Here is a 72,089-nt window from a genome sequence, read left to right as displayed (position 1 = left end):
TTCTAAGTTGGGCAATCAATGGCGGATGAATTGAACTAGTATTTTGCATCAGTCTTCACGAAAGAGGACCCAAGTAACATCCCAGAAATAGCTGTAAATCAGGAAATGGAGGGAGGGAGGAACTTAGGGAAAGACAATCATCAGGGAAGTGATGTTGAGCCAATTGTTGGGTCTGCGGGCTGACAAATCCCTGGATCCGGATGGACTTCACCCGAAGATCTTGAAAGATGTGGCTAACGAGAGACATGATGTGGTGATGCCGGCGTTGGACTGGGGTGGGCGGAGTAAGAAGTCTTACAACACCAGGTTGAAATCCAACAGGTTTGTTTCGAATCACTAGCTTGCGGAGCTCAATGAGAATTGATGCATTGGTTTAAATTTTTCAAAATTCCCTAGATTCGGGGAAGGTTCCGTTATATCGGAAAAGATCAAGTACAACTCTTTGATTCAAAAAAGGAAGGAGACAGAAACCGGGAAACTACAGGCCAGTTAGCTCAACATCTTTCAGAGAGGAAATGTTAGAAACCGTTATTAAATATGTTATAGCAGGACACGAGGAAAAATCAAGGCAATCAGACAGAGCCAACATAGTTTTGTGCAAGATAAATTATGCTTAACCAATTTATTGGAGTTCTTTGAAGGAGTCACATGTGCTGTGGATAAAGGGGAACCAGTGGATGTACTGTACTTAGATTCCAGAAGACATTTTTATCAGGTGCCAGGTCAAAGGTTACTGCGTAAAATAAAAACTCATCAAAGTTGACATATCTTTTACTGTTTGGCAGAGTGCGTCGAGTGTGTCATAATATACACACAGGTATATGATGGTGCATAGACAGACACTGACTGACACACTGAATGACCAATCAACACACAGAACACAGCAGCCAATCACCAGACAGGACACGGCCACTATAAAGCCTGAGGGCACTACTTTTCCTGCTCTTTTGGGATGCAACCTCTGAGACAGCCAGAGCCCGTGATCAGCAACACGAACATCTACCATGTGCTAGCAGGATAGTCTGGTCAGGTTAGCCTCGGGTCTCCAGTCAACTTAACATAGTGTCAACCCACAGTACAAGTATGTTTAACAGCTCATAGTTAAATAAAATAGAGTTGTACTTCTACAAGTGTTGGTAGCCTGTCTCTCTCACTGCTCTGGTAAACGCAGTCCTCACAGACCCAGCATACCTAACACATCAGAGTGGTGTCCAGATGTGGACACATCAGAGTGGTGTCCAGGGGTCAGTGCTGGGACCTCAACTGTTTTACAATTTATAGAATTGACTTGGATGAAAGGACTGAAATCACTGTTGTGAAACTTGCTGACATCACAAAAATAGGTAGGGATGTAAATTGTGAAGATGACATGAAGAGAGTGAAGAGGGATATGGATAGGTCAAGCAAGCATGCAGAAATCTGGCAAATGGAGTATAATGTGGGAAAATGTGAGATTGTCTATTTCGACAGGAAGAATAAAAAAATAAGCTTATTACCTAAACGGTGAGAGATTGCAGAGGTCTGAGGTACAGAGGGATCTGGGTGTCCGAGTGCATGAATCACAAAAGACAGTACAGCCAGAAATTAGGAAAGCTAATAGAATGTTAACATTTATTGTGAGGGGAATTGATTACAAAAGTAGCGAGGTTCTGCATCACTTGTATAGTAAGACGTCTTACAACACCAGGTTAAAGTCCAACAGGTTTGTTTCAAACACGAGCTTTCGGAGCGCAGCTCCTTCCTCAGGTGAATGGAGAGGTATGTTCCAGAAACATTTCTATAGACATATCTATCCTGTGAGGGTCTTGACAGGGTGGATGTGGAGAGGATGTTTCTTCTTATGGGAGAATCTAGAACTAGGGATCACTGTTTAAAAATAAGAGGTTGTGCATTTAAAACAGAGATGAGGAGAATATTTTCTCTCAGAAAGTTGTGATTTTATGAAACTCTGGGCGGGATTCTCCCAGCCCCGTGCTGGGCCAGCGAATCCCCGCAACCACGCCACGCCGCCCCGATGCCGGCACGCGATTCTCCATGGAGTGGAGAATCGGCGCCATTGGCGCCGGCACATTTGGCGCGGCACCGGTCGTGGGCCGCTCCACACGGCCAGGCTGCCGATTCTCCGGCCCGGATGAGCTGAGCGGCCACTCTGAAAAGGCAGAGTCCCACCAGCGCCGTCCACACCTGGTCGCAGCCGGCGGGAACTCTGCGCCCAGGGTCGGGGGAGGCCTGTGTGTGGTGGGGGGGGGGGGGGGTGGGGGGGGGGGGGGGGGGGGGCTCTGACCCCGGGGGGGGCCTCTGATGGGGCCTGGCCCGTGATTGGGGCCCACCAATCGGCGGGTCGGCTTCTCGCTCCCTGGGCCTATTTTCTTACGCGCCGGCCCCTGAACTCCCGTGTCATGTTGTGTCGGTGCCGGCACGTTGAGGGAGGCCACCGCCACTGCGCATGTCCTCGTTGACTCCGGCGCGGATCCCGCGGCGCGCAGCTCACGCTGGGATGGGAGGCTGGAGCGGCGTGCTGGCCCCCTGTCGGGGCCAGAATCGGTGCACCCAGCTGCCCGTTCACGCCGTCGTGAAACGCGACGTCATTTCCGATGGTGTGGACACTCTGCCGCTGAATGGGGGAATCCCACCCCCTCTTCCTCAAAAGGCTGTTTCGCAGAGTCTTTGAATATTCTTAAGGCAGAGTTCGATAGATTCTAGATCAACAAAGAGGCGAAACGTTATCGGGAGTCAGCAGGAATGTAGGGTTGAAGTTACAAACAGATCAGATCAGCTATGCTCTTAATAAAAAGCACAGCAGGGTGGAGGGGCTGAGTGGCCTACTCCTACTCGAAATTCATATGTTCATATGTCCATGATCCTCAGATTGTGGGATACGGATAACACTGCTGCTTCCCATTCAGTGTGGCACAAGCACAAAGTGCCTTACTCAACCAGGATAATGCACATGGCACAGAGCCTTTTGCACGTTCCTGGGATGGGGAAATAGCAGGGAAGGTGGGTGCTGGCAACACTCAAGAAGCCCAACACCATTCAAGACAAAGCAGCCCACTTAATTGCTATCCCTTCCTCAAACATTCAATCCCTCCACCACCGATGAACAGTGGCAGCCGTGTGTACCATCTACAAGATGCGCTGCAGTAACTCATCAAGATTCTTTAGGCAGCACCTTCCAAACCCATGACCACTATCATCTAGGAGGACAAGGCAGCAGATACCTGGGAACCCCACCACCTGGAGGTTCCCCTCCAAGTCACTCACTGCCCAACTTAGAAATATATTGGCTGTTCCTTCACTGTCGCTGGGTCAAAATCCTGGATCTCCCTCCCTAACAGCACAGTGGGTGTATCTACACCTCATGGACTCAGCGGTTCAATAAGGCAGTTCACCACCACCTACTGAAGGGCAATTAGGGATGGGCAATAAATGCTGGCCCGACACAGAGAACGTAGGGTATCAGTCACAAGTTTGCATATAAAAGCAGTCATACTATCATCTTATCATAGAATCATAGAATTTACAGTGCAGAAGGAGGCCACTCGGCCCATTGAATCACACCCGGCTTTTGGAAAGAGCACCCTATTTAAGCCCACGCCTCCACCCTATCCCTGTAACCCAGTAACCCCTCCTAACCTTTTGGACACTAAGGGGAAATTTAACATGGCCTACCCAGCACATCTTTGGACTGTGGGAGGAAACCGGAGCACCCGGAGGAAACCCACGCAGACAAGGGGAGAAAGTGCAAACTCCACACTGTGTAGCAGGTGTGTGAAGCAGTCGTGGTGATACACCATCGATAAAACACGACGAGTGATGAACGTAACTGAGGCTTTAATACACTAAACAGCAAACCTCCTGCCTCTGGACCCGAACTGGGTCGGAGGCGGAGACTTGCCACCTTTATACATAAGCCCAAGGGGAGGAGCCACAGGCGGAGCCAGCCTGGACAAGCCCAGGCATGCACATTACCATACAATGCCATACAATGCAATACCGTGGTTTACCACAAGTGGTAACCACTGTGCCACTGTGCCATCTTACATGGATTGAACTTGAATCAAGCATTAGTTCTGTTAAAGTGATGACTGTGAGGACAATGGATTGTATGGATTGGTGTGATGGGTTGGAACAATGACTGGGCCACACTTTGCAGAAATCCTGTCCACCAGACACAGCATCGCCATTGAGAAACAAACGCAATTTGATCCTCGCATTAGAGTCCTGCTGTTTCCATTACTTAAGGCGACGCCAGACTGGTGTAGAGGAAAATATAATAGAAGCAACAACGCAGGCTGGTGAGAATCATTTGCCGTCCCATCGATGTTTGGAATAGGGCCAGGGCCAAGCAGTTGAGGCTCCTTCATTAAATGTTTTTAAGGTAAAGATAGATCGTTTTTTGAAGAATAAAGGGATTAAGGGTTATGGTGTTCGGGCCGGAAAGTGGAGCTGAGTCCACAAAAGATCAGCCATGATCTAATTGAATGGCGGAGCAGGCTCGAGGGGCCAGATGGCCTACTCCTTCTCCTAGTTCTTATGTTCTTATGTTCCAGGAGTGAGATATCGCCCTTCATTTGGGCCGCTGGGAAACGGAGAACAAATAATTTGCTGGATCTGTTTGATCTTTCCCCTGATTAAAAAAAACAGACAGGGAAAGGTTCAAGCACTTGACACTTGAAACTCTGCAGCATGGAGTCTCCGCCATGAGAATTTCCAAACTTTTAACGGTTAGTGTTAGCAATCAGAGTCCAGGGGAAGCATCAATCAAGCACCATAATATGCTCTCCATTAAGTTAGGAAAATTTAAGTTACCATCATTCATGCGCTTCAAGCCCAGCATGTTCCGGAACCTGGGACTGCAGAAGCTTTTCAAATTTTAATAAGACTGACACTTAAGCTATGAAATGTATTAAAATAAACAGAAAGGACAAAGCAGGTTACAGAAAGAAAAAGGTCACGAAGGAACGCAAAAAAGTGGAAGAAAACAGAAGAAGATTGTCTTTCTCGTTGCTGTGCCCGATCATCTTGAAGCGTCACCAAGGCACATCACCCTGCCCCCACTGCCGGCCCAATGAACTGTGATCGGAGGGCACTCACGTTGGAGAGTTGGGGCGTGGCCACTTTAAAGGGAGGAGTAATGGGCTGGCGGGTTTGATTGACAGCAAAGAGAGCAACCCCTGTGGCTGGGTCAAAATCCTGGAACTTTCTCCCTATCAGCACTGTGGGTGCACCTACACCTCAGAGACCACTGGGGTTTGATAAGGCAGCTCGCCACCACCTCCTTCGGGGTAATTAGGGATGGGCAATAAATGCTGGCCCACCCAGCGATGCCCGGATCCCACAAATTAATATTTTAAAAAATATTTTACTATAATTGAAAAACATAAAGGATCAGGTGTCAGCCATTTGGTCCCTCCAGTCTGGTACATCCATCCTTCAATCAGAGGGCGCGATTCTTCGCCCCCCCCCCCCCCACGACGGGTCGGAGAATAGCGGGAGGGCCTTCACAACATTGTTCCCGACCTCTCGCTATACTCCCCTCCCCACGGCCGCCCCATGACACGATTCTCCCCTATCCGATGGGCCGATGTCCCAGGCCTTTACGGCCGTTTTCACGAACTCCAACACAGCTGCTCTCACCGTTCGTGAAAACGGCCGCAAAGTGCCGTTCTCGAGAACAATGGCACCGATTGGCACGGGCCCGCGATCGGTGGGCACCGATCGCGGGCAGCGGGTCTGAACCCCGCGCACTCTTTGTTCCTCCGCCGCCCCGCTGGATCAGTCCGCGGGGCGGCTGAGGGGCATAACGGCCCGCGCATGCGTGGGTTTCACGCATATGCGTGATGACGTCATCCATGCATGCGCGGGTTGGAGCCGTCCAATCCGCGCATACGCGGCTGACGTCATTGTGCGTGTCAGCCGCCGTTACCCTTGGCGCGCGGGCTTAGCGAAGTTCGCTAAGCCTGCGATGCCGAGGTACACGGGGCCCCGCTGCTAGCCCCGACCGGGTCCCGGGAGGGGGCGCGGAGGCTGCCGTGAAACACAGCCAGTTTCACGGCAGCCTTCACGACTCTCCACATTTGCGGAGAATCGCGCCCAGAGTTTCCCTGATATTTGACCTCAATTTCACCTTCCTGTCCTGCCCCCACATTTGTTAATTCATTTTGAATCCAAAAACCAACCATTTGAACATACGCATAAGGTGCTAGATTCGGCCATTCAGCCCCGCAAGCCTGCTCCACTGTTTAATATCATAGCTGATTAGATAGTAACCTCAAAATGTGCCCCGCCTACTCCTGATAACATATCACCCAACATCCTCCCCATGTGGGCGTGTGTTTCCTCCGGGTGCTCCGGTTTCCTCCCACAGTCCAAAGATGTGCAGGTTAGAGGGATTGGCCATGATGAATTGCCCTTAGTGTCCAAAATTGCCCTTAGTGTTGGGTGGGGTTGCTAGGTTATGGGGATAGGGTGGAGGTGTTGACCTTGGGTAAGGTGCCCTTTCCAAGAGCCGGTGCAGACTCGATGGGCTGAATGGCCTCCTTCTGCACTGTAAATTCTATGGTTACTCTGAACCTGAATCTACTTTAAAAATATTCAAAGACTCTGCTTCCATTGAGGAAGCGGCTTCCAGAGACTGGTGGCCCTCGGAGTGAAAATGTTTTTCCTTGATTTTGATTCTCCCGTTCCTTCACGCCGGCGAGATTCTCCGGTCCCGCTGCAAGGAATGGAGTTTTGGCTGAGCGCCAAATTCTCCGTCCTCGCTGGCAGCGGTAGCGAGGCGGACTGTCAACTGAGAATCCCGCCCCTCAACTCTGTTTAAATGGCCCTTATCTCTAAACAGTGACCCTCGGATTCTCCCCCAAGAGGAAACATCCTCTCCATATCAATCCTGCCAAGACCTCTCAGGATCAAGAGGAAAACCCTCGATGGCTGCGATCATACCTTCTTCCGCTTTGACCGTGTCAGTCGGTGTCACGTCTGTCTTCCGCCAGCATCGCCGCGGTTACGGCCAGCAGAACCAGACATGCCGTATTCATATGGCAGTCATGATACCGGAAAAAATAGAATGCAGGCACACAGGAATTCCTGATGCAAAGGGAACATGGGCTGGAACAGGAAATCCCTGCCCAACGTCAATGCAAACTTGACACGGACAGCCACCTCAGGCCAGAATTAAACTCCGGGTCCCTGTGGCTGTGAAGCAGCAGTGCCAGCCACTAAGCCACCGTGCCGCCCCCAGACTCAACCCTCACAATCCCCATGTCCATCAATATCTTGGGTGAGAGGAGGTCCAGAACCTTTATGGCCCAGCCGGAGTGGCGCCATGTTTAGACGAGCAGACCACACACTGAGTGCCCTCTATTTATGAAGTATTCCCACAATTCTCGTTCTTTGTAGCGGTTTGCCACATGTGATTGTCTTTCTCGGCCAGATCAAAGGAAACTACGCTGATCTGGAATTGGCGTTGCAAGTAGGTTAGGTGGCAGGTTCACTTCCTTTGCAAGACATTAATGAAGCCTCTGCTGGCGCCGGTTCTGTGTCTGGATTTTGTTTAACTGACTTCAAAGTCCCAGAATGCTCTGAGAACATAGATACATAGATGCAAAGAAAATAGGAGCAGGAGGGGGCCTTTTGGCCCTTCAAGCCTGCTCTGCCATTTATCACGATCATGGCTGATCATCCAACTCAATAGTCCAATCCTGCTTTCTCCCCATAGCCTTTGATCCCATTCTCCCCAAGTGCTATATCCAGCCGCCTCTTGAATATGATTGCCGCCTCTTGAATATAAGAACATAAGAACTGGGAACAGGAGTAGGCTATCTGGCCCCTCGAGCCTGCTCCGCCATGCAATGAGATCATGGCTGATTTTTTGTGGACTCAGCTCCACTTTCCGGCCTGAACACCATAACCCTTAATCCCTTTATTCTTCAAAAAACTATCTATCTTTATCTTAAAATATAAGAATATAAGGAACATGAACCCACTGGCTTATTCAGACTAAAGCTGTGGATTACAAATCCAGCTATGCTACTGGACCTCATTTTCACATGGCACAAGGGATATGGAACAAATGTGGCCTGGCTAAATTTGGCCCAAATTCCAAGAACAAACCTTGAAAGAAAAAAAAAATCAAAAGCTGTGGGTATTCTCCAGGTACGAGCGAAACGCTGGTTCACTGAGAAAGTTACAGACAACTGAACAGAAACAAGCATCCCCCCTCCCCCCACCCGCCCCCCCATATGCATTGCTGCTTCCAGTCCCACCTTGGACCCAATTTTCTGCTCGACAAAATCAGGCGACATGGAAATTTAATAGCCCTTTTCTAAATCAGGGTTTCTGCGTGTTTTAGATTTCTCACACCTCCTTTCGCTCAGAGCCGTAGTGCAGTTCAATCATAAACCAGCGACCTGCTGTGCTAACAGCATCTTACAACCCATAGTATTAAAGTAATTGGCAAATGAATCAGAGGCGACGTGAGGAAATGTTTTTTTTTCTTAACCCGCTAACTCATTATGATCTGCAGAGCGCTGCCTCAGAGGACAGTGGAAGCAAATTGAAAAGTAACTTTCAAAAGGGAATTGGATGGATACTTGAAAGGGGTAAGATTTGCACAGCTGCGTGGAAAGAGCTGGAGAGCGGGGCTAATTGGACAGCTCTTCAAGAGATTTACCACAGGCCATGGCGGACGTCGTGGCCTCCTCCTGTGTTGTATCATTTTTCCATGATTTCACGAATAAAGAATTTGGCAGAAGGATCAGAGGCAGCATGGGGGAAGCTTATATATTTTTTTAATGAAGTTGTACATTGCGTTCCAGGGAACATTGACTGAGGGGGTGGTGAGGAGGATGCTCTGTCCCTGGACGCGATCCAACGGTCCTGGGCTGCGCCGGAAAAGCAGCTGGCCGTGGTGCAGCTTGGCCGTTGAAAGCCGGGAGGCCCCCGCTCCCGGAATCTACCTGGCTCGCAGCGCCCCGCGACATTCAGTGTGATCTTGTCAGACTTTGAGATGCGGACTCCCGCCCACATTGACCAGGATGACTTTTTTTTTTAGCAAATCTGGCCATTAGAGCGAGGCAGTAAGCTGAGTAGGGCGTGTCGTGGCCGCTCAATCCCGCCCGTTGTCGGAAAGGGACAGCAACAATAAGAATGAGCGATTTCAAACGCTATACATCGTAAATAAACACACAAAATGCTGGGAATATGTGGCATGCGTTGGGAGGTGAACAGAGTTGTCTGTTTCCGGCCAGCTTTCCCACCATATGTGACACTAGCCTTTATGAATCGAGGCATAGATTACAAAAGCAGGGAAGTCATGTTGGAGTTGTTTAGAACTTTTGTGAGGCCACAGCTGGAGTACTGTGAGCAATTCTGGTCGCTATGTTATAGGAAGGATGTGATTGCACTGGAGGGGGTGCAGAGGGGGTGCCAGGATATTGCCTGGGATGAAACATTTAAGTTATTAAGAGAGATTGGGTAGGCTTGGGTTGTATTCATTGGAGCAGATTAATTAATTAATTACCTGCAAAGACTTGCATTCAAACTATCATTTTGCATCATTGACTTTGCCGATATATGAGTTTGTGGAACCCACCTCTTCACTCACCTAATGAAGGAGCTGCGCTCCGAAAGTTGGTGATTCCAAATAAACCTGTTGGACTTTAACTTGGTGTTGTACAACTTCTTACTGTGCCCAACCCAGTCCAACGCCGGCATCTCCACATCATGATTATGAGGGGCATGGACAGGGTGGATAAGTGGCAGCTGTTACACTTAGTTGAAGGGTTAGTTACGAGGGGACACAAGTTCAAGGTGACGGGCAGGAAGTTGAGGATGAGATTCGAGGAAAACGTTTTTATCCAGCGGGTGGTAACGGTCTGGAATGCACTGCCTGGGAGGGCGGTAGAGCGGGTTGCCTCACATCCTTTCTAAAGTACCCGGATGAGCATTCGGCACGTCATAACATTCAAGGCTATGGGCCAAGTGCTGGAAAATGGGATCAGGTAGGCAGGTCAGGTGTCTTTCATGCGTCAGTGCTCACTAAGGCGTCTGGAAGCTTATGTGGATGAACATAAATTATTTATTTTTAACGTGCAACAACTATATACCTATCTCTAAGTTACAGCCCTATCTAAGTGCTATCTTCATGCTGACTTCTTTTAGACTCCTCTAGACGTAGTCTACTATCATCTGACTCCTTATATCACAATGTGGGCATTGCTGTTTTCCAGTCCCACGTTAACTCTTGCCATGATGTATACTGCAATACTGCCTGCAGTGCTTCACCTTGGAATCCAATCTGTCTGTCTGCCCCGGTATTCCATTTTGCTTGTTTTACGTGGCAGCAATTGTTTTCAGTGCAGCTACCCTGATGTGTTATGTACTCTGGGATAACACAGGCTGCAACTGGATGCAGCTTTAACCAAAAGATACTCCAGACCTTGAAGTTAGTTCAATCTGATTTATTGAACCAGTAGCACAGTTAGCACAGTTCTCTGTGAGTTCGACTCTCTGCTAACCTAAGTGTGGTTACTCTGTCTGACTGAACCAGACTAGCTCTTAGCCACGTGCTGGAGGTGTGATGCTGTACATGAATGAAAATGAAAATCGCTTATTGTCACGAGTAGGCTTCAAATGAAGTTACTGTGAAAGCCCCTAGCCTGTTCGGGGAGGCTGGTACAGGAATTGAACCGTCCTGCTGGCCTGCCTTGGTTTTCTTTCAAAGCCAGCGATTTAGCCCAGTGTGCTAAACCAGCCCTCCTGACTCACTCTGTAGATGTTCATCAGTGGAAAGAGGTGGAGTGTGAGTGCCTCATGCCTTTTATAGTGAGATACCACCCCTGAGTGTCCTGCCTGCTCATTGGTCATGTCCTGTTTTCTGTGTTCATTAGCTGCCTGTCTGTGCCTGTCTGTATATCATTATCTGCATGTCTGCATATCGTGACAGATGCCTTTAAGGAGAGTGGGCTGGCTGCACCACTTGCTGGGAGCACAGTGCCATTCGAGGTCCCACTGAACGCGGGGGTAGTCAGCAGGTGGGAGAGCGAGCCAGCAGCGAGGACAGACACTCAGCACCACGTTCCCATCACAGTCATGACAGCGGGAGCACCAGACGTGCATGCTGCCCGGCTCCAACGGAACCAGCGCAGGCAAGTCATAAATTGCAACCCCCGCACTGAAAACCAGTGTAAGTCTGTTCTTAGCCCAACGCACCTAATTTTGAAACAAAGGATTTAATAATAATAATCTTTATTATTGTCACAAGCAGGCTTACATTAACACTGCAATGAAGTTACTGTGAAAATCTCCTAGTCGCCACATTCCGGCGCCTGTTCGGGTACACAAAGGGAGAATTCAGAATGTCCAATTCACCTAACAAGCACGTCTTTCGGGACTTGTGGGAGGAAACCGGAGCACCCGGAGGAAACCCATGCAGACACTGGGAGAACATGCAGACTCCGCACAGATAGTGACCCAAGCAGGAATTGAACCTGGGACCCTGGCGTTGTGAAGCAGCAGTGCTAACCACTGTGCTGCCGTGCCGTCCATTTAAACGTTTCCTAAAGAATTCCTCACGAGACAAATTAGTTGACCACCATGAATCTTGTAGCCCATCCGTAATCTGTATTCAGCAGCTAACCCTGCTCAGTTGTCCATCCAGTAACTGTCAGAGGCCTGGCTACTGAAGTGCCTTGTGTCTGCAAATCAATCAAAATATCTCCCAGTGCAGAAGGTTACACACAGCAGGTGACAAGGCCCATTGTATCTGCACCAGCACTTTGTCAGATTATATCTAGAACCATCAATTCAGCGAACACGTGTAGTTGGATCTGAACAGAGGCTTTAATACACTTAGAACAGAGCCAGCCTATTCGCCGTTGAACTTCAGATGAACTGCAGGCTGGCTCTAAGGCACTGATCTTTATACATCGGTCCCAGGAGGAGGAGTCCTGGGCGGAGCCAAGGGAGGAGCCCAGTACAAACTCTCGCGTACTCCCAGAGCGACTCCCCCGGTGGTCGGATAGTGCAACTGCACTTACAATGGTGGATAGTGAACATATATACACGGAGTTATATTGGCAACTATATATAGTGTGAATCACATTCACCACACTGGTTTCAATGTGTACATCTTGATAGCTAGGTCTTTCTACTTTCCAATCTCACAATACTGCTTGAAGAAGCACAGGCAGTTCTCCCAATATCCATTCCTCAACCAACACCTAAAGCTAGACAATCCGATCATGATCACAGTGCTGTTTGTTGGGGCTTGCTCTGTGCAAATTGGCTGCCATACTTAGAACATCGAACATACAGTGCAGAAAGAGGCCATTCGGCTCATCGAGTCTGCACCGATCCACTTCCACCCTATCCCCATAACCCAATAACCCCTCGTTATATTTTTGGTCACTAAGGGCAATTCAGCAAGGCCAATCCACCTAACCTGCACATCTTTGGACAGTGGGAGGAAACCGGAGCACCCGGAGGAAACCCACGCAGACACGGGGAGAATGTGCAAACTCCGCACAGACAGTGACCCAGCGGGGAATCGAATCTGGGACCTTGGCGCTGTCAAGCCACAGTGCTATCCACTTGAGCTACCGTGCTGCCCCAAAAATACTGAAATGCCTTTTGGGCGTCCTCAGACTGTGAAAGATGTGGGCAGGGATACTCTGAAATCCCGGCCAAGTGTTGACGCCTGCGTAAACACAGGAGTGGTGTACGCTGGCATCAACGGGCCTCCTGGCCCAGCAATTCACCATTTTCTAGGGGCTAGCACAGCGCCGGAGTGCTGCACGCTGCTCCGGCGCCGAAAGGCGCCCATGCAGGGCCGGCGCGGGTCCGCGCATGCACACGATGGCCGTCTCCGCGCCAGCGCGGTGCATCACATCGGGGACCTAACAGCGGGTCCGCGTAGAAGGAGGTAGGCCCCCTCCAGATCGGCTGCCCGCCGATCGGAAGCCCCCGATCGTGGGCCTGGACCCCTTGGAGGCCCACCCCCCCCTGGAGTCAGATTTCCCCCTTCACCCTCCCACCAGGATGTCCACACTGGCCGCGGGTTCGAACTCCCGCCGGTTGGTACCAGGTTTGAACCACGCCGGCGTGACTCGGCAGAACTCGGCGGGAGTTCGGCCCGTCGCCAGCGGAGAATCGCCGTGGGGGCCTATTTCAGCTCCCCCCCGACTGGCACCGCGGTGAACGCACGGGCGCGATTGCCGCCGATTCTCCATCAACGGCCCGGTGTCGGAGCAGCGGGGCGGGAATCTTCGCGCCCCCGCCGATTCTCTGACCCGTCGCAGGCTCGGAGAATCCCGGCTGTTATCTGTGGGCGAATGTTCCTCTTTTTGAAAGAAAAATATAGATGCTCACCAGTACAGAGTTAAACACAGGGTGCAAGAGGCTAACCTTGCTGACTTTGCTATTATTTTATTCATTGCTGGTTCACGGTGCAGAGCGAGGCAAGCAGCGAGGGTTCAATACCCGTACCGACTGAGGTTATTCATATTGGCTCTGACGTCTCAACCTTCCCCTCGCCTGAGGTGTGGTGATCCTCTGGTTAAATTACCGCCAGTCAGCTCCCCCCCTCCCCTCAAAGGGGAAAGAAACATATGGTTATCTGGGACTATGGCAACTTTACCTTACCTTGCCTTGCCTTGCCTTTATTCCTCAGCCGCAGCACGGTGAGATATTGGGTCTACCCAGCGAAGTGATGCCATGTTATCTTTAGCTTGTGGAAGCCCCAATGTAGATTTTGACTTTGAGGCACTAAACCTTCGGTTATTTCTCACGTTGAATTCTGTTTTGCTGGGATATGGGAACATAGGAACATGAACATGGGCACGGATTCTCCATTCCCGAAACTAAGTGTTGACGCCAGGGCAGGGTCAATGGAGCTCGATGACAGCAAAACTGGTGCCGCACCTGGGCCGATTCACCGACCGTTAAGGGGCTAGCACTGGCGCCATGTGGAACAGGATTGATTCCAATGAAAAACGGTGTCGGATTTGCCGGGGTCGGGATTGGCACTTGAGAGGTTGCAGCCACGGAAGAGCACTCCACTACCCCCCACCCCTCCCCCCCCAACACACACACACACACACACACACACATCCCAACCAACAAGATGGCACTGGTTGCGCTGGATTGCACCCATCCCATTGGTGGGTCAGCTGGGGCCAGATGGTACCCAGGGGGGTGGCTGGGGGGACACCCATACGACCCGTGGCCCTAACCTCACAGTGGTCAGTCAGCGGCGTGCACAGCTGCATGGCTGCCTTGCCGGCTGCGGTAATGGTGTCCGCGCCCATCCACCCCGACCCCACAACCCACCTCCTGGCCACCCTCCGCTACTCCCCACCCCACCCCCCCCTCCGGCTCTGGCAGATGCCCCCCGGCCAGCAGTACACCTGTAGGCACACTATGGCGATGTTGGACACCTTCCGTACCCCCTCTCCCCCCCCTCATCAGCCGCGCCACCTGTTTCATGATTTTTGAAAGAACAAGTGAACCTCACCGTTGGGAATTCTCCCCGGTGGAGGCGGAGAATCGCGGAGGCCCCGGAGAATATCAGGCCAGGTCCCTTAATGATATGCCAACGGCATTTATTGTACGTGGCGAGTGGAACGCATTGACGCCGCTGCCGAGGCACCAGAGAATTGCGATTTGGCGTTAAATTGGCGCTCACCACAATTTCAGCGTCAAAACCGATTCTCCGCCCAATCACGTTTCACAATTCCGCCGTCGGCCACAGAGGTTCCCGCCCATGGCATTTAGCCCCGTGACCTAACGTCATATGGTAGCAACAGTAGCACATCCAAATCTCTGCATCATCCCCTTTTTGCGTACTGTTAGATTGAGTAGAGTGGGTCGGTTGTCTGCTTGACTCCACAGACAGGACAGGTGAGTCAGAGCTTGTCATCCATGCTGTCACGCCAAGTGCTGTACTGAGGGCGTGCTGTGACAAAATATTACACATATGCATGAAGCAAAATAATTGAACAGTTGTCGAATTTAATAAAGTGTAAAAAAAAGCAGAGACTAGATTATGAGCCCATCTGCACTCTTGCATTATTTCCTTCAGTAATGGTTCTGAAGGGCAGCACGGTGGCGCAGTGGGTGGTGTCGAGGTCCCAGGTTCGATCCCGGCTCTGGGTCACTGTCTGCGTGCAGTTTGCGCATTCTCCCCGTGTTTGCGTGGGTTTCGTCCCCACAACCCAAAGATATGCAAGGTAGGTGGATTGAACACACTAAATTGCCCCTTAATTGGAAAAATATTAATTGGGTACACATTTATTTTAAGAAAAGTAATGGTTCTGATGCAAAAGCAACAACCAAATCGTTAATGTTACTTCAATTCCATGCTAAACAATGGAATGGATTACCAAGAACAAACGTGAAGGCACGGTAGCACAGTGGTCAGCACAGTTGGTTCACAGCTCTGGGGTCCCAGGTTCGATTACCGGCTTGGGTCACTGTGTTTGCGGAGTCTGCACGTTCTCCCCGTGTCTGCGTGGATTTCCTCCGGGTGCTCCGGTTTCCTTCCACAGTCCAAAGATGTGCAGGTTAGGTGGATTGGCCAGGCTAAATTGCCCTTAGTGTCCAAAAAAGGTTAGGTGGGGTTGCTGGGTTACGGGGATGGGGTGGAGGATTGGACTTAAGTAGGGAGCTCTTTCCAAAGGCTGGTGTGACTCAATGGGCCGAATGGCCTCCTTCTGCACTCTAAATTCTATATATAAATCTATATCCATATATAATACTGTAATAATCTAATAAGCAGCGGTCACCAAAGATTCAGAAGGTGGAAGATCGTTCCTGACCAACCTTCTCTTTGCGGAATAAACCACCAATGGGGCTGTGATTCTCCAATGATGTGGTTTGACTTAAAAACAGGGAATGCTGGGAGAACCTTGCAGGTCTGGCCGCATCTGTGGAGAGAGAAACAGAGTTAACTTTTCGACTCCCTATGACTCTCCTTCAGAGGTGAATGAGTTAGAAATGTGATTACTTTCAGATAGGTTGGAGTCCAGAGTGGGATCAAATGACAAATGTGTCATGGACGCAAGACACTGGGAGTGGTGATGATGGTGTAAAAGATTAAAGTAGGTGTTAATAGTGGCATGATTTGCTTTCATGTTTTGCTCTCAGAAAGCACTGGCCCTTGTTCTGCCATTACCACACTTGGTTACCAATATTAACACATTGGACATATAAGGAACAGCAAAGGATGACTGAAAGATTAATAAGGAGCGAAAAATTAGAGTACTCGTGCAAGATAACTCTTAAGCATAAAAGCAGGTAGTAACAGTTTTTATCAATATTTAAAAAGGAAAATTAAGTGAGTGTTGACCCTATAAAAGATGCGTCTGGGGAATGGATAATGGGAATCAAAGAGGTGGCAGATATATTGAATGGATGTTTTGTATCAATCTTCACCATACAGGATACAAGCATCATCCCAGAAAGAGTTGGAAACTCGATTATGGAAGGGAGGGAGGAACTCAGCAAAATTATAGTTCCCAGAAAAGTGATACTGAGTAAATTGATGGACAAGAATTCGGATCCTGGTGGAATTCATCCAAGGGTCTTAAATGAAGTGGCGAGTGCGAAAGTTGATGCGTTGGTGTTACTTTTCCAGAACTCCCTCGATTCAGGGAAATAGCAAATGTAACTCCTTTATTCAAAAGGGAGAGAGGCAGAAAATGGTAAACTGCAGGCCTGTTAGCCTGCATCATCGGGAAAATGGTGGAAACTATTATTAAAGAAGTTATAACAGGACACTTGGATCACTTCAAGATAATAAGGCAGAGTCAACATGGTTTTGTGAAAGTGAAATCATGTTTAACCAACTTAATGGAGCTTTTTGAGGAAGTAACCTGTGTTGTGGATAAAGGGTGACCGGTGGATATACTGTACTTAGATTCCCAGAAAGCATTTGATAAGGTGCCACATCAAAGGTTATTGCAGAGAATAAAAGCTAATGTTATAGGGGGTTTGACATGGCTGGAGGATTTGCTGATCAATAGACAGCAGAGCTTAGGCATAAATGGGTCTTTTTCTGGTTGACAAGACGTCGTCAATATATATTTATATACATATTGTTTAAATGTATCGAAATAACTTGGATGGAGGGATGATTTCCAAATTTGCTGATGTCACAAAGATAGGTAGGAATAAAGATGTGAAGAAGACATAAGGAGGCTACAAAAAGATATATAAATATAGGTTAAGTGAGTGGGAAAAGATGTGACAAATAGAGCATTTGGGGGGGAAATGTGAAATTGTCCATTTTGGCATGAAGAATAAAAAAGAAATAGTTAAACGGTGAGAGATTGCAGAGCTCTGAGATGCAGAGGGATCTGGGTGTCCTAATGCAGGGATCATACAAGGTTAGTGTGCAGGTACAGCAAGCAATCAGGAAAGCTAATAGAATGTTACCATTTATTGTGAGAGGAATTTTTTAAAAAATAATTTTTATTGAAAGATTTTGAATTTATACAACAACATCGAACCATAATAAAATACCAACAATAACAATAATAATAGCAATCATAAACATTCGCCCCTCCTCAATGAGCAACACAACATATTAACACCAACTTAAATTAACACAATATTAAGTTACATAACCGTAGAGAAGAAAAAAAATTGAAACTATAATAAGGAACACCCCCCATTACCCCCCCTCCCCCGGGTTGCTGCTGCTATTGACCAAGATACCTATCTTTGAGCCAGGAAATCCAGAAAAGGCTGCCACCATTTATAGAACCCTTGTATTGATCCTCTCAGGGCAAATTTGACCCTCTCCAATTTTATAAATCCCGCCATGTCACTGATCCAGGTCTCCACACTTGGGGGCCTTGCATCCTTCCACTGCAGCAAGATCCTCCACCGGGCTACTAGGGACGCAAAGGCCAGGACACCGGCCTCTTTCGCCTCCTGCACTCCCGGCTCCACCGTAACTCCAAAAATCGCGAGTCCCCACCCTGGTTTGACCCTGGATCCAACCACCCTCGACACCGTCCCTGCCACCCCCTCCCAGAATTCTTCCAGTGCCGGGCATGCCCAGAACATATGGGCATGATTCGCTGGACTCCCCGAACACCTGGTGCACCTGGCCTCACCCCCAAAGAACCTACTCATCCTAGTCCCGGACATGTGGGCCCGGTGCAGCACCTTAAATTGGATGAGACTAAGCCTCGCACATGAAGAGGAAGAGTTGACTCTCTCCAAGGCATCCGCCCAAGTCCCGTCCTCTATCTGCTCTCCAAGTTCCCCCTCCCATTTAGCCTTCAGCTCCTCCACTGACGACACCTCCACCTCCTGCATTACCTTATAAATGTCAGACACCTTCCCCTCTCCGACCCTCACCCCCGAAAGCACTCTGTCCATCGCCCCCCGCGACGGCATCAAAGGGAACTCCAGTGAGTATAAGCCCAAACTGTTTAATCTCTCCTCATACATCATCCCAATAAGAGGTGACGTGATTGAAACATAAAAGATCCGAAGGGTTCTTAGCAGGTCTGATGTGGGGAAGATGTTTCCTCTTGTGGGAGAATCGAAAACGTGGGGGTCATAGTTTAAAAATAAGGGGCATCCATTTAAAACAGAGATGGGTCTTTGAACGTTTTTAAGGCCGAGGTGGATAGATTCTTGGTTAGCAAAGGGGTGATAAGTTATCAGGGGTAGGCGGGGTACAGATTTAAGGTTACTATCAGATCCCCATGATCTTATTAAATGGTGGACCAGGTTCGAGGAACTGAATGGCCCACTCCTGCTCATTGTCCGCACGTTCGTATATTGCCAGACCTGCTGAGATTTTCCAACATTTTTTGTTTCTGTTTCAGATTTCCAGCTGTATTGTGCTTTTATTTTGCAGCTTGACCTGTTGATTCATAAGGCTATTCGTTAAACTTAAAGCTGTGGGGATTACGTATAAATATTGGAAGTGCCTAAAGAGTAGAAAAGGAGTACCTGTCAGAGGCACTTATTCCAGAGTTGGGGGACACAATGATAGGGAGATCATCAGAGTTCAGCGCTGCCTTAAATTTACTTTAATTTAGAACCTTAAAGCAAACTGACCAAAATAGGCATGCCAGAGGAACTGGGTGAGACAGTTCAGATGTCACAGAATAAGTTGGACAAGTGGGTAGAATGTGGGCAGATGAAACTTGGCACGGGCAAATGTGTAACTGCTCGGCAGGTGAAGGAAAGAAACAGGTGATGAAATGGTTCCTGGATGAAACAGAAGAAGACCTTGAGACCTTAGCAGACTCTTCGCTAAACAAGCCGACTGCCAATGCGGAACAACAATCGGCAGAGCCAATACCATGCCGGATGCATACCCAGAGCAGTGGAAACAGTCAGTCAGGAGACAAATTTGTGATCTAATTTGATGATGTTCTAGTCCGACAGCCCTGTAAATACGTCATCCAGTTCTGGCTGGCGAGAAACAAGAAAGATATTGAAGCACCTGAGGCAGAACAGCAAAGAACCGTGAATAATTCCCTGCGTCTGAGGTTTGAGATACGAGAGAGTACTGGTGCAATTGTGCTTTTCACCCTGAAAATAAGGCAATTGGAAGTTCAGGATATTGAAAGGCCTTTCCAGAGGGTTTGACTGGACCACCGTATGGTTCAATCAACTGGAACATGAACCTGGATTATTACCTTTACGTTGCATCGAATTAATGGAAATTGGGAACATGGGTTCAAGCTGAAGAAAGGTAGTTTTAGGACAAATATCATTAATATATTTAAATTGCTTGTCTCCATCATAGTGCGTTACTTTTCCTTTTCCCCCCGAATGATTTATGCTTCCCATTTTTCCTCTTTGTCTCACTTTTAATTTGCTTCCTGATCCGTTTAAGGTCAGGTTTGTTTAGTCTGATGTTGTTTTGTCTTGGAAATGCATGCTCAGCTTTGTACCTTTCGAGGTGCACATTAGTCTTCCACTGAAGTGTTGCTGAACCATGCCCATCCCCCACCCCAGTCTATGCGGTACAACCATTCCCTCTTAATTTTTGTTGAATTTCGCCCTTTTAAAGTTCCCCGATTTCATATATTTCCAACACCCCGCATTGTGTTCAAGCTAATTGCTCTGAGGGAAGAGGGGATTAAGAATTGCTTGTTTAGCTTTCCATCAATAAAACTTGGGCGAAAGGATAATTCATACTATGCTTGACTAATTTTAATTGAATGTTTCAAGGAAATCGGGGTGAGTAAATGAAGGCAATGCAGTGCATGTTAAACAAATGCACTTACAATATGTTTGGGCGGCACGGTAGCACAGTGGTTAGCACTGTCGCTTCACAGCGCCAGGGTCCCAGGTTCGATTCCAGGCTTGGGTCACTGTCTGCGCGGAGTCTGCATGTTCTCCCAGTGGCTGTGTGGGTTTCCTCCAGGTGCTCCTGTTTCCTCCCATCGTCCAAAGATGTGCAGGCTAGGTGGATTGGCCATGCTAAATTGCCCTTAGTGTCCAAAAAAGGTTAGGTGGGGTTACGGGGATGGGGTGGAGGTGTGGGCTTAAGTAGGGTGCTTTATCCAAGGGTGCAGACTCGATGGGTCGAATAGTCTCCTTCTGCACTGTAAATTCTATGATTCTTTGATAAGGAGACATGTAGGAAATCTATTGAAATAAATAAATGCAATGGGGAGCAAACTCTTGTCTTCAAGTCGTCTGGGGGGGGGGGGGAGCAATTTTATACCTTCTGTTTTAAAAAACCCATTTAACAGTTGAATGGTCTGCTGCAAATTACTGCTCAAAGAATGAAGACAGTATTTAATACTGGGGTGCTAAAGCTGCATGGATAGACAGAAGGCCGTAACAGCCTCCCCGAACAGGCGCCGGGATGTGGCGACTAGAGGCTTTTCACAGTAACTTCATTTGAAGCCTACTCGTGACAATAAGCGATTTTATATTTCATTTTTCATTTCAAGCTTGGAAACAGAGTAGGGAAAATGTACTAATCAGATAGAAGGGATGTGGGTTTGATATTTTTCATGATTCAGAGGGGCTGGTTTAGCACACTGGGCTAAATCGCTGGCTTTGAAAGCAGACCAGGCCAGCAGCACGGTTCCATTCCCGTACCAGCCTCCCCGGATCGGCGCCGGAATGTGGCGACTAGGGGCTTTTCACAGTAACTTCATTGAAGCCTACTCGTGACAATAAGCAATTTTCATTTCATTTCATTTCAACATTGTCTTTCCTATTTATATAAAAGATTTGGCCATATTGGAGAACTGCTGCCCTTATGTTTATCTTATTCCTAAAGATAATAGGGTTCAAGGGCATTTGATGGCTTTTATATGAATTAAATATACAATGGTAAGTCTTGTCAGTAATATTCACCCAGATGAGAATCCAATTTACTAGAAAATTCACACATTAATTTCCTCTACCTCCCGGGGAATGGTTGGCCCGACCTTGCTGAACTCTGAACTATCGATTTGAAGATTTGAATGGTTAACTTTCAAATCAGTCTTTCGTTCAGCCTTCAGTAAGAATCCATTCTGTGTCGCTGTACCTCACCCAATTAGCTGCAATTGTAACAAGAGTTGCTCCCCAGAGCCTTCACGTTGACCGACCTTCTCAGTGAAGTCATTCAATTGAGGAGAATTTCAACCCCTTCTATAACTGGGCAATCACCTGCAATTGTGCAGAGTTGTACATTAGAGAGTCAATCCCTTGTGGGGTGCCAAGGGTGGTGGTGGTGGTGGGGAGGGGGGGGGGGGGGGCAGGCAGGGAGGGGTTAGTGGGGGGGGGGGGGAAGAGTTGCAGCTGATAATTTGATGGAGTCCCTTTCTATAAAACCTTTGGCTGAATGCTTACCAGCTTAAGTCTCTGATAACTTTTAATTCCCCTGAACACTGAACGTTGCTTAACAGGCAACATGCTGAAAGCCAAATTACAAAATTGATTGTTTCCCTGTAGTTAGGCAAAGGAGGAATGGAAATAAAATTTGCTGCCGATACTAAATTAGGGGACATGGGAAAGTAGGAGGGAACATCCTGGTGACGCAGGGAGCACAGATGAATTTGCGATGCAAGGCATTTGATGGACATTGTAGTGGAACAGAGAATAATGTAAATTCAGGAATATAGGAAAGACCAATACTATTTATCTGGCTGGACCCAGGGAGGTGATACATCTTAGGGAGAAAAACTGCGAAATGAGGAACGCTTTAAATGTTAAGATTATTAAAAGAGTGGTAGAAAAGTGATGTAGAATGCCTCTTGCCCACCCCTGAGCTGTCCACAATAATACAGTGAGCGAGTAAGGCATCACCCAGCCAGCCCATCCTTAGGCTTAGTGAAGCCCTTAACTGACCAATTAATGCACAGCTAAGACCATAGGAACAGGAGTAGACCATTCAGCCCTTTGAGATTACTTCACCATTTAATAAGATCACAGTTGATCTAACACTTGGCTCTTCTGCCTTATCTCCGTCACCCTTATTTCTGCTATTGATTAAAAACCTATTGCTCTCAGGCTTGTAAGTTTACAAGGACTCGGCCTCTACAGCGACCTGGGGTACAGAACTCCAAAGATTAACCTTGTCATGAAAGAGCGATATTCGAAACTTGGCTCCAGAAATGGGGTCCAAGATATAGCAGGCAACTTTAGGGTTAAATAGACTGAAGTAAATGACTGCTGGCAACAGAGTCAGAGGGATATTCCCAGAGCCTGAGTTACCTTGCCCCATTCAGACTTTACCTTGTTAGTGGGAATACACAGGGTGCCCCAGTTCAGCCAGGACGATCCACTCAAGATCCATTGTCATTCCGGACAATCTTGATGATCAGTCACCAGCCCATCACAGAGTCTGGTTACCTTCTTGTCTGTCAATGTGAGGTTAGTTGCATGTAAATGGCATAACTGTTCTTTTGAATAAACGGGAGTGGGCAATCAGCTAAGATAGCGAGTATAGATTCAAGTCTGGCCACCTTTGCCAGAACCTTTGCTTGAGGAAGTGGGCAGAGCTCAGAGAGAGAGAGAGAGAGGGAGAGAGGGGGGTAGAGAGAAAGAGAGAGAGAGAGAGAGAAACATGAAATGCTGTTTTGTGCAGTTACTGGCAGAGAAGGCTGTGGAATCCACCAGGGAGGCCATGAAAGTTGCTATTGAGGCAGACTTGGAAAAAGATTTTGAACAAATGTACCTACAGAAGAAAAGTGCTTCGTAAATGCAAGTATTGTCTTTTTATGTTTGTGTAAGTGGAACAAGAGTTGCATTTTCATATACACTGTGGTTTAATAGGAACTTGTGCGTTAAGGTTAAGAAATTACATGTGATCTGTTAGTGTTCGAGCTGAAGTAAAAGTTTCAATATTGTTTTCTTTTCTTTCATTTTAATAAAGTTTATTTATAAAAATAACTAATCCCCATTCTTAAATTATCACTCCTGGAAAGGGTCGATCTTTCCACACCAGATTAAAACTTTAAAACGTTATGGCATCTGGTCCAGTCTCTGTGCCACCAGGCATCCATAACAACCACCCTTCGAAACAAGAAATTCTTCCTCATCTATCTTAAATGAGCAACCCTTTATTCAGTGATTTTGGTCGTACACTTCCTCATGAGTAGAAATATCCTCTCAACATTTACCCTGTCTAAGCTCCTACAAAGGTAATTTTAAGGGATATATATTTGTATTGGTAAATGTTAGGAGCAAGATAGAGTTTTAAGTGGGTTTAATGTAATGGTTCTGTGCCTGGAAGGATGAAACTTGTTGTTAGATTCCTGCGTGGTAAAGTTTGTATGTGTGGGGGTTGGTTAAGTTCCAACTGTGTTTCTACTGTTCTGAGAGAGGGCTGTGGTGTGAAGAACAAATCAAAGTAGTATGGGCATTTCTTAGCAAAAGGAGGCCCCTTCCTTTGTTCTCAGTTTTTAACTGGAAACCAGAAGAGTTGGAGCATGGTCACTGAGGAGGGAACAGCTCTCAACTCTGCCAGAAAAAAGACTGGACAGGACGGGAGCTGCAAAGAGACAGGCTTCCTAAAGTGGAAGTTGCAGTCCAGATAACCAGGGAATTGGGACAGAAAGATTGTTCAAGAAGACTGCCATTAAGACAACAGTGATCAAGATATTGTTCAGAAGAATTCAAGGAAGAGTAAACAAAGTGTTCTGAGTTAAAGAGACAATTGGGGTAACTAGATTTAAAGTGGGACAGCAGGCTTCAGCGGTAGCTGAAACATCTGATGCCAGTTTAATACAATCTGGGAAACAAGAGTTAAAGCAATTGTGAGCTATTAGCAAAACAGTCAGGACAAAGAAAATCTAAAGGGACAGGTGTGAAATCCTGGACTGGATCACTGTTAAAAGTGGAGTGGAAGCTTAGTTTGAAAATGTCTTTTGAAAAACCTACACTGGGTTTCAGAAAGCACCATTATGAGAGAATATTTCAAAGCATGCTTCAAGGAGTGGAGTATGAATCTGGGGGGATTCAGAGGAGAAATTCACAAACACAAATTTGTGTTCAGAGCAGAGTGCATGTCTTTGACCACAATTATCTTGTGTGCTTAAAGGGGACTTTGTGCTAATGAGACCATTGTAGATTAAGGTGTACTTTGTCATGTGTTAATCCTAAAACCTGTGTGGAATTGTTAAGATAAGGAGGGAGAATAAAGGCATATTGTATCATAATTCAATCTTTTCATGTTTAATAAATGTTTTTTTCTTATCGTTGAAAGTAATTAGCGGTCCCGTGACTCTCTCCCTGCACATTATATATTGTTTTAAGTTACAGGGCTGGATTCTCCATTTCTGAGGGTAAGTGCTGGCCCCAGCGGAGGATCCGTGGTGTTTCACGACGGGATAATCGGTGCAAAACCCTCACCGATTCTGGTATCCATGAGGGGCTACCATCGGCAGCGCGTGAAACACCCGCAAAACGCGTGGAAAACGGTCAGAGAATCATCGGGCTCCGGGCCACACATGCGCAGGGCTGATAAGGTGCAGCTGCACATGCCTACACACCCCACACACGCACCAATCGTGTCGGAAAACATGGTGTCGGCCGTGCTAGACCACGTACCCACCCACCCCGGCCACACAGCCCACCTCCTGGCCACCCCTCACCACTCCTCCCAGCCCTAACAGAAGCCCCCGGCCAATGTCACGGATCTCGGCCAAGTGCGGCGGCGCAGGAACTGTCCGCAGCCAGCACAGCAGGCTCCTGACCGCTTGGGACCACACGGGGCCCGCGCCGTCGGTAACTTGGCCCATTGGAGGCAGAGCATCGGAGGTGGGCCAGCTGATGGCACTCCGACGGGGTTGCGACTGCTTGTGGCACGCGTCCTGATGACGCCGATTTGGAGGGGGCGGAGCATTGTGAACTGATGTCAAATCAATGCCTGCCCCCATTTCAGCATCAGGAGCCATTCTCCGCCCGATCGCTGTTTTTGATTTCGGCGTTGGGCTACGGAGAATCCTGCCCATGTTCTTTTGAGCCAGGGTCCCATTCTGAGGCATTCCCATACAGTTTAACATCAACTGGTGAGCTGTCTTCTTCAACCATTGCAGTCCATACACCCACAGTGCTATTAATGAGGAAGTTCCAGGATTTTGGCTCAGCGACAGTGAATGAACAGCGATATATTTCTTGCAGGTGGTGATGTTCCCATGTATCTGCTGCCCTATCCTTCCAGATGGTAGTGGTCACAGAAGGTGCTGTCGAAAGAGCATTGGTGAGTTGCTGCAATGCACCTTGTAGAACTGCTGCCACTGTATGTCGGTGGTGGAGGGAGTGGAGTTTGAAGGTGTTGGATGGGGTGCCCACTAAGTGGGCTGCTTCGTCCTGGATGGGGATGAGCTGTTTTGAGTGTTGGAGTGTGGTTGTTGTTGAGTGTTGTTGGAGCTTCACTCATCCAGGCAAGTGGAGAATATTCAGTCAGACGTCTGAATTTTGCCTTGTAGACGGTGGACACGTTTTGAGAGTCAGGTGGTGAGTTACTCTCCATAGAATTTCCAGACTGTGACCTACTCTTGTAAACACAGTACTTACATAGTTAGTCCAGTCCAGTGGCTGGCCAATGGTAACCAGTGGGGATTCAATGATGATAATGTCACAGGGAGATGGTTGGACTCTCCTTTGTTGGAGAGGGTTATTGCCTGGCACTTATGTGGCATGAACGTTACTTGGCACTTAACGGACCAAGCCTGCATATTGTTCAGGTCTTACTGCACATGAACACTGACTGCTTCAGTCTCTGAGGAGTTGTGAAGGGGAACTTTTTTAGGAGAATGGGACTGACTGAATTGCTCTAAAGAGAGCTGGCATGGAGTCAGTGGACTGAATGGCCTCAGTCTGTGCCAGAAATGACTCATGATTATGTCTCTATGACTCGAAGTGTTACCATTGCATCCAAATAAACAAAAACCTTCATCTGTTGTAAAACAAGTTAAAAATGAAGACAAAAGAACTTTGTCTACAAAGAAAACAATGAAAAAGATTCCGTGCTTGTCTGGCCAAATGCCAATCATATTGATATTTATTTTGAGTGTGTTGCCAACTAAATTAACAGGTTGGCTAATGTGCAAGTGCAGCATCACTCAGTAAAGTGCCATTGAGTATTAGCATAACAACAACTCAAGCCAACGTAAAGAATCAAAATTGATTTGAAAAGATGAATTGTGTTGAAAGACATTCAAAGTAGCTCTTGAAAAAAGGTTGCTGTCTATTGAATGATCCCTTTTCCCCGTGGGCATCACACTTTATTGCCCCAAATTCGACCATGCGACTTTGCACTTTATTCCTGGGCTTCAAACAACAGAAGCATATTTTCGCCTTGGAATGTGACACACTTTACACGCCAAGATGGTGCCAAGTGGTGAGATAGGTGTCTGTTGAAATGGCCACTTCAAACTGGCGGGTGCTTTATGTAATATGGAGAGCTGCCCAGTCCTATGTGCAATTTCCTTTTTTTTTAAAATAATTTTCTTTCGTGGGAATCATTGGGAAAGTATCAAGAGCAAAGTATCAGGGTCCCAGGTTCGATTCCCGGCTTGGGTCACTGTCTGTGCGGAGTCTGCACGTTCTCCCCGTGTCTGCGTGGGTTTCCTCCGGGTGCTCCGGTTTCCTCCCACAGGTCCCGAAAGACGTGCTGTTCGGTGAATTGGATATTCACCCTGGCTGGAGTGTTGCGACTAGGGGGATTTACACAGTAACTTCATTGCAGTGTTAATGTAAGCCTACTTGTGACAATAATAATGATGTGGAGATGCCGGCGTTGGACTGGGGTGAGCACAATAAGAAATCTTACAACACCAGGTTAAAGTCCAACAGGCTTGTCTCGAATTACTAGTTTTCAGCGCACAGCTCCTTCCTCCTGTGCTCCGAAAGCTAGTGACTCGAAACAACCCTGTTGGACAATAATGATTAAATTAATTTGTTGCCCACTCCTAATTGCGTGGCTTACTATGCTATTTCAGGTGGCAGTGAAGGTTGGCAGCCACACCCACAGGGGCAAGTGTGGCAGACTTAAGGGCAGTGGTGAATCAGATAGCCTTTAAGGCAATTGATGGTAGTTTCATGGAGTTAGCATGACTGAGACTAGCTTTTGCACCCAGATTTATTAAGTGAATTTGTAATTCAATCAGCTGCCAAGGTGGGATTTGAAACCAGGTCCCCAGAGCATTAGCCTCCGGATTACTAGTCCAGTGACCCCACCATCACTCCACTTTCTCCGTGTGGTCTTCCTTCCATTAAATATTAGTTACATATTGTGAAATGGATATCTACGATTGTTAGTTAGTTGGCTACAAAAGGTTAATATTAAGGTTTTCTTTCATTAAGGTAAGCCCCTTCTCTTTTTTTAGTTGATGCCATTTAGGTTCTCTGGAGTTTATGGTCCAAGGAGTCTCAATTTATTTTTGCCATCAGCACACCCACAACCCAAAGATGTGCAGGGTAGGTATGTTGGCCACGTTAAAATACCCCTTAATTGGAAAAAATAATTTGGCACTCGGAATTAAAAGAAAGCACATCAGTGCAACCACTGATACCAGTGGATTTCCCAATGGGGGATTTTCCAATTTGAATTGATTGGGAAGAATTAAAGGGGCTACACTGGTATGCCAGACTGATCAGTTTTCACAAGGCATTCTTGATCCCCACCTTCTGGCAACAGCACACCTCGAACTGTACATAGCGGTCATCTTGATTTAGTGCATCATTAGGGCAGGAGGAGGTGCCTATTCTCAAGGGAAATTGGGTCAGCAGAGTCAATGTCACCACTAAGTTGTGTAAATCCCTGATGAATTGTAATGTAGGCTATTCATTTGGTGTTATTGCTTGTATATGATGCTTAACAGCCAACAAGGCCAGGGAGAACGAACCCATCGAGATGTCACCAACTACTTCCATAGGACCCGACACACTTATCAGACAGTGTCTGTGGACATTTCTCCCCAATGTCTGGATCAGCGGAAAGGTAGAAGCTGTTGCTCGTTCTGGTGAGTGCGCTTTACACTCAATTGGCTCTGTTTTATTACTTAGCTCTAGAGTCGCCAGGTAGGATACCACCACGAGGTTCAAGTTCAAGTTCAGATCAATGACTCAATACACCAATTAGTAAGGTTCAAATCAAGACATGTTTATTAATACACAGTTAATCGCTACTCATGCATACAATACTAAAAGACTAGGCTATTCCTACCACTAACAGGCCAGTACTTATCTGGATAAGGGAACCCGCTGGGTCAGGGAACAATGGCCTCTTGCTCGATCCTGAGTCTGCAGGCTGGTATGGACTAAGGGGTCAGGAGCATCTATCTCATAGCGTGCGTTGACTGGGCACTTACTTGATGGTGCAGCAGTTGGCCAGGCCTTTCCTTCTTATGGTCAAGTTCTTCGAGAGCTGCTAAGATGTTCTGCTGGGAGGGCCAGCTAAGAGAGCAAACTGAACTTGGGCCCTGTCTTTTATAGGTCCCAGGGGCTTCGCGCCCTTTTGGGCGGACCCCAAGCTTACTTCCAATCGATTGGATCCCATACCAATTGATTGGTTTGAATTCCCCAATACTGGGGCTGTTTCCCGATCACTGGGCGGTCCTTGGGTGCCCGTTTGCTTCTTTTGTCTTGGACCCCTGCTGGCGCCGAAGAATCTAGCTTTACTTCGATCACCTTTGATTATTACTATTGTGCCCTGGAATCGCTCATTAATATGCATGGTTGCTGGTTTCAGTGCTGTCTGCTTTTTTGCAAGCAGTATACACAGGAAAAGTCTGCAAACTGCTTGTTTCTCTAGGATTGTCCAATTTTCCCTGCGTTCCTTGTGTTTCTCCATTTTGAACTTGGGAAGTGGCCAACTCAGGTGGCTACAAAGCTTAGCCACATCTGCTGCAAAGATACCTACAGCTGCATGCATCATGGAGACAACACATTATTCCTCAGCGAGAGGTCCATTGTGGCCTTCATCTTTTGGCAAGAAAGGGCGGCACGGTGGCACAGTGGTTAGCATTGCTGTCTCATGGCGCCAAAGTCCCAGGTTCGATCCCGGCTCTGGGTCACAGTCCGCGTGGAGTTTGCACATTCTCCCCGTGTTTGCGTGGGTTTCGCCCCCACAACCCAAAGATGTGTTGGGTAGGTGGATTGGCCACGCTAAATTGCCCCTTAATCTGATCGGATTGGATTTTGTTCATTGTCACGTGTACCGAAGTACAATGAAAGGTATTTTTCTGCGAGCAGCTCAACAGATCATTAAGTACATGAAAAGAAAAGGAAATAAAAGAAAAGAAATGAATTGGGTACTCTAAATTTATTTTTAATAACTTTTTGATAGAATGCTAACCCATGTGTGTGTGTGTGTGGGGGGGGGGGGGGGGCAGATTACAGCCATTCTTGCAATCACCTCCTGAAATATTATATCTCCACTTCAAAAGCCACAAAATGACAAGCACGACAACTTGCATTCATGTAAGTAAACACCTTTCATGCAATTAGAAGTCTCGAGGCGCTTGACAGGAGATTTATGAAACAAAATTTGACACAGAGCAATGAAAGGAGATCTTAGGATGTGAAAATACTTGCACTTTATCAAAGTAATCTTTATTCATTCTGGTAAATTATTCTCCCTCTTTTTAGATTATAGGTGCTGGTTCACACGTTAAACCAGAGGGGAGGGTGGATCACTGAGTCATGAACAGGACTGCAAATTAGCTCAAGGCTAAATAAATGAGTTCTATCAGGCTACCTGCCCCTAGTGCTCGCTTTCCCTCCCCGACACATGCAACACAATGAATCGGTGTTCCACGTTACCCTTCTGGGTTCCGGGAGACCTTCATAACATGTTGGAGATCTGAAATAAAAGCAAAAAATGGCGGATAAACTCAACAGGTCTGACAGCATCTGTGGGGAGAGAAATATAATTAATGTTTTCAGTCCATATGATTTTTCTTCAGAGCCAAAACACCTTGGCAGTTATTTTGGCCAGAGAACGAAAACAGGTGCTATAGGGGGGCATTGCTAATAAGAAAACTTGGATTTAGCGCACAGTTTTGGTTCTGACTGCAGATTACTTTCATTTGAACTTGTCGAGAGGTGCTGAACCAGAACCTACAGATTAGGTACAATTTCTGTCACACCATATATGTCACCTCCTCACAACCAATTCCGCTGAGGGTATGGAATGAACTGCCCGGCACACAGGGACAAGATGACTGAGGGAGAGAGAGCACAGGTTGTCAAATGCTGCACTGGAGATCCAGGGGGAGGGGTTCCACAGCAGGAGAGAATGCCCTGTACCCACAGAGGGAAAGGTGGCAGAGTGGTTAGCATTACTGCCTCACAGCACCAGGGACCCAGGTTCAATGCCAGCCTTGTGTGACTGTATGGAGTTTTCACATTCTCCCTATGTCTGCGTAGGTTCCTCCAGGTACTCAGTTTCCTCCCACACTCCAAAGATCATAGAGTCCCTACAGTGCAGAAGAAGGCCATTTGGCCCATTGAGCCTGCACCCTCTGAAAGAGCGTGGGCGGCATTCTCTGAACCCCCGCCGGGTCAGAGAATCGCCAGGGGTCAACGTGAATCCCACCCGCGCCGTCCTCCAAATTCTCCCGCCCCCCCAAAGATTGCCCCGGCGTGAGAATGGCTGGGACCGACGAGACTCAATGGGCCCCGGGGCTCCACAAATTCTCAGGCCCACGATGGGCCGAAGTCCCGCGCGTTCTTTGCCAGTCCCGCCGGCGTAAATTAGAGTAGGTCCCTTACCGGCGGGACCTGGCGGCCTGGGCAGCCTCTGGGGTTCTTGGGAGGGCGCGTGAGGATCTGGCCCCGGGAGGTGCCCCCACGGTGGCCTGGCCCGCGATCGGGGCCCACCGATCTGCAGGTGGGCCTGTGCCGTGGGGGCACTCTATCCTTCCGCACCGGAGACTGTGGTCCTCCGCCATTCCTGGTGCAGAAGCGAATCCCTCTGCGCATGTGCAGGGATGACTCCAGCACACGCTGGCGCTCCCGTGCATGCACCGACTCGCGCCAGCTGGCGGAGGCCCTTCGGCATCGGTTGGCGTGACGCCAAGCCCCTTTCCCACCGGCCGGCTGGGCGCAAACCACTCCGGGGTGGGCCTAACCCCTGAAGGTGCGCAGGATTCCGCACCTTTGGGGCGGCCCGACGCCGGAGTGGTTCATGCCACTCCGTCCCACCGGGTCCCTCCACCCCGCTGGGTAGGGGTGAATCCCACCCCGTCACTCTACACAGGCCTAATTCCCTCAGCCTATCCCTACAATCCATCAGGCAAAAGATACAGAAGTCTGAAGACCCGCGCATCCAGACATAGGAACAGCTTCTTCAACGCCTCTCCCTTGGTCTGATCTGTTCCATGTAAGAACACTATTCACGATGCCCTATGCTGTTCTTGTTTGGCCCTTGTTCCGCACTGTAACCAATCACTATTTGTCGATGTACCATTTTCAATGTACTCAGTCGATTATTCTTTTGTCCACTATGTACGTACTGTGTACGTTCCTTTGACCGCAGAAAAATATTTTTCACTGTATTTCGGCACATGTGACAATAAATATCAATCAATCAAAATCGCCATCGATGTACAGAAACTGGGCACACAGATTGCTGAATTAAAGATGCAAAATGCATGATTTGTGGTGAAGAGAGGCAGATTGAACAAGCACGTTGGAGAAAGAAACAAGTTCCAGCCAGAAATGATAAAAAGGAAGAGCCAAATACATAGATGAAAAATCGAACACAGGGGAAAAGTAGCCGTTCGATACAAAAATAATGCGAAAAAGTACCAGAGTCACAGACAGATGATGAACTGACATTTAACGTATTGGTCATTGCAGGTGCAACGAACCGTTACTGGGTCACCCCTTTACTGGCCAGACTACAGGTGAAAATGGAAGTGGACAGTGGCACAGCCTTTACATTGATACCAGAAACTGTTTACCAAGAGAAACTATGACATCTCACCTTAAAACTCTCAAAGATAATACTAAAAACCTATACTGGGGAAGTGGTTCCGTTAAGGGGCTGTATTGATGCAAATGTGCAGCTAAATGGACAGGCCACAGACTGGTCCCTGCACATTGTTAAAGGTAACTATCCAGCCCTCAAGGGGGGAACCTGGATGGAGAGAATCAAGTTAAACTGGACGGAGGTGAATCTCATGTCAGATTCTGAAACAGGACGACCGCAGATTTTAAAGAAACGTCTGTAATGGAGAGCTGGGATTCATGAAAGAGATCTCAGTCAAGCTAAAGATTAAGGATGAAAGCCAAGCAAGACGCTTAAAGGCTAGGTCAGTGCTGTAAGCCGTTAGGCCTAAGGGCGAGGCAGCATTAGAGAGGCTGGTCAAGAGAGGGTCCTCGAATCTGCTAATGTGAGTGATTGGGCAACGCTCACAGTACCCGTGATGAAGAGGGATAGTTCGGTATGAATATGTGGTGATTTTAAAGTCAGTACTGTGCACAGGGCAGTGCTCGCCATCTTTAATTGATGATTTAGTTGCTGGGTTGGCTGCGGGCCAGCATTTCAGTCAAGTTGACCTTAACCAGGCTTATCTCCAGGTAATGTGAATCCAGATTCACAACAATATTTGACCATCATGACATATAAGGGGCGATTTAGATATAAAAGGTTTCCATTTCCCATCACGTCCACACCTGCGTTATTCCAGCATGTCATGAATCAAATTTTCGGCATACGAGAAGGGGCCTAGTGCGACCTTGATGATATCTTAGTCATTGGACAGAATGAAGAAGAACTCCTCCAAAATTTAGATGCCACATTCCAAAGACTAAAAAAATTATGGACGACGAGTGCAGAAGGATAAACGTGAATTCTTCGAATCTTCTATTGAATACCTAGGGCAGTCATCCAAAGGGACTGCACAAATCCCCATCACAATTAAAAGTCATAACTGAGGCACCTGCACCTCAAAAAGATAAATCAACTTTGTTAATTTTGGGGTTTATTAAACTATTATGGAATGTTTGTCTCTAACCGAGCAACTATTCTCAAGCCTTTACAAAATCTATTATGTCAAAACAGGAAACAGAAATGGGTGGATTAGCGCAAGAAGGCCTTCGTCCACACGCTAAAGAGGGAACGCTGAAGTCAGAACTTTGATCCAAAGTTACCTTTGCAACTGGCTTGTGACACATCACCTCATGGGGTGGGAGCAGTGGTCTCTCACATAAAGTCCAATGGTGAAGAGAGGCCTTATGGTGCATAAGATCCTTGAACAAAGCAGAAATGATCTACGCACAGATAGAGAAGGAAGCTCTCGGCATAGTCTTCGGGATCAAACATTTTTACCAAGACCAATATGGAAGGAAATTTACTTTGCTAATAGGTCATCGACCACTGACAACAGAACCACACATCGGTATTCCAGCTCTGGCAGCGAGCCGGATGCAGAGATGGGCTTTACTGTTGTCAGCTCACACCGATATGATCAATCAAATCTCCATGGGAACACTGATATTCTCCAGATTACCTTTACTTAACCAGTCTTCAACACATAGTTCGAGTTGTGATATTTTCTATTTTGAAGAAATGGGTAACACTCCTGTAACCGCAGGACAGGTTAAGAAGTATACCAGAAATGATCCACTACTGTCAGAAGTTATGAACATGGTACACTGAGGCAAGACCGCGGGAGAAAACCCGCAGTTGATGCCATATGCTACCCGAAGACTCGAGCTATCCGTACAGGCTAGTTGTCTCTGACGTGTTGGGTAGGCTGGGTCGATGTGGACTGCGTTTGATGCAGTGTAGCGAGAAACAGACTTCCAACGCTTGATGAGATGCAACACGATTTTATTTAACATCTAACTATTTTACATGTTCAACTGTGGGTTGACACTATTCTGACTTGACTGGAGACCTGAGGCTAGCCTGACCAGACTTACTGACTACCACATGGTGTTTGCACTGGCTAATGCTCACGAGCTCTGACTGTCTCAGAGGCTGGGTCCCGAGTGAGCGGGAAAACTGGTGCCCTCTGGCTTTATAGTAGTCGTGTCCTGTCTGGTGATTGGCTGCTGTGTTCTGTGTACTCACTGGTCATCCTGTGTGTCAATCACTGCCTTTCTGCACTCCATTATGTACATGGATGTATATTATGACAGTCTCCACTAGAGAATGAGGGTCATTGTTCGGGAAACACTGGGGTGGCATGGTGGCACAGTAGTTAGCACTGTTGCCTCAGAGCCCCAGGGACCCAGGCCCAATACCGGCCTTGGGTGCGGAGTTTGCTCATTCTCCCCGTGTCTGCATGGGTTTCCTCTGGGTGCTCCGGTTTCCTCCCACAGTCCAAAGATGTTCAGGTTAGGTGCATTGAGCATGCCAAATTGCCCCCTCGTGTCCATGGATGTGCGGGTTAGGGGCGGAATGGATCGGTGCAGACCCTGATGGGCCGAATGGCCTCCTTCTGCAATGTCGGAATTCTATGATTCTATACTTGTTCTCAACCAACTTCATGAAGGTCATTGCAGGATAGTAAGGATTAAGGAGAACGCCAGAAGCTGCTTTTGGTGACCAGTACTCAATAGCGAAATCGAGGAGAAGGGGCGCATGTGTTCGTGATGTGCAGAAGTTTGAAACTTGCTGCCAGTAGCATCATTACACTCATGGGAGTTCCAGAGGGGCCATGGCAAAGAGTTCATATCGATTATGCCGGACTGTTGGAAGGGCTTACATTTCACATTGTGGTCGATGTGCACCCAAAATGGTCTGAAGTTTCTGTTATGGTGACTAACTCTTCAGAGAGCATGATAGAAAACTGGGTGCGATTGTGCGAGATTCGGGTACCCTGAACAACATGTTAACAACAATGGGTCACAGTTTGTTTCATAGTAATTCACGGATTATCTAAAGGAGAACGGATTCGAACACGACCAATATTCTCCTTACCATCCTGCCATAGATGGCCTGACTAAAACGTTTGCTCAAACAATGGAGCATTCATTGAAGGCGACTTGTGAACAAGGTTCACTGTCAAAACAACCAAGTCAATTCCTGATGACGTGACAGGAATATAACACATTCAACATCCCAAAGTTCTCAGATGTTACTCATGATAAAAAGTCAGTTACGTTTGGCGTTTGACTTGTTGAAGACACCTAAGACAAGAGCGATTGTTGAGAGGAAAGAGCAAAGTCAGGTTTGCGACGTGAGAACAGGGCTAAACGCTGTGTTTTGAGAAAGGTCAGGAAGTACATCAGCAGTGAGAAGTGGATATCTGCCATTGTCTTAGCACAGACAGGCCCTGTCTCCTACACTGTTCAAACTCAGGATAATGTAGTGTGGATCAACTTTTAGCAACTGGAAATAGTTTGCAAGCGACTGAACCAACGGAGAGTCTACAGCAAACTGCGCCAAGTGAAAACTTAGACATTCCTGAGAACCTGACAATACCGGAAACAACTGTGGACCTCAACTGAGGACACTTCTACACCGAGTGGATCTCCAAATGGGGCAGCACGGTGGCACAGTGATTAGCACAGTTGCTTCACAGCTCCAGGGTCCCTGGTTCGATTCCCGGCCGGGTCACTGTCTGTGTGGAGTCTGCACGTCCTCCCCGTGTCTGCGTGGGTTTCCTCCAGGCGCTCCAGTTTCCTCCCACGGTCCAAAGACGCGCAGGTCAGGTGGACTGGCCAAGCAAAATTGCCCTTAGTGTCCAGAAAGGTTAGGTGGGGTTACTGGGATAGGATGGAGGCGTGGGGCTTAAGTCAGGTGCTCTTTCCACGGGCTGATGCAGACTCGATGGGCCGAATGGCCTCCTCTGTTTTGTAAATTCTACGATCTAAATCCTACATCGAGTCCAGAGTGGAGGCTGAGGACCTACAAATTTTCCAAACCGATCACAAAATTTAAAATAATAAACATAAATAATGGGCAGTAACTTCCTGCTAGCAGCGGGAAGCCACGGGCTTTCGATTTTAACAGGGAAATGTACGCACTTACCTGCGCTCGATGATGCATCCAACCTTTCTTTCTCAGCAACAGCCTCGGGCCTCCAGCGCAGGCTCCAGCGCGGCCGGAGGAGGAGCGCAGCCCCGCCCCCTTATGATGCGGTCATCTTGGGAACGCCCATTGAGGGTAGGCATTGAAAGAATGGATTTAGATAGAAGACAACGGGCAACTATTTTAACAAATGTTACAAAGGTATGTCGAAGTTTATTTAACAGTTTTTTTTAAACAGGCATTACTATTGTTGTTGATTCTTATAAAGTAATTTTCAATTTTAATTTTGTTATGATTAAAGGTAATTATTTATAAGTGAACATAGGTTTGGTTATTTGTTTTAAAGCTGTGAAGCTATTTAAATCTACACTATATCATTATGTAATTTTACCTGTGTCATACTTAAAAATGTTTGTGTGTTTTCATTTAGATTATGGTCATAAGATTTTAAAAGCATCCCAGGACTTTTTGCTGTCACTGTCCTTGTAACATCTGATTATTTTTGATTAGTGTTTGTAGAGTCACTGCAGTACAGAAGAAAACCATTCGGCCCATCGAGTCTTAACTCTGAAAGAGCACCCCACCCAGGCCCACACCTCCGTACTATCTCCATAACCCCACTTAAACTGTGGACACTAGGGGGCAATTTAGCAGGGCAATTCCACCTAACCTGCAGATCTTTGGACTGTGGGAGGAAACCGAAGCAACCGGAGGAAACGGCGGCACCGTGGCACAGTGGTTAGCACTGCTGCCTCACTGCTCCAGGGACCCTGGTTCAGTTCCAGCCTTGGGTAACTGTCTTTGTGGACTTTGCACATTCTCCCCATGTCTGTGTGGGTTTCCTCCGGGTGCTCCGGTTTCCCCCCACATTCCAAAGATGTGCAGGTCAGATGCATTGGCCATGCTAAGTTGCCCCTTAGTGTCTGAGGATGTACAGGTTATGTTCTGGGGATAAGGTGGGGGAGTAGACCTAGGTAGGATACTCTTTCAGGGGGTCTGATAGGCCAAATGGCCTCCTTCTGCACTATAGGAATTCTATGGTTCTAGGAAACCCATGCAGACATAGGGAGAATGTGTAAACAACACGCCGTCACCCAAGGTTCGACTTGAACACAGGTCCCTGGTGTTGTGAGGCAGCAGTGCTCACTCATGTACCACCGTGTTAAATATGTTTCTGTCTTGTTTACTTCAATTATCTTATTCGTTTATAATTATCTCATAATTAAATGTTGTGTTTTGATGTTTCACTAAGACATTTGTGAAAGCTTGTAAAGTTGAATGTAAAACATTTATTCACAAAAATAATTTTATACATACAAAACTTTGAAACCAGTTCACATTTAACTTAACGTTTAACATTATTAGCTGAACAATGACATTAAACTACCTCAGCTTGTACAAATTTCTTGTATAAAAAATATACTTCCTCACTTACGCACAATGGTTCTATCTATCTGCAAAGGGGAGGGTTGGAAAAGGGGGTGGAGGGAGGGGAATGGAGAGGGGGGAAAGGGAGGGTGGGGGAAGGAGGGAAGAGGAGAAGGGGAGGAAGGGAAGAGGGGAGGGGTGGGGTAGAGAGCGGAGAGGGGAGGGAGGGAGGAAGAGGAGAGCGAGGGAGGAAGGGGCGAGTTTTTACATATCAATAGCCTATGTTACAAACTCAATGTCCGAAAGCAGCAGCTGCTGGATCACAGTGTCCTGGCACACATCTCCTCTGACATCATTTTGGCAGAACTCTTTGGGGTGGGTGATTGATTCACTGCAATACCTGTCAGACAGATAGTTCACATTAGCTGACAGGAGGTGTACATACAACAACTAAGGCATTAAACTTTGTTCAAATATTCAAAGTAATCACTGAGGCTTGTGAGGATGAACATTACATCAGCGATATTCTGAAGCAACACAGCTTTAAATACGTTGCAAAATTCAAATGAATCAAGTGGGAGGACAAGGGTGCCAACATTAATGTCCTTTAAGGAATCACTAGCACAGGTATTGTGACCCTGATAGTCCAAAACCAACTCCATATGCTTAGGCCATCAGAGTCTCGATTGCCAAAGCAAATTTTCTTCACCCAGCTCAAGAGAGTATCCCAAACAAGAGGAGGATAAAGGGAGCCCTGCAGAGACACCTTTTAGGCCTGCCTCAAGAAATGGAACATAGACGTCAGTGTCTGGGAGGCCTTTGCTCTGAAGAGGCCCACCTGGAGGAACCTCCTGACTGAAGGGTCACAAAAGACCTGACAACAAGAGAAGGCCTGGAAAAGGAGCCTGAGAAAGGAATACCCACGAGCTGGAGCTCAAGGACCGATCCCACCTTTAGGAAATTCCTGCCAAGTGAGTGATTGAAGATGCGGCTCTAGGATCGGGCTCCTCAGCTACGCAAGGACCCACAGAACCCATGGCCGGTAACACTGAGTATGTTAGGCGGACAATCATACTCGTTAATGAGTGATCACCGCATTCCAGCCATTATAGCCTTTAATAGAATTAACATATTCATGACAAATCAAAGTTTAAAAGTATAGATATATCCTCCAATCATTTTATTTGCATTTTAAACATATTTATAAGCACTAAACACTAATAATATAAAACATTAACCAAACAATGTCTCCCGATGTCTCCTGCCTCTGCCAGACCAGAATTCTTCAGTGTAAATAAAAGGTGTAAAGACTGCACTAAAATCCGGGTAAGTGGCCCAAATTGGCCCTGTAGCTGGAGTTTCCATTTAGCAGCCCCAGCCCAGCGCAGGGTTTTGAGCTGTCAAAACAAAACTGGCAGGGGGATTGAATGCCACGCGCTGCCAGTACACGTGTCTGTACATCCGCACTTCCGGGTCATCAAGTCACGCATGTGCGGCGCACCAGTGACTTAAGTCGCTGGCTGGAGAGGAAGTTACAAGCCATTGATGGCCATGACACTCCCTTTTCGTGCTTAAGGTGCCTTAAATTTACTCTGGTGGGTGTTGCGCCTTGGTGTGTGTGTCTCCTCCCCCCTCCCTGGCAACAGAATTGGAGGCAGCCTGCTGATTCGCTGTCTCGGTGGCCATGGTGACCTTGGCGATCATTCTCTGGTCAGCGGTGCCTGAGCAGTCTCCACCTGTGAGGGTGCGCCCAGACCTATGGCGGGGCCATTCCTCAATAGTCGCATCGATAGTCATCAAATGCAGTGGCCACTGGGCAGAAGGGTGAGGGGGAGGGAGTTGCTGGTGCCCTCATCTAGCAAACCACGAGTGGAGCCCACAGGGATGACAGGCAGCTTGTCCACCAGTGCGTCCATCTGCAACTCCCTCCTCACCATTGAAAGATGGGCATCTAGCAGAGAGAGACGAGGTGCCTCAACCATCTCTCACACTGACAGTGATCTTGGAGTACAGGTCCGAGCGTAATTCCTGAAACCCCACAGGGTCTCCCTGTAGCTGCCTCTCCACGAGAGTCACCACCCCCTCAATGAGGGAGGCCATGCGCTCGATGCTCAGGGTGAGCACAATGCTTATGGTTCACATGGACCCCTCCATGACAGAGACAATGACATGCAGACCCTGGCGGATCTCCGCCAGATCTCCCCATGCATCCTGCTAGACATAAAGCATCTGCTGCCTGACTACCTGGTAGACATCTCTAGTGCCTCATCATCTGGCTCAGGTTCAGCATGGCCCTGGTCTCCAGCAGTGCTCCATCTGTCAGCACCCTGGGAACTCGATAAAGTACCACACAATGATAGATGTTTGATAAGGTACCGCACTAAAGGCTACTTAATAAGATAGGAGCCCATGGAATTGGGGATAACATATTAGCACAGATAGAGGATTGGCTAATTGATGGAAGACAGAGAGTTGGAATAAGAGGGCCATTTCCAGGATGGCCACCTGTAACCCAGGTGGAGTGTTACGGACCAGGGTTGAGAGAACCCCAAAGTGCATCATGGAGTTCACCTGACCCACAACCTTTAATAGATTGTGGTTATGGGAAGCACACAGGCCTACTTTATCAGCGGGATGCAACAGAAATCTACAGATTTTTTAAAGCAAAAAACTGTTTATTTATGAAACCAGTTAACACTTTATAAATCCACAGTAAACACCTTAACACTATCAACACCAATAAATCACCCAAAGAATACAGTACTCTATAAGTAACTCTTAATCTTTCCTTGTAAAATCCATAAGACAAAAAGAGCCCTTTTTACAGAAAGACATCAGGTTTAACTTCTCTACTGAGAACAGTTACCACTTTGAAATCACCAAATGAACATTCTTTAGCTTGTAGAGATTCATACACATGTTGCCGTGACAGCAGCTTCTCCAAATCTAAAACTAAACTAAACACACCCTGTAGCAGACAGCCCAAAGCGAAAGTAAAGGCAGACAGACAGCCCTGTTCCACCCACACTCTGACATCAATGATAAACACCCATTTCTTAAAGGTACATCCACTACAGCTATTTTATAAACACCCATTTCTTAAAGGTACTCTCACATGACAAGAGTGCCACAGGGATTAGTGCTGAGGCCACAGTTATTCACAATATCTATCAATGACTTGGACGAGTGAAGTCAATGTACTATTGCCAAGTCTGTCGGTGACACAAGAATAGGTGGGAAGGCAAGTGGTGAGGATGATATAGTCTTCAGAAGGATACAGACTGGTTAGATGAGTGGGCAAAAACTTGGCAGGTGGAATATAGTCTACGCAAGTGTGAATTTCTGCACTTTGGCAGGACGAATAGAGGTTGGGCCATTCAGTATGTTCAGAGCTGAAACAGACAGATGTTTAGTCAGTAAGGGAATCAAGGTTATCGGTTAAGGCAGGAAAGTGGAATTGAGGATTATATCAGATCAGCCATAATCTCATTGAATGGTAGAGTAGACTCGATGGGCCGAATGTCCAACTTATGCTTCCACGTCTTATGGTCTTATGGTCTAACTGTCTGCCCCTGCCTCCTCCTCACACAAATGTGATGTGCCCTCACCACCTGCACTACCCGTGGGACTGGCAACCTTATGCACACTGACATGTGGGTTTCTGTGCTGGTGCATGGTTCTGAGAGTCCGTCTGACTCAGGTGCAGATGTGGTGTCTCCCTGGAAGCTTAACGGGCGACTCCTCCGGAATGTGCATCTGCAGAAGGAAGGCACAGCGTCAGTAAATTCACCATGCACTACGCTAGGTAGCCTGCTGAGACAATGAAGACATGCTGCATGATGTCATCTACATCGGAGCTTCCATGGGCAGTGTGGCCATGCCAGCTCACTGGTTTCTGAACCCACAGCACACCCATCCGGGACCTGAACTCTTACCTTCCTCCCAGATTCCCGTCTCAGTAAGACCGGAGGAGCAAGCTGGCCAATGGCATTCCAGCTCCAGAGCAATCCTTTGTGAGGACCAGACGATTTGGGACTTCCCCATTGGTTCTCTGGCACTCTGCTATACTGCGACTTGTCTTCTCCTGCTGGAGGACAATAAGAAGCCTCATTAGTGTGCCATCTTCCTTAAGGTCTATTCTAGACGCCCCCTCCTCCGATCCGAGCAGAGAACAGGCCACTGTGGAAAACATCCCTCTCCAATGTACCTCCCCGCACAGGCCCATGCCATCTCTGCACCTACCCTTGCTGTCTGCAGAAGACCTTTGAACCTCTTGCAGCACTGAAGTCAGGTGCGGCACATTGCATCGTGCCCACGAATCTGGTTGGCAACCTCCGACCAGGCCTTCTTTGTCAGGTGAAGCTGTCTTCTCTTGTCCTTCCGGGGATCAGAATTTGCCACCGGGCACTGACCTTGCACGAGGACACCCAGGCACTCATCGGTGAAATGGAGGGCACTTAACCCACTCAACGTACCCACCCACCTTAGGAACAGGAGTAGGCCATTCAGCCCCTCGAGCCTGTCCCCCCATTTAATGAGATCATCGCTGATCTGTGACCTAACTTCATATATCTCCGTTTGGCTCTTATCCCTTAATACCCTTTGCTCAACAAAAATCTATCCCTCTCAGATTTAAAATTAACAGATATTTTAGCTTCAACTGGCTATTTGTGGGAGAGTGTTCCAAACCTCTTCCACTCTTTGTGAGTGAAGAAGTGCTTCCGAACATCTCTCCTGAACGGTCTGGCCTTAACTTTTGGACTATGCCCCCTAGTTTTAGAATTTCCAACCAGTGGATATAGTTTATCTTTATCTACCCTGTCGTTCCCTGTCAATATCTTAAATTCTTTGATCAGATCATCCCTTAACTTTCCAAATTCTAGTGAAAACAGGCCTAATTTGTGTAATCTCTCCCTGTAACTTAACCCCTGTGGTCCAGGTAACTTTTGTGTAAACCTCTGATACACTCCCTCCAAGGCCTACATATCCTTCCTGAGGTGTGGTGCCCAGAACTGCTCACAGGACTCCAAGTGGGGTCTTAACCAGGGTAGCTGCAGCATAACTTCTGCATCTTTATTCTCCGAGAATCTAGATATAAATGCTAGCATTCCACGAGCCTTTTTGATTATTTTCTGCACTTGTTCGTGACATTTTAAGGATCTATGCACCTGAACCCCAAAGTATCTTTGGACATCCACTGTATTAACCTCTTTCCCTTTAGAAAGTACTTTGCTCTATCCCTTTTTGGTCCAAAATGGATAACCTCGCACTTGAATTCCATCTGCCGCAATTGTGTCCATTCACCTAGTCTGTCAATATCTCCTTGCAATTTTATGCTATCGTCTAGGCTGTCTACAATGCCATCCAACTTTGAATCACCAGTAAATTTAGAGATATGACTTTCTATGTCATCATCCAAGTCGTTAATGAATAATATGAATAATTGAGGCCCCAACACAAATCCCTGTGGTCCACCATTAGTCACCTCCTGCCAATTAGAGTAATTACCCATTAGCCCCACTCTCTCTCACCTACCACTTAACCTTCCATGGCCTCCTGGCAGTGATGCCACTACTATTCGTGAAACTCCTTGCAATTGTTGAATTCAACTCCCTCAGCTTCCCCACAACTCCTGGTGGCCTTTAGAGAGCTTCCTCCTCCAGTTTTAAACCTCCCCCCGCTGGGTCCTTATTGGATCCGGCGCCTAACGCATTCCCACCCCCATTCATCGTGCGCCCAACCCGCAGACAGGTTACACACTGGGCAGACCTTAATTGGCCACCTTGCACAATATTACACTGACAACGTAATCTCGGGCAGGAACAGGTTTCACATCGGCTCCCACCCTCGCTGACTTCAGGCACAGCCCGAGGATAGATTTCAGGCCCAGGAGTAGTTGAGATGATGAGATTAGACACATCAAAGAGAAAGAAAGATAAACACAGAAGGGAGAAAAGAATAGAGCTGATCGGGTTAGATGAAGACAGGAGCTTGTGTGGAGTATAAATGCCAACATGGATCAGTTGGGCCAGATGGCCTGTTTCTATTCTATAGGTTTTCACAGAATCATACAATTGTTACGCCGCAGATGGAGGCCATTTGGCCCATCATTTGGTCTGCACCAGCTCTCCAAATGCGCATCCTGACTCAGACAGGGAGTACCATTCCTATGCCATTCCTCTGTACCATTAAATATTGTTTCAATTCAAGTACTGTAATCATCTAATGCCCTCCTTTTTGTTTCCTTTTTTGTTGATAAATTTAGAGTACCCAACTAATTTTTTCCAATTAAGAGCAATTTAGCGTGGCCAATCCACCTAGCCTGCACATCTTTGGGTTGTGGGAGTGAAACCCACGCAGACACGGGTAGAATGTGCAAACTTCACACGGACAGTGACCCAGAGCCGGGATCGAACCTAGGACCTCGGCGCCGTGAGGCTGCAGGGCTAACCCCCTGCGCCACCGTGCTGCCCGTATCTAATGCCCTCCTAAATACCTCCATTGAACCTACCTCCATCACACTTTCAGACAGCGCATTCCAGACCCTAGCCACTTGCGTGAAAGCGCTATTTCTCACATCACAGTTGCTTATTTTGCAAATGACTTTAAATCCGGTAAGGTCCTTTCACGGGAACAGTTTCTCCCCGTCTACTCTGTCCAGCTCCCTCATGATTTTGAACATCTCTATCAAATCTCCTCTTAGCCTTCTTCTCTCCAAGGAATAAAGTTCCAATTGCTCCAATCTATCCTCATAATTGAAGTTTCTCATCCCTGTAACCATTCTTGTAAACATCTTCTGCGCTCTCTCCAATGCATTCACACCCTTCCTATAATGCGGCACCCAGAACTGAACACAGTATTCCAGCTGAGGTCTAACTAGTATCTTGTATAAATTCAGCATAACCTCCTTGCACTTGTACTCTGTGCCCCTACAGATAAAGCACAGAATACTGTATGCTTTATTACCAGCTCGCTCCACATGCCCTGCCAACTTCAATGATCAATGCACTTTGACACCCAGGTCCCTCTGTCCCTGCACCCCATTTAGAATTTTATTTGGATTTGTTTATTGTCACCTGTACTGAGGTACAGTGAAAAGTATTGTTCTGCGTACAATTCAGACAGACTATTCCATACATGGAGAGATCAACATAGGGCAAACATAAATACACAATGTAAGTACATAGACACAGGCATCAGGTGAAGCATACAGAAGTGTAGGACTGTCAGTAGAGAAGATGTGCGAAGAGAGCAGATCTGTCCATAAGAGGATCGTTTAGGAGTCTGGTAACCCTTATTTTATATTGTTCCTCTTCTTCTCCCTTCCAAAATACAGCACCTCACACTTATCTACATTGAACTTGATCTGCCACCTATCCAGCCACTTCAGCAACTTGTCTATGTCCTTCTGAGGTTTGACACTGTCCTCCTCACAGATTAGAATGCTTCAAGAAAGTTTTGTGTCGTCCGCATACTTTGAAGTTGTCCTCTGGATACCAAGATCTGGATCATTAATATCCAGCAAGAAACCAAAAGTCCCCATACTGACCCTTGGGGAACACCACTACAAACCTTTCTCCAGCCCGAATAATATCCATTGACCATTACTCTCTGCTTCCTATTATTCAGCCAGTTTTGTATCCATGTTGTTGTTGTCCCCTTTATTTCATGAACTCTAACTTTTCTCACAAGTCTGTTGTGTGCCTTCTGAAAGTCCATGTACACCACATTAACAGCATTACCCTCATCAACCCTTTCTGTTACCTCCTCAAAGAACTCACATACATGCACAGTAACCCTGAATTAGATGTCATTACTTTCTTCCTTAGGTGGCATGGTAGCACAGTGATTAGCACTGTCGTTTCACAGCTCCAGGGTCCCAGGTTCGATTCCTGGCTTTGGGTGACTGGCTGTGCGGAGTTTGCACGTTCTCCCCATGTCTGTGTGGGTTTCCTCCGAGTGCTCCCGTTTCCTCCCACTTGTCCCGAAAGACGTGCTTGTTAGGTGCAGAGGCTATGCTAAATTGCCCATAATGCCACCCAAAAAAGGTTAGATGGGGTTACTGGGTTACGGGGATAGGGTGCAGGTGTGGGCTTAAGTAGGGAGCTCTTCCCAAGGGTCGGTGCCAACTCAATGGCCTGAATGGCCTCCTTCTGCACTGTAAATTCTATGATCTGACTTCACTTATTAACTTATTATTCCCGATACCAGTGCTTTCTGTCCTTCCCAGTCTTTTGTGCATCCTGGTATTCCTCTCTAACATTTCCTCCAGGTTCCCACACTCCTGCCGAGTTAGTTTAAAGCTCTAGCAAAATGCCCAACAAGGAACTCAATCCCAGCTCTGTTCAGGCGCAACCCGTCTGGCTGGTACAGGTGGCCCCTCCCTCAGAGCCAGTCCCAGGAATCTCAAGCCCTCCCTCCTGAACCTTCTTTCCAACCACACATTCGTCTCCCTTATCCCCATTTTACTGTCCTCATTTGCACATGGCACTGTGAGTAATCCAGAGGTTGCTAGGTTGCTATATTTGAGGTCCTGCTTGTTCATTTCCTGCCTAGTTCCCTCAATTCTTATTGCAGGACACCCCCCCCCCCCCCCACCCCCCCCCCCCCCCCCCCCCCCCCCCCCGCCTCTTACTACCGAAGTCACTGGTACCAATGTGGACCACAACCTCTGGCTGTTCACCCTCCCCCAGAAGAATGCCCCGCAGACGATTTGTGACATCCTTGACCCTGGCACCAGGAGTCACGCCTACACCCACAGAAATCCCCCCCCCCCCCACCCCCCACTGTGTAGCCGAGCCACTCGTGATGTCACCAACCTGGTGTGCTCCTCTGAGGAACCAGCACCCTCATCAGCTTCCAAGACAGAAAGCCAATTTCTGAGTGGGACTGCCGTGGACTCCTGCACTACCTGCCTGGCTCCATCAGACTGCCTTATGGTCATCCATTCCGTCTCTGCCTCTCAACCCTTAAGCTGCAGTGTGATTATATATAAAAAGAAAACGACACGTTGATATTGTGCAGGGTATTATTGAGGACGGGATTAAGGTGCTGCCTTTTGGGATAGGGTCAAAGATCTTTAAAACTCTTCACTTGGTTCAAACTGACACTGATTTTCAACTTCAATAAGGGGCCGAGAACTGGTGGCAATGGATTGGCCACATGTTATGCGCAGCATCCAATGTTAAAAGCAGTCGTGTCTCGGTGCCCCTAATCCACCTACCACCAGCGTGCTGTGCCAGCTTAAACTCAAAATTGCCCCTTCAGTGTTTGCGACAGAAGAGTGTTCCATTCCCCAATTATGACATCGCTCACTCTGACCAACGCAAATTCATCTAAATTATAAATAGATGATCGTTTTGTTTTGATACATTAAAGATGATAGTGATCATAACACTTTGGGAAGCGGACTGGATCCGCACTTGGGGAATGTTGATAGCAATCAAACCTTCTGGTTGTAACATGAAACTGTTGGTGAATGGCAAAATGCCTAAATTAATTGCATGGGGTGTAGCTATGACATCTGCTAAAGTTGGTCTTTGCTGTGTCAGTTTAGAGAGTGATGCGCAGTCGGTAGACGAATGTCTCAACGACAGCAGGCCCGGAGAACTGGCAGTGAAACATTCAACCATTCGCTCCCTTCCTTGAGAATGAAAATATAAACATTGGACTTGGGCGGACTGCAAGCTGGGCTTTTAACCAGTTGGAATGGAATCAAAGTTCGCTGGCAGGTGGGTTGATGTGATGTGTTTTACTTCCAGCTAGAAGAACCACATGATGACGCATTTACAACTTTGGGACATCCCACCTGGGACATGTCAGCTGAATTTCCAAGACTGCCCCCTCCACCCCAGAGATTTGCTCGCTGTCTCTCCTGAAGATGAGATTTTATCTGCTACCTTCAGCACCCGAGCCACCCTCTGTTAGCTGCTTCACTTAACAATTCCTCTAGGGTTCTGACTCAGTCGATGCCTTCACGAAAGAGTGGGACCGCTTCTTGACTGGGCTGGAGATTGCATCATGTAGAAGGGAGACTTCACAGGTCACACATGGACTGTGCAAATCCCTTGACTGGATATGATTGTCTGAGTGGGGGTCAGAAAGGGATTTTCTGGAGTATTTTTACCCTTATTAGCTCCTTGTTTGGATCTATTTGTTTTAACCTCTCCCAGGTGATTACATGCCTGTTATGTTCTGTTTTGTGGGGGTGGTAAAGATGCACACAGAACAACTAGTTCTTTGGCTAGTAATATAGTTTATTAATAAAGTCAGCACATGGAAAGATAACTGACGAACTATCATACAAACGGTAACGGATAATTTACCTCTCCTGGAACTACTTCTAATGTGAGTATCCTCGAGTACAACTTATTACCAACAGCCGTATCTCTGGCACCACATGGTGGATCTCTATCACCACCTGCCGGCCGGATGTTGTGCAGATAACTATATATATTAATAGATGACTATATACATTAATGTGTATATGCATATCACCACAATGTCTAGGCGGGGGTGGTGGGGTGGGGTGGAGGGTGGAGACGGGGTTACAATTGGCTCACTAATGTCTTGTCGGGAAGGAAATCGCCCATCCTTCCCTGGTCTGGCCCACATGTGACTCCAGATCCTCAGCAATGTCATTGACTCTTCACTGCCCTCATAAACGGCCCAGCAAGCCACTCAGTTCAAGGACAATTAGGGATGGGCAATGAATGCTGGCCTTGCCCAAGACGGCCACATCCCAGAATGAATAAAGGGGAAAGAATGTCTTGATAGACCAGCTGGCCTTCCCTGGCCAGGCCACTAATCTCAGATGTTTGTGAGTGAGTGGCTGGACGATCGGTTTCAGCAAGTAATTCAGTCGGAGGATGCATCACAGGTAGACCTGGCCTCATCCTCCACTGATCCTCACACATTAGCACCTCCGACACTGATCTCATTTCCCACTCAGTGTAGTGATGTTCGGGCAGGTTGTAAAAGTATTAGCGTATCCTCCACCAAGGTTAGCAGGACGAGGAAAAGAGACTGGAATGTTTCTGGGAAGAATTTTGGTGCTGTTGATACAATAATCAATTTTGAACCACGACCAACTCGCTGATGGTTTATTCCCGCGGTAGGAATTTCTGAATTATTAGCCAAACATACGGGCTTTGTGTGATAGTGTAGGACAGACAGTAGCTGGGTGGCAGCCCGTTTTACATCCCTTCTAATAAACTTTGTATGTGGCACGTGTGGTAGAACCCACCTCTCAGCTCCCCTTAAAAGTGCACCATGTGATGCTATCCCACCCCCAACAGATTTGCTGCATGTCCAGCAGCTTATGTAGATGGAAGGATGATTTATATTTTCATTGGTTGACTTCAAGTAGAAGAAGGGTTCATTAATATAGGCTGTCCACTCACTATCACTCATACTGTCTGGTAGAATGAAGACTGGTAGAATAAAGCCAAGGGCCGGGTTTCTGCGACCCCTCGCCGGGTCGGAGAATCCCCGGGGGAACGCGAGATTGGCGCCCCGACGCTGGCTTCCCTATTCTCCAGCGCCGATTCTCAGGTGCCCGCGGGATTCCCGCCGTGCTGGTCGGGGGCTATTGACAGCGCCCCCCCCCCCGGCAATTCTCCGGGTCCCGATGGGCCGAGTGGCCGACGGGTGTGGCCAAGTCCCACTGGCGTGGGTTACTCAGGTCCCACACGGCGAGACCTGGAAGGTGAGTCTGCGGAGGCTGTCCTGGAGGGGGGGGGGGGGATCTGACCCCGGGGGGGGCCCCCACAGTGGCCTGGCCCGTGATCGGGGCCTACCGATCGGAAGGCGGGCTATTTCCGTGAGGGCCTATTTTACTCTGCGCCGGGCCTCTGAAGGGCTCTGCCAAATTGCCCGTGATCCGGCATGGTGAAGGGAACCCCCACGCATGCACGGAAATAATCCGGCCGTGGCACGTATGTGCGGAATTAAGCCTGCCGTTCCGCGCATGCGTGAACACGCACGGGCTGTTCCGCACTGGGTGGACCTGTGGGGACCACTCCGGCGCCAACCTGGCCTCCTAGGAAGGGGGAATTCCTCACTTTCAGGAACCGTTGACGCCGGAGTGGGTGGCGTCGCTTTTCAGGCCAAACTGGGGACATAGCCTCATTATTAGAGAATCTCGCCCAAGATCTTCTTACTGAGACTAAAGGGGTCAATTTTAAACTAATTCACCCATTGGAAAACTGAAGAGATTGGATGCAATGCTGGTTTTAACACCTCTGTGAGTGCTACCCTCCACGGTGGAGAGTAATGTCGGGAATGGTGTGAAATCAACGTTCCCATTGGTGTTCTGTCCAGCCAGTTGGGTTAAAATGGTCTCTGGCGGTATGTTAAAATGTGGACACTTAGAAGATGAAATCAAGGGATGGGTGAGATAAGGTACATTTTCGTCTTCTTGAACAGTCCCTCAGGATCAAGCAAGATTTGTTTCCACTCCAGTTCAATGGGTTCTGAGATGGCAATGTCCAATGTGCCAATGTACAAAATCTGCCACGTGCGGTGAAGGTAATGCTTGAAGGGTCAGGCAGATGAGTTGTTTGGAGGTCAGTGCACTCACTCCAATGCATTGCCTTCTCTCCTGTGTGCTCACAATAAAGTATTTTTTTCTCTGTTCATTCACGGAGATGGGAACGCCACTGGTTGGGTCAGCATTTATTACCCATCCTTAATTGCCCTTGAACTGAATGTCTTGCTCGACCACTTCTGAAAGTCAGTCACATTGCTGTCGATCTGGAGTCACAGGTAGGCCAGACCAAGAAAGGGCGGCAGATTTCCTTCCCTAAAGGACTTTAGTGAACCAGATGTGTTTTTACAACAATCGACAATGGTCATCATAGAATCACTACAGTGCAGAAGAAGGCCATTTGGCCCATCATGTTAACACTGACCCTCCGACTGGGGGCACCAATCCCAGGCCTGCCCCATCCCCACCTAACCTTTTTGGACACTATTGGGCAATTCAGGGCAGCACGGTAGCATAGTGGTTAGCATCAATGCTTCACAGCTCCAGGGTCCCAGGTTCGGTTCCCGGCTGGGTCATTGTCTGTGCGGAGTCTGCACGTCCTCCCCTTGTGTGCGTGGGTTTCCTCCGGGTGCTCTGGTTTCCTCCCACAGTCCAAAGATGTGCGGGTTAGGTGGATTGGCCATGCTAAATTGCCCGTAGTGTCCTAAAAAGTAAGGTTAAGGGGGAAGTTGTTGGGTTGCGGGTATAGGGTGGATATGTGAGTTTGAGTAGGGTGATCATTGCTCGGCACAACATCGAGGGCCGAAGGGCCTGTTCTGTGCTGTACTGTTCTAAATCTAAATTCAGCACAGCCAATCCATCTAACCTGCACTTCTTCGGACTGTGGGAGGAAACCCACGCAGACATGAGGAGGAAGTGCAAATGCCACACAAGTTACCCAAGGTCAGAATTGAACCAAAGTCCCTGGTTCTGTGAAGCAGCAGTGCTAAACACTGTGCCACCATACTGCCGTTTAGACTGTTAATTGCAGATTTTTTTCATTGAATTCAAATTTCACCATCTTCTGTGGTAGGATTCGAGCCTGCGCCCCTAGATCATTACCCTGGGTCTCTGGATTACTAGTCCAGCGACAATACCAATACACCACCACCTCCCTTTCTCAAAGTGTTCAGTTTCTGCCTGAATAAACCTTCTCCATTTTGATCAGTCACAGGCCGGGGACTCCCCCATCATTCAGTGGGGATGTCTGACCTCTTCGGGAATGCTTTGAGAACATCTACAAGGCATTTCCACTTGCCTCCTGGAAGTTTCCCTCAGCGACTGCATCCCATGTAAAACAGTTGCTTCAGGAGTCTGGCACACGACTGACATGTCTTTCCCAGTGGGGTTGGTTCACTGTGATTAGTACATCAATGTTGGGTAGGTTGGCTTGAGAAAAGAGGTTGCTATTGGATCACATATCTTGCCCGAATTTGGAGGATCTTGCAAAGGCACCACTGATGGAACTTCTCAAGTGCTTTGAGGTGCCTCCTGTAGATTGTCCAAGTCTATAGTATGTAGGAGTGGGGATCACTGCTGCCCAGTAAACCCTGACCTTAATCATGTGTTTGAGATCCGAATCCTCAAATATTATTTTCCTCAGTAGGTTGAAGGCAGAACGGGCGCATTGGAGGCTTTGATGAATTTTGTCATCAGTGTAGGCCATTATTGAGAGGAGGCTGCCAAGGTATGTGAATAGCCCACATTTCCCAGGATCTCCCCATTGACCTTAATTGATTGGAGGAGGCGCTGTGCTGTGGAAGCTGGTTGGAAGGGGAGTTTAGTTTTACGGGTCTTTACTGAAAGCTTAATTTTCTTCGATGCTTCAAAGAAAGAGTTGACAATGAACCGGAGCTCGGTTTCTGAGTGAGCGCACTCACAGGCATCATCTATGTGCAGCAATAAGTCACTGACGTTGGAATAACTTTGATTTGGGATTGAAAGAGTCATCGGTTGAACTGTTTCCAGTGTTCTGTAGATTATCTCTCCACCTGTCAATAATTTCCTGGAGGTGAGGAGCAGTATTCCAGCGAGGAGGAAGGTTTGTGAGATATCAAAGCCCTGTTTGACCCCAGTTTTCACTGGGATCGGGTCTGTGGGGGTTCTACTGGTGTGGATGCATGTCATCATGGAGTAGATGGGTGGTGACAAATTTCTGAAGGTGGCCAAATTTGAGGAGGATACCCATGTGCCTTCACAGTTGAGTCACATGTGTTTGTGAGGTTGAGAAAGGCCATGTAAAGTGGTTGCTGTGCTTTATATTCCACTATAGAGGTTGATTGTTAACTCACTAGTGATGCAGTCCGAAGCAGATTAGTATCAATGATGTGGATATGCCGGCGTTGGACTGGGGTGAGCACAGTAAGAAGTCTTACAACACCAGGTTAAAGTCCAACAGGTTTGTTTCGAATAACTAGCTTTCGGAGCACAGCTCCTTCCTCAGGTGAATGAAGAGGTGGGTTCCAGAAACATATATATAGACAAAGTCAATGATGCCAGATGATACTTTGAATGCGAGTCTTTGCAGGTCGAGATGGAGCAACTAGAGAGAGGGATAATCACAGGTTAAAGAGGTGTGAATTGTCTCAAGGCAGGACAGTTGGTAGGATTTTGTAAGCCCAGGCCAGATGGTGGGGGGTGAATGTAATGCAACATGAATCCAAGGTCCCGGTTGAGGCCGTACTCATGTGTGCGGAACCTGGCTATAAGTTTCTGCTCGGCGATTCTGCGTTGCCGCGCGTCCTGAAGACCGCCTTGGAGAACGCGTGCCCGGAGATCAGAGGCTGAATGCCCTTGACTGCTGAAGTGTTCCCCGACTGGAAGGGAACGTCAGACTGGCGATTGTGACATGATGTCCGTTCATCCGTTGATGAATGGACATCGCAGGACAATTGGCAGGCAGGAATGAACGGACATCGCGCAACAATGCGACAACGCAGATTGTGGGGTGCTCTTTCCAAGGGTCGGTGCGGATCCGATGGCAGAATGGCCTCCTTCTGTACTGTAAAGTCTATGGTTCTATGAAGATTGGCTTTCAGTCTTAAATATGCAATGATGGCAAAGGAATGTTCTTAAAGACAAATATGTTTGCCCTTCAAAGAGATATCTCTAGGGTTTATTCATATGGCTGGGGAAGTAGTTACACTTCGATGTCAAGGGAGTGTGAATGGTTTTAGTGCCACAGGGAATGGATCTCCCGGGCAGGACGTGGGCAGGTGTCTGGCTTGGGTTGCCTCAATTACAGGTGTGGGAGGGAGACAGAAAGCTCCACGTGGTCCTCCTGTTCAAGTGAGTTTTCTGATTTGAAAACCTGCGAACTAATGCTGGCAACAAGGAGACTGAACCTTGGTCACCTGGCTCTCAGTCCAAGCAATAAAAACACACTGGAATATAGTTGCAGGTGAGATTGTAACTATGAAATTACAAATATATATTCTGGAGAAAGGAAGGAAATGGTCTGCATTTGTACAGTGTCTTCTCACGTCACAAAGTTCATTATATACAATGAATCTGTTCCATCTTGAAGACCGGCTTTCTCCACCTCCGAAACATCGCTCAACTTCACTATTGTCTCAGCTCATCTGACGCTGAAGCCTTTATCCATGCCTTCATTACGTCTAGGCTTGACCATGTCAATGTACCCAGCTTGATTTCCCACATTCTACCCTTTGAAAACTTGAAATCATCCAATCTACATCTATCCTCCCAGATATCGAGTGGAGTCTGGAGGTATACACCTGTAATGTTTCACTCTGTGAATAAATCTATTCCAGGTAAAGGCTGTCCCTGGTTTCTTCCTTCACTGACTGGCTGTCGGGAACAGAACAAGGTAGCCTACCCAACCTCTGAATCATACCTGCCACTCTGTGTCAATGGCTGTCAAAAATCACTTGTCATCAATGAATCTTTGTGGTCAACTATCTTGAAAGCAATGACGGATTGTAGGGTACCTTTGTAATGTTCCCTTGCCATTCAGTATTATATATGAACGGTGTAGCTGCAGGGTGCTTTGATTGGATCTAACTGAATGGCAGAACACGCTTGAATTACTGAATGGCTAATTCCCACTCATGTGCTCATATTACTGAAGCAGGCCAGGAAATTAAAGAGTATGATTGAGCATTGATAATATGCAGCTCATACCATGGGTGGCACGGTGGCACAGTGGATAGCACTGTTGCTTCACAGTTCAAGGGTCCCAGGTTCGATTCCCGGCTTGGGTCACTGACTGTGTGGATTTTGCACGTTCTCCCTGTGTCTTTGTGGGTTTCCTCCGGGTGCTCTGGCTTCCTCCCGAAACTTGTCCCGAAAGATGTGCTTTTAGGTAATTTGGACATTCTGAACTCCTCTGTGTACCCAAACAGGCGCCAGAGTGTGGCGACTAGGGGCTTTTCACAGTAACTTCATTGCAGTGTTAATATAAGCCTATTTGTGACAACAAAAATTATTATTTTTATATACCATTAATACTTTAATGCACAAATTCTCCTTCTGACATGAATGTTAACTGTTTTGCTACATTGCCATTACATGGGGCGGGGGGGGGGGGGGGGGGGGGGGGGGGGGGGGGTGAGATTGCTACTGAGGAATTTCATCTCTATCTTAATTCTCTTTTTCTGTACTCTATGGTAAATAAAGTTGCAAAATGACAGTAAAGACCATTATGGAATTGTTTTTAAATGCTAGTTGTGCATAACTTTCTAAAACAGAAAAGAATACAAAGTATGCCTGATGCCCTGCAAACGTGTGCCTGGTTATTTCTGACTCTCAATTGGTTTCTGTCCCTCGCCCTGGACCCATCTGTTTAGCTCTCCCTCTTTATCTTTGACGAGATCTCGCACATTTTCCCCGTCTTCCCTCTGTGCTGGCGAATATTTATTCCTCACCCAACATGAAAGAGATTATCTGGTTGCTTTCACATTACTGTCTGTGAGATATTGCTGGGAGCAAATCTACTGCGTGGGTTCTGTTATTACAACAGTTCTTAGACTTCAAAACTACGTAATTGACCGTTCAGAGCTTTGGGACGCCCTGAGGCTGTGAAAGGTGCTATCCAAATGCACGTTTTACTTTCTATTTGTCCCCGAGCCACGTTCACTCCGTTTCTATTTCCAACAGTTCTGGCTCTGTATGTGGCTTGCTGTCTCTCTCCCTGCCTTTCGGGCATGTTCTTTTATTAATTTACTGAAATTGTGTTACTTGGCAATTTTTAAGGAGGCGGATCTAAAGGCTGGGTAAGGAGACATATCTGTTTGCTGCTGCGGGCTGTATTGGTCGAAAAGAATGACTATTGCTTGATTGGGAGAAGGGAACTCAGATTGAAAGAGGGTGTCAGCGAGACCCGGGACTGAGGGAAGACAAATAGAGGATGGTGGGAACTGGTGTGTTGATGCACCAGAATCTCCGACCCCTATTGGTCTGCCTCTTGGAGTGCATTGACTGGCACTGGAGCTTCAGCGCTCCACCCCTAACGCACGCCAGCCTGTAAGAAAATGGGGGAAAGGATATGGGTGTGGCCGAATGGTGGTGCTCTGCAGGTTGGAGGCTGCAGTGCATGGCCCCTGTCACCCGAGCAGGCAGGGAGTGGCTCAGAACACTCAGCCATAAGGTGGGAGCGAGGAGTGAAGAAGATCCCATGTTCCAATGTTGGAAGGAGGAAGCAAATCGGAGGGGACAAGTGGGGTCATAGTGCCATCGGGTTTTTACATCACAGAAAGAGGCACTTCATGTCTGTGCTGGCTAAAAGGTTCCGTTATGGGACCAGGTTGCATAGACTAGGCGTGCATTCCCTTGAGTATAGAAGATTAAAGGGTGATCCAATTGAAGAGTTGAACATATAAACATATGTAAATGATAGGAGGGAAAACACCATCATGGTAATTTTCCCTCAGAAGGTTAATCATCTTGTTGCTGTGCAACCTCTGGGAGATGCAAATCAAACGGAAGAAACCGGGACCAATAAGGGGAAAAGCATTCGGAATATTCCTCTCCAATCCAATCCAAGAAATCACTTGGGCAAAGTGATACCTATTAAGACACTTAACTCCGAAATGGTGATTGAAAGCAGCCATAGAGCTTTACAGCACAGCAAGGGGTCCTTCTGACCCAATGTGCCTGCACGGGCCATCAAGCACCTATCTATTCTAATCCCATTTTTCAGCACTTGGCCTGTGTGCTGTGGCGTTTCAGTCGCTCGTCTAATGGGGCTGTTTAGCACACTGGGCTAAATCACTGGCTTTGAAAGCAGACCAAGGCAGATCAGCAACACGGTTCGATTCCTGTAACAGCCCCCCAGACAGGCGTCGGAATGTGGTGTCTAGGGGCTTTTCACAGTAACTTCATTGAAGCCTACTCGTGATAATAAGCGATTTTCATTTTTTTTTCATTTCAAATGCTTCTTAAATGTTGTGAGGGTTCCTGCCTCTACCACCCTTTCAGGCAGCGAGTTCCAGATTCCCACCACCCTTTCGGCGAAAAGATTTTTCCTCAAATCCCCTCTAAATCTCCTGCCCCTTACCTTAAATCTATGCCCCCTGGTTATTGACCCCTCTACTAAGGGGAAAGGTTTCTGCCATCTACCCTCTCGATATCCATCCTAATATTGTACACCTCAATCAGGTCCCCCCTCAGCCGTCTCTGTTCCAAGGAAAACTCCAGCCTAACCAGCTTCTCTTCGAAGCTGGAAGGCTCCAGCTCAGGCAACATCCTGGTGAATCTCCTCTGTACCCTCTCCTGTACAACCACTTCCTTCCTCTAGTGTGGCGACCACAACCGCACTCAGTACTCCAGCTGTGGCCTAATGAACATTTTATACAGCTCTATCATAATCTCCCTGCTCTTATATTCTGTGCCTCGGCTAATAAAGGTAAGTATCCCAGATGCCATCTTAACCGCCTTATGTACCTGCCCTGCTGCCTTCAGGAACCTTTGAACATGCGTCCCAAGGTCCCTCTGATCCTCAGTACTTCCTAGCATCCTACCGTTCATTGCCTTGTTAGTCCACCCTAAATGCAAAACCTCACACTTCTCACGGTTAAATTCCATTTGCCACTGTTCTGCCCATCTGAACAGCCCGCCTACATCGTCCTGTAACCTAAAGCTTTTCACCTCACTCTTTGCCACACCACCGTTTTCCATTTCACCTGCGAACTTTCTGATCAATCCCCCACATTCACGTCCAGGTCATTAATATGCAACCGATCCCTGTGGAACAACACCGGACACAGCTTTCCAGTCACAAAAACAGCCTTCGACCATCACCCGCTGCCTCCTGCCACCAAGTCAATTTGCGATTCAATTTGACTAATTGCCCATGGGTCTTAGCCTCTCGATCAATCTCCCATGCCAGACCTTGTCCAAACTGCTGGGATAGATCAGGGGGAACCCTTTCTTCTCATGGGGGTGTCCAGAATATGGGAGCATAACCACAACATTACAGATAGGCTTTTGATTGGTGATGGCTTCAAGCATTTCTTTACACAAGAGGTAGATGAGGTCTGGGAACTGTCTGCTCAAAACCTCCCTCCTTCAGAAACTCCATCCTCCAGAAACTCCCTCCTCCAGAAACTCCCTCCTCCAGAAACTCTCTCCTCCAGAAACTCTCTCCTCAAAAAACTCTCTTCTCCAGAAACTCTCTCCTCCAGAAACTCTCTCCTCCAGAAACTCTCTCCTCCAGAAACTCCCTCCTCCAGAAACTCTCTCCTCTAGAAACTCTCTACTCCAGATACTCCTCCAGAAACTCTCCCCCCCAGAAACTCCCTCCTCCAGAAACTCCCTCCTCCAGAAACTCTCTCATCCAGAAACTCTCTCATCCAGAAACTCCTCCAGAAACTCTCTCCCCCAGAAACTCTCTCCTCCAGAAACTCTCTCCCCCAGAAATTCTCTCCCCCAGAAACTCTCTCCAGAAACTCCCTCCACAGAAACTCCTTGAGAAACTCTCTCCTCCAGAAACTCCCTCCTCCAGAAACTCCCTACTCCAGAAACTCCTCCAGAAACTCTCTCCTCCAGAAACTCTCTTCTCCAGAAACTCCCTCCTACAGAAACTCCTCCAGAAACTCCCTCCTCCAGAAACTCCTCCAGAAACTCTCTCCTCCAGAAACTCTCTCCTCCAGAAACTCTCTTCTCCAGAAACTCCCTCCTCCAGAAACTCCTCCAGAAACTCCCTCCTCCAGAAACTCTCTCCTCCAAAAACTCTCTGCTCCCGTTGTGGCTGAGCCTCAGTTGAAATGTTCAACTGCATTTCCGGCTGCATCACAGCCTAACATAGCAACTGCTCGGTCCAAGATCGCAAGTAACTGCAGAGTGTGGTGAACTCAGCCCAATGCACCAAACAAGCTTGCCACCCCCACATTAATTCTGTATACCCTTCTCACTGCCTCAAGAAGGCAGACAGCATTATCAGAGACCCCTCCCACCCAGGCATTGCCTTCTTCCAGACCCTTCCATCAGGCAGAAGGTACAGAAGTCTGAAGACTCGCACATCCAGACATAGGAACAGCTTCTTCCCTACAGCTACTAGACTCCTCAATGACTCCCCCTCGGACTGATCTGTTCCCTGTAAGAACACTATTCACAATGCCCTATGCTGCTCTTGCTCATGTATTTGCTTTGTTTGGCCCCTTGTTCGCACTGTAGCCAATCACTGTTTTGTCAATGTACCATTTGTCAATGTTCTCTGTTGATTATTCTTTTGTCTACTATGTACGCACGTTCCCTTGGCTGCAGAAAAATACTTTTCACTGTACTTTGGTACATGTGGTAATAAATCAAATCACATCAAAATCAAATCAAACTAAAGTTGATGAATTTTTGTTGGGCAAAATCATTAAGGGTTGTGGAACTAAGCTGATGAATGGAATTAGCATACAGATCTTCCACGATCGAATTGAATGGTGGAACAGGCGAGAGGGGCTGAACGGCCTCCACCTGTTTGTAGGTTCCACTGTTTCAATGGGCTAGCAGGGAAATGAAGTTGAAGATGGCCAGGATCTCATCGGGAAATTCGTTTTCAGGGGTGACTCTTTGGGCGGAATTCTCCGTTCCTGAGGCTAAGTTGCAGCACCAATGGAGAATTCACAGATAATTCACGATGGGAAAATTGGCGCGAACCCTTCACCGATACCGGTACTGGTGAGGGGCTACCACCGATCACGCCCACGGATCGCGCGGAAAATGGCCGGAGAATCGCCGGATCCCGGGCTGCGCATGCACTGGGCTGACGCGCTGCATCGCTTGCGTGAGAAAACATGCCGCCGGCCGTGCTTGAACCCTAACTCGCCCACCCCGACCCCACAGTCCACCCCCTGATCACCTCACCACCGACCACTCCCCCCAGCTCCAGCAGAAACCCCCCCCCCCCCCCCCCCCCCAACCCCAGACGGATTTAGCGGCACTGGACACTGTCCGCAGCCGGCACGCCGAGTTCCCAACCACTGGGACCACACGTGGTCTGCGCCGCCGGGAATTCGGCCCATCGGGGGCGGAACATGGCAGGTGGGCCGACTGATGGCGCGCCAACGGCATTGCGACTGCGCGCAGCACACGTCTCGATGACGCCGCCTTGGTTGGGGCTGAGCATCCCGAACCGGCGACAAACCGGCGCCTTGCGCGAATCCAGCGTCGGAAGCCATTCTCCGCCTGATCGTAGATCCCGATTTCGGCATCGGGCAACGGAGAATTCCACCCATTATGTTTTAAAGTTGGCTGGTTTCGAAGTAACCAATTAGAAGCAGGAAATGAACCTTCATTGAACCAGTAATAATCCTTACACACGGCATTTGGAAGGAGTTGGGATGATAAAATAAATGCCGGATAAACGGAATGTGGTGGGGTATTTATTCCTGGACTGGGTGACAAAGGAGATTGATTTTGAAATATAAACATCTGGTTCAGCTATTAATTTTCCTCTCAGCCATGCCACCTGTTGCGTTCTATCCTGAAGCGGTACCACATTTCTAAGCCTATGGAGGTTACAGTGACATCGCTGGGCTTCGGTAAAATTGAATGCTTTCACACTTTGGACTCCCTTTGTCAGCACCAAGCATTTTAAAGCTACATATAATGCAACAGCATTCAAAAAAAAAAAATCCTTTCAAGATAATCATCGAGGACTCTATCTGAAGGGCTAAATGCCTCAGAGCAAAAGGCATCATCAAAGTTGAATGGCGGAGAAAGAAAAATATATGGATCAAGAAGTAGTGATTAGCTGAAAGTAAGATTGGGTGTTAGGACTTGCACCTTTTTAGGGAGCAGGGAAGTGAAAGTATGGCTTAATTATTTCTTGATAAAGAATGAATAGGAAATGGCGCTCTGAGAAACAAAGAGAAGGAAAGGCATATTTACCACTTGAGAAGAGAAAAACATTCAGGGGAGCATTGATTATAGTAATATGGATGAAGGTGTCCCTGTGTCACGAGTAAGAAGTGTTGATTCCATGACTATCATTTCCTTCTTTCAGACAACCAATTAAATTGAAATCGAAATCTGAAATTCTTTTTCGTGTCATAGAATTCCTACAGCGCAGATACAGACCATTTGGCCCGTCAAGTCTGTACTAACCCTCTGAAAGTGCAGTCCACCCAGGCCCACTCCCCTGCCCTATCCCTGTAACCTCACCTAACCTTTGGACACCAAAGGTCCAATTGATCATGGCCAATACACCTAACCTGCACATCTTTGGACTGTGAGAGGAAACCGGAGCACCTGGAGGAAACCCACACAGACACGGGGGGGGGTTGTGCAGACTCCGCACAGACAGTGACCCAAGCCGGAATCGAACCCGGGACCCTGGAGCTGTGAGGCAGCAGCGGTAACCACGGTGCCGCTACAATTCTCTGCTTCCAAGCTGACGGTGAATGCTGGGATAATTGGAATTTTCAAGACTGGGACTGATAGATTGCTGACAGGTAAATGTATCAAGGGACACTATCCACTTCATAGTCACTGATTCCATTCCCCCCCCGGCCAAGCTCTGAGACTCAGACACAACTCTGACATCCTATTTGGTTCCAAACAGAACCTCCAATCTCATTGCATCATCGAAACCCAGACATCTTACCATCGCCTTGTAATATTGCCTATCTCTGTTCATCCATTGCTGGAAACATTCATCATTCAAATAAATCATTAATGCCTTTGCTACCTCCCGACTCAACTATTCCAAACCTTTTCTGGCCAACCTTCCATCTTCTGGCCTTTGAGAACTTCTGTTTATTCAAAGCTTTGCTTCCCATATCCTAAAAGCAGTTAAGTTTCATTCAGTCATCTCTCTTGCGTCTGACAAATGACTCCCAATCTGGCAATTTAACACACTCAGAGAGCGGCATGGTGGCACATTGGATAGCACTGCTGCCTCACAGAGCCAGGAACCCGGGTTCAATTCCACCCTCGGGTGACTGTCTGTGTGGAGTTTGCACTTTCTCCCCGTGCCTGTGCAGGTTTCCTCCGGGTGCAGATTAGGTGGATTGAACATGCTGAATTGTCCCTCAGTCTCCAATGATGTGCAGGTTATGGGGGTTACGGGGATAGGGCAGGGGAGTGGGCCAAGGTAGGGTGCTCTTTCAGAGGGTCGCTGCAGACTTGATGGGCTGAATGGCATCCTTCTGCACTGTAAGAATTCTATGATTCTGTCCTTGTCTTCATATTCTTCTCATTGCCTTGCCCCATCTGTGATCTCATCCAGCCTGACAACCCTCTGAGATTCTCTGCACTCGTCGAATTCAGATCATTATGCAACTCCAATTATCCACTCCACTGTTGGTGGATGTGTCTTCAGCTACCTATGCTCTAAGCTCTTGAATTCCCTCCCTCAACCACGCCACCTCACTGTCCTCCTTTAAGACTCTCCTCAAAACTTACAGGTGGGAATCTTCCCAGAATTTGGCAAAGTATCAGGGTCTCACTAAAAACCGGTATGCAACTCTCCGGTTCAACAGACCAAGGGCGGGATTCTCTGACCCCCCCAGGGCGGGTGGGAGAATCACCGGGGGTCGGCGTGAATCCCGCCTCCGCCGTCCTCCCAATTCTCCAGCCCCCCCAAAAACCAGCCCGGCGTGGGTCGCGCCCTCCCCCCCCCCACCCTCGGAGAATGGTGGGGTCCGGCGCGACTCAATGGGCGCCGGGGCTGCCCGAATTCTCCGGCCTGCAAAGGGCCAAAGTCCCACCCACCTATTGCCGGTCCCACCGGCGGAAATCAGAGTAGGTACCTGACCAGCGGGACCTGGTGGTGCGGGCGGGCTCCGGGGTTCCTGGGGGGTCGCGGGGGGATCTGGCCCCGGGAGGTGCCCCCCACAGTAGCCTGTCCCACGGTCGGGGCCCACTGATCCGCAGGCGGGCCTGTGCCGTGGGGGCACTCTATTTCTCCGCATTGGCCACTGTGATCCTCTGCGATGGCCAATGTGGAGACACCCAACCGTGTATGCGCAGGGATGACACCAGCATGTGCTGGCACTCCTGCGCATGCGCCGGCTGGCGGAAGCCCTTCAGCGCCGGTTGGCGTGGCGCCAAGCCCCATCCCACCAGCCGGCAGGTCACCAACCACTCCGGGGCGGGCCTTGCCCCTGAAGGTGCGGAGGATTCCACACCTTTGGGGCGGCCCGACGCCGGAGTGGTTCATGCCGGCGAGAATCTCGCCCCAGTTTTCTCTCCAGATCTTGAGCCTCTTTGCCAAAAAAAGTGAGTGGGTGTGGTTGGCTGAGCGAGGAACCTAGAGCCGGGAACCGACCCCACACATATCGGACACCATCTTGGGTGGCACGGTAGCACTGTTGCTTCACACCTCCAGGGTCCCAGGTTCAATTCCCAGCTTGGGTTACTGTCTGTGTGGAGTCTGCATGTTCTCCCCGTGTCTGCGTGGGTTTCCTCCGGGTGCTCCATACTTGTTGGTGAATTGGACATTCTGAATTCTCCCTCAGTGTACCCGAACAGTCGCCGGAGTGTGGCAACTAGGGGTTTTTCACAGTAACGTCATTGCAGTGTTAATGTAAGCCTACTTGTGACACTAATAAAAGATTATTATATAATGAGTATTAAAGAGCGTTCCGACCAGTGCTGCAATACACTGCAATAGGAACCAGGCCACAAGCAATCTAAGGTTACTGTGCTTCCTTCGCCCATTACTTTGCAGCACACATCTCAATGGTCTTGGGGGTTGTGGGGCACCACCTGACATTCACTCCTGGCACCCCCCCCCCCTCCAAACATTCACTGTTGACACCTACGTCAACCCCCCCCCCCCCCCCACCGACATTCCCAAACTTCACCGACATGACATCGCTGATCTCATGAGGGGGAAATCATGCGGCGATGGCGGGGTGGGGGGGGGGGGGGGGGGGGGGGGATGGGGTGGCGTCACTAATGACATTTAAATGACATGAAATGTATTCAAAGGAGGTTCACACCCATGAATCTCATGACACAACCGGCGAGGGGGTGAGGGAATCGGGATGCACGATCTTGCTGGTGAGAATCGCGTTCCCCGATTCTCGTGTGCTTTTCCACCCTTCCCATGGTTTGTCGAAGGCTTACGATTCCGCCCTTCCTCTTTGACCAAGCTTGGCTAATATCACTAGATGTATCTCTTGGGGCATTATACTATGATAAAGGTGCTATATAAATGCAAGTGGTTACTGATGTGTGATGAGTTATCTGAGAGATTAAGGCCATGCTCCATTCTGCTCTGCATGTGTGGATTTGAATTGCATCTTTGGTGTTAGTACATGAATTGTTTAATGGATTGCTCCTTTGCTTTCGAATATGTTTTACATAAAATAAAACTCAAATCGCATTCTTGTCAATGTCACACTGGTGTGCCCAGAATTGTTTACATGGATTGAAGATTGATTGTGAAATTGAAAACTGAGATTGATAGATTTTTAGATAGCCAATAGCACTCAGGGAATATAGAGTGCATGGAGCTGTTATGGGCAACTTAGACTAGTGAGTGGGCCAAATAAGTGGCCCGCCTTCATCTCAAGATTGAAATCAGGCTTATTCATTAAATGTGCCCCTTGAATACACGTCACATATTTCATAAGTCACAGAAAATGCTTAATCATTCACATATAAGTCGTGTTGTCATCAAATTCAAATGGTAAAAACAAAAGAGCTATTTACACTTTGGACACAGAGGGAGTGCATGGCTCTCATGGTCAATGTTGTGTCCAATCAGCACGCTCCTCACTTGCCTTTGCTTTACGTGCAAATCACTTCAGCCATTCCTGTAGGAAAAAAAACTTGATGGAAATCAGCGAAATGTGGCGACCCTGCAGGTATGCAATGATCAACAAAATGTCTCGTGGACCTCACTCAGAATTCTGATGGGCCGCACGTGACCCCCTGGGCCGCAAGTTGCCCACCACTGATATAGAGTAAGGCCACAGATCAGCCATGGCTCTCAGTGAATTGGTGGGACAGGCTGAAGGGGTTAAATGGCCCCCTCCTGTTCCGATACGGAGTTAAGGTGAATAAATAGAGTTGTGGTACAAGTCAGTTATGATCTGAGTGGGTGGCACAGTGGCATAACGGTTAACACTGCTGTCTCATTGCACCAAGGACCCAGGTTCAATTCCGGCATTGGGTGACTCTCTGTGTGGAGTTTGCACATTATGACTTAGAGCATGGATCAGTACTTGGAACTACGATGCTGTGGCCATCACGGAGACATGGATTTCACAGGGGCAGGAATGGTTGTTAGAATGGGGTTTAGATGTTTTCAGAAGAATAGGGAGGGAGGTAAAAGAGGAGGGGGTGTAGCATTGGTAATTAGGGAGTGCACCACAGCTGCAGAAAAGGAGGTAGTTGAGGAGGGTTTGTCTACTGAGTCAGTATGGGTGGAAGTCAGAAACAAGAAAGGAGCAGTCACTTTATTGGGAGTTTTCTATAGACCCCCCCCCCCAATAGCAGTAGAGAGATAGAGGAACAGATTGGGCGCCAGATCTTGGAAAAGTGCAGAAGTAACAGAGTTGTTGTCATGGGTGTCTTCAACTTCCCTAATATTGACTGGAACCTCCTTAATGCAAATGGTTTGGATGGAGCAGATTTTATCAGGTGTGTACAGGATTCCTGACTCAATATGTAGATGGGCCGACTAGGGGGACTAGGTGGGAGGCCATATTGGACTTGGTGCTCGGCAACGAACCAGGCCAGGTGTCAGATGTCTCGGTGGGAGAGTATTTCGGTGACAATGACAACAACTCCTTGACCTTTACCATAGTCATGGAGAGGGATAGGAACACACAATATGAGAAGGTATTTAATTTAGGGAGGGGAAATTATACTGCTATTAGATAGGAGCCGAGGAGCATAAAGTGGGAACAATTGTTCTTGGGGAAATGCACAACAGTAATGTGGGGATTGTTTAAGGAGCACTTGCTGCAAGTGCTGAATTGTTTTGTCCCACTGAGGCGAGAAGGAATGGTAAGGTGAAGGAGCGTTGAATGACAAGAGAAGTGAAGCTTCTAGTCAAGTGGAAGAAGGAAGCTTACGTCAGGTTGAGGAAGCAAGGATCTGGACCGGCTCTAGAGGGTTACAAGGTAGCCAGGAAGGAACTCAAAAATGGACTGAGGAGAGCTAGGAGGGGGCATGAGAAAGCCCTGGCGGGAAGGATTAGGGAAAACCCCCAGGCGTTCTACACTTATGTGAGAAATAAGTGGATGATCAGAGTGAGAGTAGGGCCGATCAGGGATAGTGGAGGGAACTTGTGCCTAGAGTCTGAAGAGATGGGGGAGGCCCTAAATGAATATTTTGCTTCAGTATTCAGTAGGGAGAGGGACCTTGTTGCTCATGAAAACAGTGTGAACCAGGTTATTAGACTTGAAGAGGTTGATATTAAGAAGGATGTGCTGGAAATTTTGAAAAGCCTCAGGATAGATAAATCCCCTGGGCCTGATGGATATAGCCAAGGTTACTATGGGAAGCCAGGGAGGAGATTGCTGCGCTGTTGGAAATGACCTTTGCGTCCTCACTTTCTACTGGAGTAGTACCAGATGATTGGAGGGAGGCGAATGTTGTTCCCCTATTCAAGAAAGGAAATAGGGAAATCCCTGGGAATTACAGACCCATCAGTCTTACGTCTGTGGTGAGCAAAATATCGGAAAGGATTCTGAGAGATAGGATTTATGATTATTTAGAAAAACATAGTTTGATTAAACATAGTCAGCATGGCTTTGTGAGGGGCAGGTCATGCCTCACAAGCCTCATTGAATTCTTTGAGAATGTGACGAGACACATTGATGAAGGTCGGGCAGTGCATGTAGAGTATATGGATTTCAGTAAGGCATTTGATAAGGTTCCCCATGGTAGGCTCATTCAGAAACATGGGATACAGGGATGTTTGCCTGTCTGGATACAGAATTGGCTGGCAGAAAGAAGATACCGAGTGGTAGTGGATGGAAATTATTCCGCCTGGAGGTCAGTGACCAGTGGTGTCCCGCAAGGATCTATTCTGGGACCTCTGCTCTTTGTGGCTTTTATAAATGACTTGGATGAGGAAGTGGAAGGGTGGGTTAGTAAGTTTGCCGATGACATGAAGGTTGGTGGAGTTGTAGGTAGTGTTGAGGGTTGTTGCAGGTTACAACAGGACATTGACAGGATGCAGAGCTGGGCTGAGAAGTGGCAGATGGAGTTCAACCTTGATAAATGTGAAGTGATTCATTTTGGAAGGTCGAATTTGAATGCTGAATAAAGGGTTAAAGGCAGGATTCCTGGAAGTGTGGAGGAACAGAGGGATCTTGGGGTCCACATACATAGATCCCTCAAAGTTGCCACCTAGGTTGATAGGGTTGTTAAGAAGGCGTATGGTGTGTTGGCTTTCATTAACAGGGGGATTGAGTTTAAGAACCGTGAAGTTTTGCTGCAGCTTTATAAAACTCTAGTTAGACCACACTTGGAATATTGTGTCCAGTTCTGGTTGCCTCATTATAGGAAGGATGTGGATGATTTGGAGAGGGTAAAGAGGAGATTTACCAGGATGCTGCCTGGACTTGAGGGCGTGTCTTATGAAGAAAGGTTGAGGAAGTGAGGGCTTTTCTCACTGGAGCGAAGAAGGCAGAGAGGTGACTTGATAGAGGTGTACAAGGTGATGAGAGGCATGGATAGAGTGGATAGCCAGAGACTTTTCCAGGGTCGAAATGGCTGTCATGAGGGGACATAATTTTAAGGTGATTAGAGGAAGATATGGGGCGATGTCAGAGGTCGGTTCTTTACACTGAGAGTGGTGGGTGCGTGGAATGCACTGCCAGCGGAGGTGGTGGAGTCAGCGTCATTAGGGACATTTAATCGACTCTTAAACAGGCACATGGACAGCAGTAAATTGAAGAGGTGTAGGTTAGGTTGATCTTAGATGAGGATAAATCGTTGGCACAACATCATAGCCTGAAGGGCCTGTACTGTGCTGTACTGTTCTGTGTTCTATGTTCTATTATCCCCGTGTCTGTGTGGGTTTCCTCCGGGTGCTCCGATTTCCTTCCACAGTCCAAAGTCATAGAGCCATTGATGTTTACAGCATGGAAACAGGCCCTTCGGCCCAGCTTGTCCATGCCGCCTAGTTTCTAGTCCCACCTATCTGCATTTGGCCCATATCCCTCTATACCCACCCTGCCCATGTAACTGTCTTACTGCTTTTTAAAGGACAAAATTGGGCTTCCGGTTGCGGCTATGACCAGCTAAGTCGCACATTTGGCAGCTCCTGCGACAAAGGTGTTTAAGGGCCGATTGGAGGGCCCCGACGGTACTGTAAAGACGAATCCCGGTGGGGGAAGGCTCCCTGAGGAGAGTGAGACCAACTTTATGGTCGGTACTCGGAGTGGGGCGACAAAAAAAGCGGCAGCAGCTCCCCGAAAAAAGCGGGGGAAGAGGACCAAAATGGCGGCCGGTGGCGCACTAGAAGATTGGAGAAAATGGGCGGAGGAGCAGCAGGCTGCTCTCCTCCGGTGTTTTACGGAGCTGAAAGTGGAACTCTTAGAGTCCATGAACGCGTCGACCACAAGGCTGATGGGGGCCCAGGCGACCCAAGAGGCGTCGATAAGAGAGCTGCAGCAGGAGATGACTGCAAGGGAGGAGGAGGCCACGGTCCTCGTGGGAAAGGTGGAGGTGCACGAGGCACTCCACCTGAAATGGCAGAGCCGCTTTGAGGAGCTGGACACTCGAATGAGGCGGAAGAACTTGAGGATCCTGGGCCTAGCAGAAGGCCTGGAGGGGCCTGATCTCCCGAAATATGTAGCGGAGATGCTGAGCTCCCTGATGGGAGAGGGGGCCGGTCCATCGCCTCTGGAGCTGGAAGAAGCATATCGGGTCATGGCTAGGCGGCCTAGGGCGAACGAGCCCCCGAGGGCGGTGCTGGTGCGATTCCAGCGTTTCTGTGATCGGGAGAAAGTGCTGAGGTGGGCCAAGAGGGAGAAAAGCAGCAAATGGGAGAATTCGACGGTGCGGATATATCAGGACTGGAGTGCGGAGGTGGCAAAGCGGCGGGCCCGGTTTAACCGGACGAAGGCGGTGCTGCACGCAAAGAGGATCAAGTTCGGAATGCTGCAGCCAGCGCGCTTGTGGGTCACCTACAAGGACCAGCACCATTACTTTGAGACCCCAGAGGAGGCATGGACTTTTGTTCGGGAGGAAAAGCTGGACCTGAACTAGAACTTGGGAACGCCGGCGGTCGAGGCCGCCCGAGTACCCTTGACTGATCAAGTGGCCCATGTCTTTCTTAGGCCAGGTCGGAACTTGGTTAAAGTTGATGGATCGTTTGGTTTCTTTGAAACTTGTGTTATGGGGGGTTTCTTTGTTCCTTTTTGTGTGTCTCTTCCCGTTGCCAACTTCCCTTAATTATTGTTGTTGTAGGGGGGGCTTTTTTTTTTTACTGTTTTTTTGATCTGTTCTTTAAGGGTTATGGTTACTGTTCTGTTCGATGGAGGGTGATGGTTAAATACGTTATTATTGGGTAGTTATTTAGTTATGCAGGCATAGTTATGTATTTATGTATTTATTTGAGATTTGTTATTTATATTGTTATATTGTTAAGTTGGGGAGGCGGGACGGGGGGGGGTGCAAGTTGGTTATACGGGTTTTCTTTTTCTCTTTTTTCTTCCTCTCGTTTTAAGGGGGCTTTTTTATGGGCTTGGATGGGGACGGGGGTGGAATTGAAGATGGCGGGGTAGGGTGTGGCCGGGCGAAAGCGCGGGCTTTCCCCTGTTTCCCGCGCGCGGGACGGAGGAAGGGGGAGGAGAGAAGAGTGGGGTGTGGCCAGCAATGGCGGCTTTTCCCGCGCTGAAGCGGGGTCAGAGAGGGATGGCAAGGGGGGGGGAGGCCCCTCCCCCCCCACATCGGGAGGAGTCGGAGTGTGGCAGGGGCAGCCGGGTCAGCGAAAATCAGCTGACTCTCGGGAGTACGATGGTGGATACACCGCGGCTAGGAGGGGTCCTAGCCGGGGGGGGGGGGGGGGGGGGGGGGGGGGGGGGGGGGGGGGTTAGGGGGGGGATACCGGGTTGCTGCTGGAAAGGCCGAGGACGGGAAGGGAAGAACGGGAGGTGAGAGGGGGGGGGGCCATCGCCATGGGGAACGGGTCAGAAGGGGAGGGTCGACCCGGGGCGAACAGGGGACAGGACATGGCTAATAGACAGGGGAAAGGGACAGGTCGCTCCGCGACCCGGTTGGTTACTTGGAACGTGAGGGGGCTGAATGGGCCGGTCAAGAGAGCAAGGGTTTTTTCACACCTAAAGGGACTGCAGGCGGATGTGGCAATGTTGCAGGAGACTCACTTGAGAGTAGTAGACCAGGTACGCCTGAGAAGGGGGTGGGTGGGACAGGTGTTCCACTCAGGCTTGGACGCAAAGAACCGGGGGGTGGCGATTTTGGTGGGAAAGAGGGTGTCGTTCGTGGCGGCGCAGGTGGTAGCAGATAAGGAGGGTAGGTACGTGATGGTGAAGGGTAGGCTGCAGGGAGAGAATGTGGTGCTGGTGAATGTGTATGCCCCGAATTGGGATGACGCGGGTTTTATGAGGCGCCTGTTGGGCCTCATTCCGGGTCTGGAGGCAGGGGGCCTGATCATGGGGGGGGACTTCAATACAGTGCTCGACCCTGGGCTGGACAGATCGAGTTCCAGGACGAATAGGAGGCCGGCAGCGGCAGAGGTGCTAAGGGGGTTCATGGAGCAGATGGGGGGGGTAGACCCTTGGAGATTTGGCAGGCCAAGGGCGAGGGAGTATTCTTTTTTCTCCCACGTCCACAGGGTGTACTCCAGAATAGACTTTTTTGTACTGAGCAGGGGGCTGATTTCGAGAGTGCAGGACACGGAGTACTCGGCCATTGCGATTTCGGACCATGCACCACACTGGGTAGAGGTAGAACTGGGGGAAGCACGGGACCAGCGCCCGTTGTGGCGCCTGGATGTGGGGCTGCTGGCGGACGATGAGGTGTGCGGAAGGGTCCGGAAGGGCATTGAGAGATATCTGGGCACGAACGACACGGGCGAGGTGAAGGTGGGGGTAGTCTGGGAGGCCCTGAAAGCAGTGATCAGAGGAGAGCTGATCTCCATAAGGGCACACAGAGAAAGGAAGGAGAGGCAGGAGAGGGAGAGACTGGTGGGGGAACTTATAGAAGTGGACAGGAGATATGCGGAGACACCAGAGGAGGGGCTGTTGAGGGAGCGGCGCAGTTTACAGGCCCAGTTTGACCTACTGACCACTAGGAAGGCGGAGACGCAATGGAGAAGGGCACAGGGCGCGGTCTATGAGTACGGGGAAAAGGCGAGCAGGATGCTAGCACACCAGCTGCGCAAGCAAGATGCAGCCAGAGAGATTGGGGGAGTGAGAGAGAAGGGAGGGAACGTAGTGCAGAAGGGGCAAGAGGTGAACGGGGTCTTCAGGGATTTCTACAGGGAATTGTACCGGTCTGAGCCGCCCAGGAGGAGGGGGGGAATGGAGAACTTCCTCGATAGATTGAGGTTCCCAAAGGTCCAGGAGGAACGGGTGAAGGGGCTGGGGGCGCCGATAGAGCTGCAGGAGCTAGTTAAAGGGATAGGCCAGATGCAGGCGGGGAAGGCGCCGGGGCCGGATGGGTTCCCGGTGGAATTTTATAAGAAGTATGTGGACTTGGTGGGTCCAGTGCTGGTGCGAGCCTTCAATGAGGCGCGAGAGGGGGGGGTTCTGCCCCCAACAATGTCACAGGCCCTGATCTCCTTGATCCTGAAGCGGGACAAAGACCCTGTACAGTGCGGGTCCTACAGGCCTATCTCCCTCTTGAATGTAGATGCCAAACTGTTGGCAAAGGTCCTGGCAACCAGAATAGAGGATTGTGTGCCAGGGGTAATCCATGAGGACCAGACGGGGTTCGTAAAGGGACGACAACTTAACACAAATGTCCGGAGACTGTTGAATGTGATTATGATGCCAGCAGTGGAGGGGGAGGCTGAGATAGTGGTAGCACTGGATGCGGAGAAGGCATTCGATAGGGTGGAGTGGGAATACCTGTGGGAGACGCTGGAACGGTTTGGGTTTGGGGAGGGATTTATCAAGTGGGTGAAGCTGCTGTATTCGGCCCCGATGGCGAGTGTGGTTACAAACGGGAGGAGGTCAGAGTATTTTGGGCTCCATCGAGGTACCAGGCAGGGATGCCCCCTATCCCCCTTACTATTTGCATTAGCGATCGAACCGTTGGCGATGGCACTGAGGGGTTCAGGGGGGTGGAGAGGACTGACAAGAGGAGGGGAGGAACATCGGGTATCACTCTATGCGGATGATTTGTTGTTATATGTGGCGGACCCGGAAGGGGGAATGCCGGAGGTAATGGAAA

Source organism: Scyliorhinus canicula, chromosome 2, assembly GCF_902713615.1.
Source record: "Scyliorhinus canicula chromosome 2, sScyCan1.1, whole genome shotgun sequence".
Taxonomy (NCBI): domain Eukaryota; kingdom Metazoa; phylum Chordata; class Chondrichthyes; order Carcharhiniformes; family Scyliorhinidae; genus Scyliorhinus; species Scyliorhinus canicula.
This window is presented reverse-complemented; position numbering follows the sequence as displayed.